The sequence below is a fragment of the Liolophura sinensis genome, chromosome 11, assembly GCF_032854445.1.
Source record: "Liolophura sinensis isolate JHLJ2023 chromosome 11, CUHK_Ljap_v2, whole genome shotgun sequence".
Taxonomy (NCBI): Eukaryota; Metazoa; Mollusca; class Polyplacophora; order Chitonida; family Chitonidae; genus Liolophura; species Liolophura sinensis.
Window position 1 is genome coordinate 8,292,161 of NC_088305.1, and position 72,089 is coordinate 8,364,249.

The window sequence follows — 72,089 nt, forward strand, 5'->3', positions numbered from 1 at the left end:
CGAAAATACAATTTTGCGTCAAGAGAACAAGAGAGAATACCCAATAAGACACAACGTTAAAACTACTTGATCTATATGAGACATGATTAAAGACTTAGACCATAGAGAATTAAACCGGAGCGACAACAACTGTGTAATAGGGGGCAAATGGTCACACATAACCAATGAAATGCGGACTGTCAATTTATTTCAGTCAAAAAAAGTTTTTATTCTGTGTACGTAAATGGTTAAATAGTAGCAAATTACACGGTTCCTAGCATAATGGCTTAAGTTGAATTATGAGATACCAAATGACGTTTTTTTATTGTGTAATTTCAACCATATCTTCAACACTGCTTACTCCAGAACCATACTTTTCTCCGGCCTTGGCTCGTCTTAAGCCTAATCTACCTGTCTACAGGCATAACAGTAACAGTTTGTCTAATAGCCTCCCCTGTCCTTTCCATTTAGATATTTTAGATTCAGCTGTGGAGGAAATCCAGGATGGCTAATGAGGATGAAGATGTAAATAACAGCATGGATTTCTCTGTAGCTCCTTCCACGAGGAAAGGAGGTGCACGGAACAGTTCCATAAGCTAAGAGGAGAAAAAGCGCTAAAGAAGCTTAAATGGGAAAGGCGTTGTTCAATGCTGTAGCCAATGTAAATGTTGTTATAAAGTTATTGGGGGTGGGGAGAGGGGATAATGAATGAATGATTGACTATGGCTTAACGCCAGGTCGGCCAAGACATACCGTGGCGAGAACATCAGGAAGCAATGAATTGTTTATATCTAAGAATATTCAAAAATTAACTAAAACAGGCGGACAGGTTAAAAGATCAGTTAAAAGAATTAAACCTTAGTGAAAACCCGAAAACCATGATATTTTTATGACACATATATATACACGTTACGTAATGACAGCATCTCCGGACAATAAAGTCCACACAGTAAACAAAGAAATGTTTACTGTCCTTTTCAGGAGCACTAACGCCATGGAAAATACAGTTTTGCGTTAAGGGCATAAGACAGAATACCCAATACGACACATCATTAAAACTACTTCATCTATATGAGATATAATTAAAAACATAGACCATAGAGAATATAACCAGAGCGGTAACAATTGTGTGATAGGTGGCAAATGGTCACACATAACCGATGAAATACGGATGGTCAATTTCCCTCAATTAAAAAAGCCTGTTTATGTAAATGGTTAAATAGTAGCAAATTATATGCCCATAGAACAATGGCTTAAGCAGAATTAGGTACAAAAATGCAGTGATGTTATTTTCAATTTATTAGGCGTAACTGGTCTATGTTACGACCCAAACTGTCTTTATTATAAAGAGATGGCTTGTTCAAAATACACGACAGCTTAGCCGCACAAAAAAGTAAAGAAAACCAGCAGATTTTATATTTCAACAATTTATTAGGTTTAACAAGAACAGATGACAAGACTTATACAATTACTAACGTACTTAAGTTTAACAAGAAAGGATAGCAATACCCATACAAATACTAAAGCACTTACATGTACAACGGTGTCAAGTCCAAATGTTGTAATGTCATCACATTTAATCTATAATAACATTAAAACTGTACGAAGGAATTTCATTAACATGAAAACAATGCAAAACTGAAGTGCCTTCTGAATCCTGAACACTGCATCATCAACAATTTGCTGTAAGAAATCATGTCATGTAATGACAACTGTTGCAAGTAATGGAAGGAGAAATATGTAGGAACTGTCAACAGCAAGTCTGTAATTCTTCTGATAGGGTTAAACAATAGATATAATATAATGAAATTCTATCAATTAAATTTGTGTGCAGAATAGTAATATAGAGATGTCCTTATACTGTACGTGTATCTGAGCCTCTAGCTCTACAGTAACACGTTTCGACTTTTGAAGATCCCCTACACACTTCACGCCTGAATTTTGGGCAATTGCACAAAGGTGATTATTCCAAAACGACTACTTCTTGCAGTGCCTTTCTTTAAGACCTAGATGTTCCTGTAGTGCTTTTAAGAGAGGAGGTACAATTTTGGGGATACAGCTTCTCGACCCCGCAATAAAACGAGTTTTTTTATGGGGATTTGTGGGATGTTTGGGATACAGTAAAATTGTGCTTTACCGGTGTGACGGGAAGGTATGGATATACTCCCCAGTTTGTTAAACGACAGATGTGACGTCACGCTATTGTCTGATCAGCTGATTATTTTTAAATAATCTGCACTTTGGCGTTAGCGGTTTCAGTGGTGAAAACTTGCACCATCTTAGTGCTTCTTCGTTTGGTGTACGGTAGAGCAGAATTCGAACCCACGAACACGAAGCTCTAAATACCTCGCTGAACTATCCGCGGTGGTCGTACAACCTTCTCCTTTTAGCCGACTTTATACTTTCGTTATGACGTCAATTCTTTATCTGACCGGATTCAATTCCACTTAGCGATCTGAAAGGCCTTCATCGCCGGGCGAGGGAAACTGGTCCTCTTTCATACCTGGCTGGACATTCAGTTACAGAGGCTTTGGCTCACGAAATTTACGTCAACTTATCCCAGTGACTTCTAACATGACACGCCTGGCGGCACAAAAGTTACGCAGCTTCGCATGCAAAATGTCTTGTTTTATTTTATACAAAAGATATTCTATGGAAATCTGACTAACCGCGTTCACCAAGTATTTGTGTTGTTTTGCACATACGTAAACTGTCAATTCTTGAAAGATAATGTACAATTATTACACGGGTCCAAGGTGTCGTTTAAGTAGGAGAAAACACTCGTAACTGTAGGTTCTTGAAAAACAATGAACTCGACTCTCGCGTCTCCTTCATTATGTTTCAGAAATCTACAATTACCAGTGTTATGTCGACTACAGAAAAGGCTGATGTTTTGTAAATAGTTCCTTCTAAAATTTATAATCATTTTTGTGCTTTCTCCTTTAAAAATTTAGATAGTCCGTATGTGGTTTCCTGGCCATAGGACATATTGTCATTAGCCTTACGACATACTATATTTCTGTAGTCCGAAATTCCTGGCACTAATATGATAAAATATAGTATAAGCCATACTGAGTTATGACACATTTTTTGCTTTAAAAATCGTTTGAAAAGGTTAACAAAAGGAAAAGAAAAGCAAAAAGGAAAGGTCAACTGAAAGTTTAAAAGGAACAATTACCACAAACTTTTGACCTAGTTTCGCCCATTGTTTGTAAAAAAGCCATGAGTATAGTAAATTTAGTGGATTTTCACCGGGCGTATCTTCATCTCGCTGAACTGAAGAGGGAGATATTGAGACGACCATTGGCGCCATGTGACGAATGAACTATTTTTCTTGGACTTCTCCGGCACATCAACATACAACCCATTGAGATTGCTGTGATGACAACTACCGTACCACCAGGCCCCATGAAAATCCGTAGCACAGTTCTTACTGCTGTAGTCCTTATCTCTGTCATATGTCGAAAACTCCAAGCCATTGTGGTAAGCCAAGGAGTCACCTGAGGGAATAAAACGACTCAAAAGTCAAAAGCTGTATTCTGTGTAAATAAACCACAGACAATTAAGAATACACACAGATTATTGCACGGCTCAGATTGATCAGATTTATTCATTTGATTCTTGTTTTCTGTTAGAAAGTTGTGGTCAACTAGCCAGAAAAAAAGTGCCACTAAACAAACGCGTCCGGGCCCTAAAATCGGGCGACCAAATGTAAAGGGTCGAAGTGACCGTATCATTTAGCCTCAGATTTTCTTTGTTCACCACTATACGGTCACATGGACTATTTTAAGATTGGTCAAAACGGTCGATACTTAAAACGTGCACGAAGTAAGGGAGGGGGGGGGAGGGCGCTAAAACTTACGTGATCTCGAATTAACGAGGTCAAGGCCAGCATAGTAACTAAAATTATATTGTTTGACCTGACATCTGATGCAATAGTGCCTCATGGTTACCTTCAATTAAAATGGGGAAGGTCTGCAAGCAACCTGCGGATTGTCGTTGCTTTCCCTCCGGTCTGTTCCCCCTTTTCCTCGCACCATAATGCTGGCCGCTGTCGAATAAGTGAAATATTCTTGAGTACTGCCTAAAACAACAATCAAATAAAGAAATAAATCAAACAATCAATTAAAATGTCTAAGTATAGAGATTAAAGTGAAGGATTCGATGTTTGTTATGCATTGTCAGAGGATTTACTCAACCTAGTCAAACCATTTCCAAAATATGATTTAAGACTTCCTAACATAATTTAGGTACATGATGAAGTAGGTACAGGTAAGGGACTATTTAAAGAATACCAAAAGAATTCTATTACAAAAATTTAACGGACTCAAGTTATGACTGTATATTTTAGTTCCAATAAATCTGGGACTTAATAAGGCAGGCTCATAATATGTAATCTTCACGCAGGTTTCATAATGAGCAGAATATCAGCAATCCAACAAGTAATATTTTTTAAAATTTAAACAATCATATGGCAAAACATTTTCAGCTACACTTATTCAAAAAATGAAAAAAGCTAAAAAGTGTGATCTCACCATTATCCATATCAATACGATTTGCAACTAAGTCCCAAACTTTATAGACTGAAATTTTTGTATGTAAAAGATACAAAGTCCAAAGCCCTTGTCACAAAACAGTACAAAATACACTGCCATCATGACATATAGAACACTCTCATTGATGAAAGAGCAATGTCTGGTGTACGTCTCTTTGATAACGTAAATTTTATTTTTCGCGTATTTGCGACCAGTCCAAATACCAGGACAAAGGTCAGGGATCACACTTTTTATTTTCTCAGTTGTTTTTCCAGACAGGCAATGTAGCAATAGGCTTAGTTACATTCTACTTGCAGGTGAGATATATAAAAAAGCGAGCAGCAGTTCTAATATTCTACAATTAATAAAAATAAGATAAGATAAAAAAAAGGAAAGAACAGAAATACAAAGACAATTATGTGCAATGCTATTCCTACATAATATATGCAAGGCGCGAGGTTGGTTTTCGAGATTTGATCTGAAAATATTTGAAGAAATTATTGAGTTGAAACCGATAAAAAATCGTAACGAAGTAAATTCAAAAGTTGTCAGCATGCACGAATTAGACTGGCTTTCAAAACTCATCCCATTCAGAATTAACGATGTGGCGTTAAGCCATGATCATTCATTCATTCAAATTTCCCCCTCCTCGGTGACTATATTTCTCTTTCCGCCCACCATACTTTTTTCTGTGACCAAGAATATTTCACGCCAATAATTTTGGTGGCTTGTTTTACACTTTTCGCCCAAAATTTTTCGACCATCATTCCCACGGCCACCAACTGCTCAGCTATTATTTACGCTTAGTTGCAACTTTTCAGGATGACATATTTTGGCGGATTTTAGTTAATATACTTTTTTCTGAGATTATGTTTCTCTCAGATAGAAAAACATGTCGGTCAACTTACCGATATTTCCCTTAAACGTGCCCAGTAAAAGCCGGAAGTTTTGAGTCTCGTCTGCTACTCGAAATCTGCTGTAGGAAGCGTAACCCGTTTCCAAGGTGTAGTTTCCCAGATTCACGAGGAGTTTAAAGTGCGCCTGAGAGGTCAGGAGGTGAATCTTCTGCAGGCCTGGGGAGACAAAATTGGATGGTTTTGACCGACTACTGTATTTGTGGGAACTACCTCACAAAGCGCTGTTTGTGGAATGTAGTTCATCGTATTTCATCTCAACGGCATATTATGTTAGATGGATAAAGTCGTCAAGATGTCTAAAAGATGTAATCGCAATTCAAGCCAAACTGCTTTTCATAATGATTTCATATTTTTGATATGTATGTTCACTGTGGCAGATTTAACCTGCGGCTGTTGTGATCACATTTCATGTTTTCATTGAATTCATGGAAATCATCTCTGTGTTGGTAAGAAAGCAAATGGAAATGAAAAGTTTTCAGCGACGACATCGAAATGGAAGTCAAAGGCGCTTGCGATAAAGATTTCGCTTTTAACCTGTAGTTTTAAATTGAGGTGTACTGGATTCTTATGTTAACTAAGACTGTTTCAAAGAAATTCTTGGTCTATATGGCAGCAGGCTAGCATTGAACAGTTTGAATGAAAGGAATACTACATGTATTGTCGTCATTCCTGATTAGAGAATCCCTATTTGATATCCAGGTTCATATGGTAGGTCAGTTCCAGCCAACCGATAGCAAACAATTCCTGAGTCTTGCACAAATAGCATAAAATTTGTTAAAGCTGCCGAAGGGTTTCTTGATTATTCTTCAGCTAAACGTAATACCAGTTAGCTCAGTACAGTTTTCACATATTGATTACCCTTCGAATGATCTTGAATTAACTATTAATATGTAGTATACTCCAGCATGTTACCGGGGCTTTTAAACACACAGCTGTGTGCTGCCAGCAACACCGGTGGTTAGGGAAATGTCCACATTACCGGCGAATATCACTTTTTGGTTTTAATCTCATCTAATTCATATTGTTTGCAGTCCATCAACCAGTGGTGATCAACTGTTTGTTACACCTACAGTCCCATCACCTATCAATCAGCTTTCAAGCTGAATGCTTGAAGGTTACTCTTCCTACCAGGATTATTATTCTGTGTAGTATTTGCTTTGGCGTTTTCTACAAAACTGCAAATCGTTGCTGTTATTCATTTACACTGAAAAAATCACAAAATTTTACTGCTACGTCCTGGCATATGAAACTTTAATACACCGCTGACCTACAGAGTCGCCATGTTGGGTGTAGATAGAAATCTGTAGGACCGTTTATCGGATCCCCTTGAGATTTAAAATACAAGAGAACACTTCATGGGCTATACAGTTTAAGAAATTTACTTATTTCGCTATCATATTATTTTACTTTTCTCGACAAGGTCACGTCAGTGGAAAGCAATGCGTGTCATGCTGACGGTAAATTACCTCAAATATTTTAGTGTGGAGTCGGAATTCATATACCACGATAATGGTAAGATCCGTTCACAAAAGAAATTTGAAACACGTTACCAATAAATATGTAAGATATAAATATGTATATGGTAAATATATATATATATATGGTAAAAAAAGCTAACGGTTCAAAAAGTAATTTTGCAAAGACACTCCATGAAATATAAACGTCATGCCCGACGTTCGTATAGCATTCGTAGTCCGTAAAGGTGCGTTCGAAGTCGATAATGGCAAGATCAATTTCCAAAAAACAACGTTTAACACTAGCTCCCAAAGGTATGCAAGAAATTATAGAAATAGGAAATATAGCCGGTAACACACAAGAGAGAAGCGGTCATAAGTTTTCAATGATGCCGGGGAGAAAGTGGATATTCCAGGCACAAATTCAATATCAGAGTTCATATTCGTAGTCCATGAATGATTTCCAGGTCAAATAACAATTAAACAGGGTATCTCAGTTGCGCTTTGATTGCAATGGTTCAAAAAGGCATCATGCAGATGTAATGAGCATGGCTGCCTTTACGGCCCCTATCCCTAGGTTAAATGGTATTAGATACAGTTCGAAAATGACAAGCATTACAGGCCTTAACCGAACAGAGTGTGATTCAAAAGTAACGGACGATTACGTCTCTCCCGTTAATATGTAAGGATCTCATACCACAAGAGGCGCCATCTACACATGTTACACATGATATGTTGGTCTGTATAAAAGCTGTCTACAAGATAGACGGTTACACTGGGCAACCAGCGCCATCTATGTTGTTCAGTATCATGTACGCGATAGATATGTGCATAACATCGCCGTTTATGTGGTTGATCACAATGCAGATTCTGAACGCTCTGTCCATACCTGCCAACGTCTTTCTAAGATTTTACAATGAGTACAACAGTGCTGCCGGAAATTATTGACAAAAGTCTAGTGATCTGTGAGCTATATGAACAGTTGCAATGACAGCCCAATCGAGATTCATATTTTGTTATCCACAACTAATATCCAAGTACGGCAAAAGATATCAATACTGATTTCACTCCGTCGAGTAGAACATACCTTGCGTCTTTCCAACACAACTGAAAACTGTTCACTGTTTCTATTTGAATGATTCCATCCTATTTTCGTACTTTGTATACCTCTTTAGTTATTAGGTGGTCTGTGTTATAAGTCGCTTTGGGGAATATACTTTGCGATTATTGACCTGAAACGTCCTTATTGGTTGACGGCTGGTACACGAGTGTCTGTTTCGGCGTAATGATTTCTTACGCTACCTAAACACTTAGGTTTATTATTCGACATAACAGTTATTCGTTCTTGAACAGTTGCAATAAAAGTGCGAGTGAGATACCTACAGTTGAATTTTACCTGAAAATTATTCACATGTTTATGTTTTGAATGTTGACTGGGATTTCATGCACAGAAAATCGACTCTGTTCCCTGCAGCATTGAAAACCAATGACTGCTGAGTCTGCCTCCACCATAATACTGACCGTCGTCAAATAAACAATTAGAATAATATAACCATGGTAAAAAATACTTCCCCCCAAAGCCAGTTAACAATGAAAAATCTGTGGTAATTTGGTGAGGTAGATGTGGTGATATTAAATTGAGTTAAGTAACATTTTAATGCAGGACCTTTGACCTTTTTTTAAGGTAACTCACCCAACCAGAACTCCCCGTAGAGGTTACCAAACCCATCGGTGTACTTCTGCCAGTCACGAAAGAAGTCAACAGAGCCATCTTGTCGTCTTTGAAACACCTGGAAAGTCAGTTAACATCAAGTTTACCATTTACCAAACACAGACACAATTACTTTATGTCGGAGTTTTTTTTCACCTATACGACGGCAGTCAAGATTATGTGGGAACTGGGCAGCGCCCAGCGGATACCCACGAACATCCGCAAGTTGTTGCCAAAGGCATAATTAAAATATGAATTATTGATATATTTCCAACCTAAGAACACCGTTCTGCGGTATTTGTATGAGCGTGTTCATGCACTTTTGTATGGATGTAGGACTGGTTGACATGTGTTGGTGTTAGGTGGTTTTCAGAAGAGAGTTTTCTCTTGCAGAATGTTTTAAAATAATGTATTACTTTTATTAATACAACAACTTGTTAAAGCGTCATTTCGCATGTCAGAGTAATTTTCGCTTCACAGAAGCATATGATTATTTATTGGATTTATTACCACACGGTCGACGTCTAACTCAGTGGGTTTGTCAAACCCCACGATTTCCAATATCATTCCTTAACGTGACGTGTACCACCCTTTTACAGTAGCTGAGCCGACTTTTCTTCATACCTGTTATCTGGATAATTTATTAGCGCAAGCAGTATGGGGTAGCATAATCTAAGATCGCTTTGACCTCAAATTTATTTATTTATTTATTTACTTGGCGGTTTACGCCGTGTTTAAGAATATTGTGCGTATGCGACGGCGGCTGCTATTAATGTGAAAGGAAACCGTGCAGAGCCCGGGGCAATCGCACGACCATCCTCCGGTTTCTGAAAGTCTTTCCTACGTACGTCTGGAGAGGAAGCCAGCATGAGCTAAACTTGAACTCACAGGGACCGTATTGATGAGGTATTTTTAACCAATGAAACAATCATTTCAGTCGTTTAATGCAAATTTCTTTATTTTTTTTTGGACAAAAGTTTGATCTCAGACGTTGTTAGTTCTTACTGCTCTTGCGACATGAGTTTTTTTTTTCAGATACTTTCCAAGGTACGAGAGTTTCTCCTTTTCATAATTCCGGTGTTAAATATCAAATAAAATACAAAAAATAAGTTAATTTGTTGAAACTTTTGTTATTTGTTTTGAATATGTGACTGTATTATAGGCTGTATTATAGATCGCAATCTAACTACATTTCTAAGTATTTTGTGTAAAATTATCACCACGGACCTTATTAACTTGGTGTTGTTCTGCACTGAGTTATCCACAAATGCACATGACCTGATTGTTTGATTCTGAAACGGCATTCCACTGTTTAGAATTGTCTAACAGACGTAGATCTAGGCGTCGTAGCAGACAGTCGCAAACCAATCGTAAATCATGACGAGCGTTGCAGGTTTGTCATTTTATTTATTTATTTGATTTATTTGATTGGTGTTTTACGCCGTACTCAAGAATATTTCACTTATACGACGACGGCCAGCATTATGGTGGGTGGAAACCGGGCAGAGCCCTGGGGAAACCCACGACCATACGCAGGTTGCTAGAAACCTTCCCACTTACCGCTGGAGAGGAAGCCAGCATAAGCTGGACTTGAACTCACAGCGACCGCATTGATGGGAGACTCCTGGGACATTATACTGCTCTAGCGCGCTAACCAACTGAGCCACGGAGGCCCCTGTCATTTTATAATCCCTATTTACAAGCTCACCAGCCATCCACCTCCCTGCGTCACCATGTCACAGTACACATGGAAGCCTTTTCCCACTCCGAACGGAAACACTCGGTACACGCCGCTCTTTGTGTGGTTGCACTTCTGTATTACTGTACAATCGGTAGGATATGCGCATTCGAGAAAATTGCTGTGATCTGAAAAAACAATTCCTGGCGTGGTATTTATTGTGATTTACATCAATACACGAAACATCGATCGTGGTAATACTCTGCAAACATTTGTACACAAGAAATACTTGATCTGTACGATATCAGCCTATGATGATGATAAATTCTGGACAAAACCATAACTGAATGATTCACTAGAATAACGCCAAGTACAGTACTGTAGCTCTCCCTGTCGATGTGAGAACTAACAAAAGTGAGCGGGCTACTATATCTATCTCATTATCCCTATTGGAGAAACATCACGGAGGAAAGGTAAGGTCTTAGAGTTTTAAAAAATCAGTTTTTAACAAAGCTCTGTTGCACAGCCTTTAGTGGTGTAGCTGGTCACCACAGTTTTTGTATTATTTTCACAATAAATTTTCCCTAAACACAATATTTAGGCTATGTTAATCTGTAAAGTGCATTTAAAAATACTAGGTTTAATTCGCGGAACTCTGGCCGGGTGACGTCAAGGCTGTGCATACATCCCTCGATTGTGTATTGAAAAGCCCTGCAAAGCATAGTCGAATCCATTAGGCCTACCCACTGTACCCCTACGTGTACACCTCTTTAATAGCACTCTGAAAATATTATAAGTAAAACAGTTTTACAACAAATATCTTGAAAGAAAGGCTACCGGAGTCGTATTAGATCTGGGAAAAGCATAGAGACTGCATGATACGATGGCCGATTTTCGCTCATATATCGACCACATAGATGATACAAATGCGCTCTTAACTGGTTCGCCTGACACCTATTGGACATCCACCGAATTATGGTCGTGTTTGTGGAAAAGTTTTCACGGTTTCACAGTTAACAGACTATAAATTTTTAAAGGCATGTTGAGCGATGCAGAACTTAGACACAGGGATGCATGCAGTCGGGCCAGCCTATTGTGAGTTTCACTGACGGGCACAGTCTGCCACTCAACGCCGTGAAACTAACGATCAAGTTAATCACTTGTGTTATATCGCCGGCAAAAATAAATAAGGCTTCAATTATACTGAATGGAAACAACGATTGGTGACTAATAGAAATGTAAATTTAAAATGTGCATGCGCACACAGCGGCTTCTAGCGACTTCTTTAAGTTCGTGTCACAGGCTGCTGTTTCAAATAAAAAAAAAGCTAAATAAACTTTGCATTCAGGAAGATAAAATCCGGAAGTCTTTTTCGTTCAGATTTTTGGGGGATATTATAAGGCTCGTCCTTCGGCCTTTTCCTTTAGAAGGTTTGGCTGAATTAGCAAGTCTCATACGACTGCGATCTATTCCCCCGTAATCAAAGTGCGGTTTTGACGAGATCTGGTCCGTATTTTATAAATCAGTGGCTTAATGCCTGGAGTGAATGTACCACTGTGAAGTCACAAGGTCAGCGGTGGCTCGATCGTAGCGGAGTAGATTTTCTGATGTTTCATGACTAAATGACTAAGGTTTTTTTTTTTTTGTTTTTTGTGTTTTTTTTTTTTTGTTTTTTTTTTTTGTGTTCCACGTTCTAAACCATCGCAATGGATCCAGGGGGCGTCAGACTATCCATCTGCAGTTTGTAAGGCCAAGCGCTGGGGATATACTTTAATTATCTAAGCCAGTGAGGTCACCGAAAGTCATCTTGACATGCCAGAGTTGTCTTCAACTGGATTATTACTCATTCACATAAATTCACTCACATTCTTTGTTCAAATCAAAGTCTATTTGTTGAAATCAAAGATAAAATATTTCTTCATTCAAACTCCCCTTTTTGCACGATATATACTCGAAATGGGGTTCACTGCATGACCCTCCATATATTTATTTATTGTTTGAATTGATATTTTACATTGCACTCAAGAATAATTAACTTATACGATGGCGGACAGCATGTATGGATGGAGGAAACCGGGAGAAACACATGAGCTAGTTATGAACTGAAAAGGACCGCACTGGTGAGAGGCTTCGGGGTCACTGTGCTGCATTAGTGTACTATGCTTGTCAATGGGATAGAACAAATCCATTGGACTTATTCAGTCACCTTTATCTTAAATTTAAACTCTTATTTTGACATCTGATTCTTAAGTTCGGTTGAGAGCTCCTCAAGTGAAAACAAAGCTCAGACTAACTAGTTCTTTACGTGGCTAAGTTTGTAATAGTGTAGGGAAAATTTTAAACTTTACGGCAAATTTAATCACTGCATAAAGTATTATGTGAAATTACCAGTTGCACTTATCGTCTACTTAAAATAGTGTTTCCGATGCGAAATACATGTTGCTTACATTGTCTAAAAAGACAACAATGACGGTTTCGTGTTATTTTATGTTTTAGTCGGTGACAACTCCATGCGTGTGAACTACCGCACTGTTCTCAAACTAGTATAAATAAATGTTATCAGATGTACATACCGGTCCACGTGGAAACATCGTCTTCCTCGGCTTGTTCCACCAATGGTTGAACATCAAACTTCTTCAAAAATGTGTTATACGAAGACGCCACAAAGCCGACGCTGAACAAAAGAAGTCCACACATAACGGACAACATCTTGGATTGTTAGAATCTGACAGCTCTCGACTGAAGATTGTAGGTTCACATACACTCTACAGTGACTTTATATCTGCTTGCTCAAACCGGATTCGTGGGCTGTTTTGACAGCTATCAGCGTCATCACCGCACGCTGCTTTTCCCAACTGATGTTAAGAAAACTGTAATTTAAAGCCTTTTTTACGTCATAAGAGAAAACATGCGAAGTTTTTTTCTGCTTGTAACTGTTAGGACATATCCTAACTTAAATGTTGAGAAATTAACAAACCGTTTTGTGTATCGTTTAAAAGAGCTGATTAGTGAAGTTGTACTTTGTTGAACACTAAATAATATTGGTATCGCACACAGGGAGGTCAAGCGTATTTCCTGTCTCAGACATTGTGTGAAAGTAACCATAATAAACTCCAGGCTATTCACCCTGTGATAAAATCTTAACTGAGGGTATGTTTTGCAGAGATCAACCTCTCCTATTTGTCTTCCAAAGTAGTCATCATACAAAAATTCTCCTTCTCAAAGACAGATCGAGAAAAAAATCCGATAAATGCTGTTATACGTTTACAGTGTCACATGACATAGGCATGCAATTTTTTATAACAGCACATCTCTTGTATAATTACGTTGTCGTCTGTTTTACAATTTAAGGTAACGTCACTGGAAACCATTTCCGTTGTGACGCTGAACATACGTGATAGCAAATATCTATACTAGTATGTGGCGATGTTTTCAGCCGAAAATATTTAAATTAAGTAGGCGGTCTTACTTTCAGTTCAAAAAAGCACAACTCTGAAAAGAAGATCATAACATGTATGGTCCCATATAACAAGATAACAAGATACAATGTTAAATGGAGGGAAAGAGCCTAGTTCGGCAAAAGAGAACGTGATGTTTCTGTTGCAATTGGTGACACGTGTATGTGACACGGTCAACTGACCGACCCCATATTCTGCCTTCATTCTGCAAGATTTAAGAATGTATTGGTTAAAGTGTTTGTGCTTTTTGTCTTATGTCAATAACAGTGATAATACGGAGAAGAAATAGATTGACTGAAATATTCCATGAAAAACGACGTTCAACTGACAACACTTAAAAGACTGTACATCTTATAATACTGCATACTGCATCTACAGTTATAACGGTATTTCCCGACTATATTGCTGGCCTCCGACGTATAATTGAAAGAATATTGAGTACGGCGAAAAACATCAGTTAAATAAAATAATAAATCGACGGTTACAATTGTCTTGAAGCGGTGACATGGATCTTAAGTGACACAGAGACGAAACACTATACATCAAGTCTGCTGGAAGACTTGAATCTCAATGGAATTTTGTAATGTAAACCTCAGATACGCCTTGATCAAAACCCGTATACAGTGCACTGGGACTAAACGTATCCCCTGTCTTCAGGATCCGGGTTAAGCGAAACCAGATATACACGCTGACGCACTCGACGTAAGTCTACACCAAATGAAGGAGTCGGCTTAAGCCAGATTACATCTATACATTCACGTATACATAACAAAACTCTCACAGTAAGGTCGACGATGAAATCTCAAACCCAGTGTTTTTGCAGGACGGAGTGTAAAATTTCTTGTGACGTAACGTGAACTGATTTATGGTCATGTGGACTTTAGAGCATACACTAGAAGAACGCTTAAAATGAGGGTCATGTGTGTTTGCCATGCGTGTGACATGTGTGATGTATTAGGGACCAGCACAAACTTTTTTACCTATATAAACTGACGAGTATGTTTTTGTATATATGTTACAGTGGCTTTGAATTTAAATCGCATGAGAATTTGTAGAACAGAGAGCAGTACATTTTGATATCAAACTGCAATTTTAGGATTTTGCGAAGTAAAATATCCGTTGGTCAGAGAAAAATTAGTCAACTAAACGAATGTTTAATAATTCTAAGATTACTCCAATTGTAACTGTTAAGATTTACTGTTGTATTTGGTTTTGGTGGGATTGGTTTTCTATATATTCCAGATGTGTACAGATTGTTCTGTAATCTGCTGAAGTCATTATTTCGTGGGGATAATTTCGTGTTCAGACTAATAATCGTTCATTGTCTTGGATTGTCTCACATTATTGTGGACAGATCATATTTAATTGCTCCGAGGCTTGTTTTTAATTATTTTCTACATGTAGAACCACCTTCACGTGTGGAATGGTCATTCTACTTTTTGACGAAAAAAACATAGAACCACCTAGTGCCACATAGGTACTTTAGAACTGCTTCCTCGTGGGGATTGATCATTCTAATATCTTATATAAATAATGCACAATTACCTCCATGCTGGAGCTGGTCATTGTTTTAGACCAAATAGGCACTGTAAAACCTCCTTCATGTAGGGACTGGTCATTCTTATGTAAAATATGTAAAATATTTTTATGTAAATCCAACAGCATCACCTCCACACATGGGCCAGTAATTCTTATAATGGCCATTCTTATTGCTTATACATGTACTACAAATCGACACTGGGGCTGGTTATTGTTATAGCCCATAAATATATATACCACCATATGACTGATTTAAAAAACAGAAAATGAGCCTCGTGCATATGTGACAAAATTCATAAATGATTTGTTTGCCAGTTATTTTCAGTCAAAAATTGTCCAGCCTCCAGCCAAACTTTAAATAGATTAATATACATATAATTTTAATGGTGTAAAATTTTGAAAAAAAATATAACGTTGCATAAAAGCGTAGTATCTTTGTTGTGTCTTTACATTCCTGAGCAATAGGACCCTGGTGTGTGAATAAAGCTGCTGATTTTGTCAACATATGCATACACTGTATATATGATCCACACTGCAGAGGTCTTCACAAACAGATGTGTACAGATTATAGACAAATGTTTGCAGGAGGCACCCTCCTAATGTATAAGTGAAATATTCTTGAGGACGGCTTGAAACACCAATCATATAAAAACGTTTTCCGTTACTCACATTCAATGTGTGACACACTGAGTTTGGAGGAAATTTCGAGAAAATTCAAGTAGACAGAATAAAACTGAATTTATTGCACCTTATTATTTGACATTATCTTATTAGTGTTTTACACCGTACTCAAGAATATTTCACTAATGGTGGCAGGAAACTGGGCAGAGCCCGGGGGAAACCCTCGACCATGCGCACCTGCGACCACGTACGACCAGAGAGAAAACCAGCATGAGCAAATAGAAACGGATATAAAACTGATGTCTTCCATGCTGAATAATTTTTACGCACAAATTTCAAACTACCAAAAGTAATTATGGATATATTAAGCTTCTTACACAGATGAACCGCCCACCATATGCTGCATTATTATATGGCGAATTTAGCATTGTTAAAGGACACATGAAAAAAATGTTACATCTTTTAATAACCCCTCTATTTTCTACATATGTTTCGTCGATAGTTGAAAAATTTCGGAAAAAACGTCATTGACGAACTTACCAAGAACGCGAGGACAGTTTTGCGTACACCCACCCAACCCAACGCCCATTCGGATTCTTTTTCCACACATAGTTGTTTGATAGTTATCATTGTTGACCTCTGCACTGACCTCTGGGCCATTAAGAAAACTGCAGTGTAAAGCCAATTTTACTTCCCAAAGAAGAAAGCTGTTGCGCTCTTTTGTACTTTTATATCTTACGACGCAACCCAAGCTGCATACTGAGAGATAAAAACCAACCGTTTCGCAGAAACCTTAATAGGCCTACTGCCTATATACATATAATGCATACCCTACTTAACAAAGTGCTGAAACGAAAGACAGGAAAGGAACTGCTTCCAAATTTCAGGAGCCATAGGAAAACATATCGGCTTAAAAAAACGGAAATCAAACTTATACCAAAAAATTAGATTCCGCTATAAGTATGTCTGAAATACATTTGACAATAATGAGGTGGTTACTAACGACAGTTCGGTTGCCTTCGGCATAACCAGGAGAAAAAGCAGGAATTGCCACAGTTTTACTACTGTCAGCATGTGTACAAATTGCGCGCGTTAAATCTATACTACACCTACACAGTTGGGAGACACGTGCAGGTTAGCTTCGGTGCAGATGATTTGTACCTTGTTCAGGCATCGACTTCTGTGATCGGTTGATCCTTAGCATTCATAAAAAATAAACCAAGCGTTAATAAACCAAACACTCCATAGCGCACATTATAATATAAACACCCATTTTATACAAAAAAATAATAACAGTAAAAGCGCGATTTGAGGGTATTTTGTTTTGATGTTGGCGGCAACCAGTCCCAGTGTGGAGCAGTCACATTCCATACTGGTTGGAGTAGTGCACAAACTTTTAGCCACTTGAGTCCATGCTGAGGTATGTGGACGAGGTCATGGTCCCATATTTTCAGAAACCAGGAAAAGTCCTAAAGCTACGACCCACACAAAAATGCCTGGACATTTTTCACCTCGCCTGTATAAAGTAGAGGAGTCGCTTATGTCGAACCCTGAGCGTCGGCGTCGAATAACAGAGAGTGCAATTTTAAACAAAGTGTTAGGGTGGTATCTGTTAAACCACTGCAGATATTGGGGTCAGGGTTTGCACACATGTAGGACACAATAGCACGAGGGGGATATTAAATCGTTGATTGGGTTCGTGCATTTTGAATACCGTGAATTACTGAATTTCTGACTTAGTATATATTGTATATTAGAATCACTGTTAGACAAAAATGTTAGAGTTGGTATCTTAACAGGTATTGCATGTATTGACCTGAGGCTTTACATGCATATAAAGCACAATGAGGCAATGGAGGTTGGTCCATCGCTCCAATTTCAAGTTGCTGCATTTAAGGCGCGCCAGGGAAAAAATTTACTGGCAAAACTGATGCGGAACAATATTTATGTTCCAGCGTGTTACACTGACAAACTGCAACCTCTAAATTTGTCCGTGAACAAACAATTTAAAGGCCAACCGAAGAGCAGTTTCCAAGGCTGGAACGCTGGAAGAGAGAACTCACGTGGACACCGAGTCTTAAGCCCATACATAATAGGCGGCTGATGAAGGCATATATTTAAGTAAATGTAAATACTAGACAGGGTATGTTGTAATATATTGTCTGTACATGTATTTCTTAAACATTAGTAATTTGAAACTCCAAACAAGGCAGGTCATTTAATCTTGTTCTTTCTTCGCCCGCTTTACCTTTGTAGCGCAAAGATTTTATGCCCTGCTAGATTGTATACTCGCTGGTTGTTTATATCCAGAAAATTTGGCCACTGTCTTCAACTGGAATATCCCCCAACCATTTGTAAATATGGTTTGTGTTTGCTGTGTTTTAGAGGCACCATGGATATTCCAATCTTACCTTGCGAGATTATCCTAAAATCGATTTGACAAAAGTTAATCCACTTCCCAACCCACTGCTCGGGATCCAGCTTTGGAAGCATTATACATTATATGCAACCCACAGCTACCAGTGTTCTCTTTATCTACATGTGTGTCATATAACTCCCAGTTAACATTAGAAGGACAAATGCGACAGTCCGTCGTCGTCATGGAGACGAAGTGTTATTCCCTTCGCTCATTACGCCGTCATTAATGTACAAACAATATTACTTTCCTAAACATGAGAGCGGTATTAGATTGTCAGGACCGGCAGCTAACAACAGGTGGTTATCTCCCTTAGCACCTATATGTATAATGAGAGCTTTAATTGTGTTCGACCACTTTGGCCTGCAGTCTAGATAAATTTCTTTAAGCATTTAACAGGCATATGTTGGCTGTAAGATACTTGATACTCCAAAAAAATAAGAACCGTTATTTCAAGCTCTTATTTGAGAAAACATGATTTCCAAGCACTTTCTTCATCTGGAATCACATCTAAAATCAAGAAGTTTAGAGGCCTCGAACGAACCCTGTCGCTCCGACTAGAGATGGTACATATTCTATATTCAGAAATCAGTGGCAACAGCCCTTTGCCAGGTGGAAACTGTAGATCGGGTGTATCCACTGTGTACCTGGATGACAGCCTGAATTTGTATCATACCACCTGTCTGCCTCCTGATACTCAGACGACGAAGATGCTGCCATTCCTCGTGCATGATAGCTCCCAGTTAGGCCAGATCATGAACATGTTGGTCCATTGTTACCACACGACGACCACATGGCCCAGTTGACGTAAAGCGATAGCAAATGACATTTTTATTGCGTAATTTCAGCCATTGCTTCAACACTGCTCACTCCAGAACTATACTTGTAAAGCCATTGTTTCACATTAGAACCAGTGATGACTGAAATGCATGTGTGTTATTATTAAAACATGAATTCTAATCATTTTTGACGCCGAAGGGTCACACGATTCACAACCAATCAAATTTTACACTCTTCTGATACAAAAGAACATTAATCCACAAAATCGCCACAGTGACAACCACGGGAGTACTTAATTGCTTTTACTTTTAATTAAACTCCTTGCGTCTATGTCGAGACAGTCAGTACAACCGTTCGCTTTGAGCATTACCAAGGAATCTCGGGCCCACACACCCTAGGAAATGAGCGATCGAAAATGTGCTTGAGATAATTCGACAGACGATACAATAAGAAACACAACTGTCTGCAAATTTAGATCCGTGGAGAGAAATTTAATAATTCATTTTTTTTTTGTGACAACCTGCCACGGCAGTGGAAATAGGTTTTTACATGAAGCACACTGTGATGTTGGATTGGGGCCATCCTTGGCGGGACAACATTTTTGCCAAATCTAACATCAGAACAGCCTCGGGCTAGGGAGAGTGACAGCAGTTTTGTGGCATGGACTTGCCCTGAGACAAGAAGACACAGTACATATACACACACTTAATGACTCCTCGTCATATTATTCGAAACATTGTTGAGTAAGACGTAAAGCGCCAAGCGTAATACATACATACATACCTACATACATACATGCATACATACACACATTTGTTTTTTTGTTATTATTTGTTTCTTTCTTTTTCAAGTATATGTGTTCAATAGTGGAAATTATTTTCAATTAGCTGTTTTTTCCGTAAATTCACTAGGTTTGGAAGTTGTGTCGTGTTGTTGTGTTTCGGGTTGTTATTGTCGGACGAATCTGTGTGCTAGTCGCACGTGGAACGATCTTCATTGCCCTGCCATCCCGATGTATGATATATCTGTACTTAATTTAAAACTAATTCTTGTATTAAATTTATAGTTGCACTGTAATTGCACTACGTACGGCAGGCTTCTGGCGTCTTATCTCCGGCCTTGACTCGTCCCAAGGCTAATCTATGTGTCGGCTAGTTAACAGTAACGGTTTGTCAATTATTCTTCTCTGATCCACTAGCGAGGAGAAGGACAAAAGGTGACAGTGCTGTAGCAAGCACTAGAAGAGCTTAAATAGGAGTACAATTTTGTACAATGTTGTATAAAGCTATTTGAGGGGACTAATACAGGATTGAATGACTATGGCTTAACGCCAGGTCGGCCAAGACACACAGTGGCGAGAACACCAGGAAGCAGTGAATTGTTTTTGATCAGACAATATTCAAAAATGAACTAAAAACAGACGGACATGTTAAAAGACCAGCTAAAAGAACTAAAATTTAGTTGAAACCCGAAAACCATAATATTTTTATGACATATATATACACGTTAAGTAATGACAGCATCGCCAGACAATAAAGTCCACACAGTTAACAAGGGTATGTTTACTGCTGTGTTCAGGAGCACTAACACCAGTGGAAATACAGTTTTGTGTTAAGAGAGAATACCCAAAAACTACTCAAAACTACTCGATCTATATGCCACATTATTAAAGACTTAGACCATAGAGAATAAAACTAGAGCGAAGACAACAGTGCGATAGGAGCAAATGGTCTCAAATTGGTGATAAAAAACGGACGGTCAATTTCCCTCAGTTAAAAAAGTTTTTATTCTGTTTATGCCAATGATTAAATAGTAGCAAATTTCTATAGTCCAAAAATGTGGGCTGTGTGGGAAACAGTAAAAGTGTGCTTTACTGGTGTGACGGGAAGTTATGGATATACTCCTCTGCTTGTTAAACGACAGATGTGACGCCACGCTTTGCCTGAGCAGTTTATTATTTCTCGAGAATCCACACTTTGGTGTTAGCAGTTTTAGTGGTGAAAACATGCGCCACTTTAGTGCTCCTTCGTGCGGTGTACGGTAGAGCGGAATTCGAACCCACGAACACAAGGCTCTAAATCATTCCTATACTTCAGTGAGCTCTCCGCTATCGCCATGCAACCTTCTCCTTTTACCCGACTTTATAACGTTTGTTATGTCGTCCATTCTTTTTCTAACCGGATTCGATTCCACTTGAGATTTGAAAGAACTTCATCTCCGAGCGAGGGAAACTGGTATTCTTTTAGACGTGGCTGGATTTGCGCATCCACAGGCTTTGGCTCACAAAATTTACGCCGCCTTATACCAATGATCTCAACTGTGTACCAACATGACAAGCTGGAGGCACAACAATCACGCTGCTTCACATGCAAGATATCTTGCATTTATTTTATACGAAGGGTGTCCGTTTAAAGATATTCCACGGAAATCTGGCTAATCGCATTCTCCAAGTGTTTGTATTGTTATGCACATACATAAACTGTCAGTTCTTGAAAAAATAATGTGTAATTATTGCACTGGTCTATGGTGTCGTGTAAGTAGGAGAAAACACTAGTAACTGTAGGTTTTTAAAAAAGAATGAACTCCAAGCTCGCGCCTTGTTTAGTGTGTTTAAAAAATCTACAATTACGAGTGCTATCTCCTCTACAGAAAAGACTGATGTTTTGTAAATAGTTCCTTCTCAAAAGTTATAATAATTTTGTGTTTTCTCCTGTAAGTGTTAAAATAGTTGGCATGTGATTGCCTAGTCATTGGACATAATGCGATCAGCCTTACAGCATGTTACATTTCTATAGTCCGATAATTATCTCACTAAAATGATAAAATATAGCATGAATCATATTCATTTATTAAACAGTTTTAGTTTTAAAATATTTTGAAGGGTTAAAAACAGAAAGAAAAAAAAAACAAAAATGAAAAATCAAGTGAAAGTTCAAAGGAACAAATACCACGAACTTTTGATCTGTCTTCGCCCATAATTTATAAACAATCACGAGTATCGTCTATTTAGTGGATTTTCACCGGGCGTATCTTCATCTCGCTGAACTGAAGAGGGAGATGTTTAGACGACCATTGGTACCACGTGACTGATGAAGCATTTGCTGTGGACTTCTCCTTCACATGAACATACAGCCCATTCAGATTACTGGCATGACAACTATTGTACCACCAGGCCCCATGATATAAGGCAGCACAGTTCCTACTGCTGTAGTCCTTATCTCGGTCATATGTGGAAAACTCCAAGCCATTTTGGTGATCCATTGAGTCACCTGAGAGAACAAAGAAAAAATGACTCAAAATCTGTAGACACACAGACTATTGCACAGCTCATATTGACTGGATTTATTCATTTGATTCGTATTTACTGTGAGAAGGATCTGGTCGATAAGTCCAAAAGAAAAAGTTAGTCACCAGCGACTATCCAGACTCGCCTTTACCCGCAAAATTGGGTGACCAAAATTAAAGGGTCGAAGCGGCCATGTATATTGGCGTCAAATTTTCTTTAGTCACCAGTATACGGTCAAAGTAACGCGTTAGAAAGATCCCCAGAGTACGGTAAGAAATAAGAAATAAGCGGTTATTTTTTGTGTTTGTTTGTTTTCTTTTTTTTTGGAGGGGGGGGGGGGGGAAGAAATTAACTAAAACTTACTTAGTCGCAATGCTTTCCTAACTCAAATAAACAGGGCCAAATCCAGCATTGTTACCAAAATTATATTGGTTGTTCTGACGTCTGATATAATACTGGCTCATGGTTACCTTCACCACAAATGTCTAAATACAGACATTTTAGTGCTGTATGTGGTCAGGGTATCACAAGTGATACTGACACACGTACAGTGTATATCACATGATGTGATCAACATAAAAACACCAAAGATGACCAGAACGGCTCAATATATTGATATGTTGGGAATAAATGGCGAGCATGCATAGGTCTACATAGGATGATTTAAAAACATTATCGGCCTATATAATGCCTAATACATGTATTCGTGATGTCTATAAACCAGTCATACATTGGCCTATTGCCGTTGTGACGTCAAAATTCAGACCCATTGTTAGAGTATGCCTACTAAGGGTGTCGGCCAATCTTTTTCACCACGAATATTTGACGCTTATAAGGTTGGTCGCTTCTCTTCCACCTTTCGCCCAAAGTTTTTCCACCATCATTCCTACAGTCACCAACTGATGAGCTTTTAATCACATTTAGTTGCAAATGTTTAGGGCAAAATTTTGGCCGATTTTAGTTGATGTGTTTTTTTTTAATTTATTTTTTAAATTATGTTTTTCTCAGAAAAAATGTCGGTCAACTCACCAGCATTCCCCTTGAATGTGCCCAGTAAGAGTCGGAAGTTGTGAGACTCGTCTGCCACACGGAATCTGCTGTAGGAAGCGTAACCCGTTCCAAGGGTATAGCTTCTCATATTCACGAGAAGTTCAAAATGAGCCTGAGAGGTCAGGAGGTGGATCTTCTGCAAGCCTGGGGAGACAAAACTGTCAACCAGTAGTGATCAACTCTTTGTTCACCAACAGACACATCACTTATGAACAAGCTTCCAAGCTGAATGCTAGAAGTTTTTTCTTCTTACCAGAATAATTATTCTTTTTAGTACTTCCTTTGGCGTTTTCTACAAAACTGCAAATCGCTGCTGTTATTCATTTACACTGTTTTTACAACATCTTCCGGCCACGTGCTAGCATATAAAACTTTTACACATCGCAGATCTACCCATTCGCCACGTTGGATGTAAATCTCAAGAAACGTTTATCGGATTCCCATGAGATTTAAAATACATGAGAACACTTCACAGCGCTATAAAGTTTAAGAAATTTACTTATTTCGGCTCCAAAGAGATTAAGCTCGCCATAGGGCGTTCAAGTAACGTGGTGACCTAGTTTTCCATTTTGAAATAAAAGGCATGTATTTGGATGTAATTTGGCCTGCGCTAAACGAGTCCGGTTTGACCTTTTGCATGTAATGCATGGTTTTGCTACAAACGCTGGAAATCTTGCTTGGTATCACATTATTTTACTTTTCTTGACAAGGTCACGTCACTGGAAAGCAATGCGTATGATGCTGACAGTAAGTTACGGTAAATGTGTAAGTGTGAAGTCGAAATTCATATACCACAATAATGGTAAGAACTGTCTCCAAAACAAATTTAGAACACGTTACCAATGAATATGTAAGATATATATATATATATATATATATATATATATATATATATATATATATATATATATATATATATATATATATATATATATATATATATATATATATATATATATGGTAAACATGAATATATAGTAAAAAAAAACCTAACGGTTCAAAAGTAATGATTCAAAGACACTGCATCAAACGTCTTTCCCAAGATTTTACAATGAGTACAATAGTGCTGTTGGAAATTATTGACAAAAGTCTAGCGATCTGTGAGCTATATGAACAGTTGCAATAACAGCTCAATCGAGATTCATATTTTGTTATCTACAACTAATATCCAAGTACGGCAAAAGATATCAATACTGATTTCACTCCGTCGAGTAGAACATACCTTGCGTCTTTCCAACACAACTAAAAACTGTTCACTGTTTCTATTTGAATGATTCCATCCTATTTTCGTACTTTGTATACCTCTTTAGTTATTAGGTGGTCTGTGTTATAAGTCGCTTTGGGGAATATACTTTGCGATTATTGACCTGAAACGTCCTTATTGGTTGACGGCTGGTACACGAGTGTCTGTTTCGGCGTAATGATTTCTAACGCTACCTAAACACTTAGGTTTATTATTCGACATAACAGTTATTCGTTCTTGAACAGTTGCAATTAAAATGCGAGTGAGATACCTACAGTTGAATTTTACCTGAAAATTATTCACATGTTTATGTTTTGAATGTTGACTGGGATTTCATGCACAGAAAATCGACTCTGTTCCCTGCAACATTGAAAACCAATGACTGCTGAGTCTGCCTCCACCATAATACTGACCGTCGTCAAATAAACAATTAGAATAATATAACCATGGTAAAAAATACTTCCCGCCAAAGCCAGTTAACAATGAAAAATCTGTGGTAATTTGGTGAGGTAGACGTGGTGATATTAAATTGAGTTAAGTTAGATTTAATGCAGGACCTTTGACCTTTTTTAAGGTAACTCACCCAACCAGAACTCCCCGTAGAGGTTACCAAACCCATCGGTGTACTTCTGCCAGTCACGAAAGAAGTCAACAGAGCCATCTTGTCGTCTTTGAAACACCTGGAAAGTCAGTTAACATCAAGTTTACCATTTACCAAACACAGACACAATTACTTTATGTCGAAGTTTTTTTTCACCTATACGACGGCAGTCAAGATTATGTGGGAACTGGGCAGCGCCCAGCGGATACCCACGAACATCCGCAAGTTGTTGCCAAAGGCATAATTAAAATATGAATTATTGATATATTTCCAACCTAAGAACATCGTTCTGCGGTATTTGTATGTGCGTGTTCATGCACTTTTGTATGGATGTAGGACTGGTTGACATGTGTTGGTGTTAGGTGGTTTTCAGAAGAGAGTTTTCTCTTGCAGAATGTTTTAAAATAATGTATTACTTTTATTAATACAACAACTTGTTAAAGCGTCATTTCGCATGTCAGAGTGATTTTCACTTCACAGAAGCATATGATTATTTATTGGATTTATTACCACACGGTCGACGTCTAACTCAGTGGGTTTGTCAAACCCCACGATTTCCAATATCATTCCTTAACGTGACGTGTACCACCCTTTTACAGTAGCTGAGTCGACTTTTCTTCATACCTGTTATCTGGATAATTTATTAGCGCAAGCAGTATGGGGTAGCATAATCTAAGATCGCTTTGACCTCAAATTTATTGATTTATTTATTTATTTACTTGGCGGTTTACGCCGTGTTTAAGAATATTGTGCGTATGCGACGGCGGCTATTATTAAGGTGAGAGGAAACCGTGCAGAGCCCGGGGCGGTCGCACGACCATCCTCCGGTTGCTGAAAGTCTTTCCTACGTACGTCTGGAGAGGAAGCCAGCATGAGCTAAACTTGAACTCACAGGGACCGTATTGATGAGGTATTTTTAACCAATGAAACAATCATTTCAGTCGTTCAATGCAAATTTCTTTATTTTTTTTTTTGGACAAAAGTTTGATCTCAGACGTTATTAGTTCTTACTGCTCTTGCGACAGGAGTTTTTTTTTTCAGATACTTTCCAAGGTACGAGAGTTTCTCCTTTTCATAATTCCGGTGTTAAATATCAAATAAAATACAAAAAAATAAGTTAATTTGTTGAAACTTTTGTTATTTCTTTTGAATATGTGACTGTATTATAGGCTGTATTATAGATCGAGATCTGACTACATTTCTAAGTATTTTGTGTAAAATTATCACCACGGACTTTATTAACTTGGTGTTGTTCTGCACTGAGTTATCCACAAATGCACATGACCTGATTGTTTGATTCTGAAACGGCATTCCACTGTTTAGAATTGTCTAACAGACGTAGATCTAGGCGTCGTAGCAGACAGTCGCAAACCAATCGTAAATCATGACGAGCGTTGCAGGTTTGCCATTTTATTTATTTATTTGATTTATTTGATTGGTGTTTTACGCCGTACTCAAGAATATTTCACTTATACGACGACGGCCAGCATTATGGTGGGTGGAAACCGGGCAGAGCCCTGGGGAAACCCACGACCATACGCAGGTTGCTAGAAACCTTCCCACTTACCGCTGGAGAGGAAGCCAGCATAAGCCGGACTTGAACTCACAGCGACCGCATTGATGGGAGACTCCTGGGTCATTACACTGCTCTAGCGCGCTAACCAACTGGGCCACGGAGGCCCCTGTCATTTTATAATCCCTATTTACAAACTCACCAGCCATCCACCTCCCTGCGTCACCATGTCACAGTGCACAAGGAAGCCTTTTCCCACTCCGAACGGAAACACTCGGTACACGCCGCTCTTTGTGTGGCTGCACTTCTGTATTACTGTACAATCGGTAGGATATGCGCATTCAAGAAAATTGCTGTGATCTGAAAAAACAATTCCTGGCGTGGTATTAATTGTGATTTACATCAATACACGAAACATCGATCGTGGTAATACTCTGCAAACATTTGTACACAAGAAATACTTGACCTGTACGATATCAGCCTATGATGATGAATTCTGGACAAAACCATAACTGAATGATTCACTAGAATAACGCCAAGTACAGTACTGTAGCTCTCCCTGTCGATGTGAGAACTAACAACAGTGAGCGGGCTACTATATCTATCCAATTATCCCTATTGGAGAAACATCACGGAGGAAATGTAAGGTCTTAGAGTTTTAAAAAATCAGTTTTTAACAAAGCTCTGTTGCACAGCGTTTACTGGTGTAGCTGGTCACCACAGTTTTTGTATTATTTTCACAATAAATTTTCCCTAAACACAATATTTAGGCTATGTTAATCTCTAAAGTGCAATTAAAAATACTAGGTTTAATTCGCGGAACTCTGGCCGGGTGACGTCAAGGCTGTGCATACATCCCTCGATTGTGTATTGAAAAGCCCTGCAAAGCATAGTCGAATCCATTAGGCCTACCCACTGTACCCCTACGTGTACACCTCTTTAATAGCACTCTGAAAATATTATAAGTAAAACAGTTTTACAACAAATATCTTGAAAGAAAGGCTACCGGAGTCGTATTAGATCTGAGAAAAGCATAGAGACTGCATGATACGATGGCCGATTTTCGCTCATATATCGACCACATAGATGATACAAATGCGCTCCTAACTGGTTCGCCTGACACCTATTGGACATCCACCAAATTATGGTCGTGTTTGTGGAAAAGTTTTCACGGTTTCACAATTAACAGACTATAAATTTTTAAAGGTATGTTGAGCGATGCAGAACTTAGACACAGGGATGCATGCAGTCGGGCCAGCCGATTGTGAGTTTCACTGACGGGCACAGTCTGCCACTCAACGCCGTGAAACTAACGATCAAGTTAATCACTTGTGTTATATCGCCGGCAAAAATAAATAAGGCTTCAATTATACTGAATGGAAACAACGATTGGTGACTAATAGAAATGTAAATTTAAAATGTGCATGCGCACACAGCGGCTTCTAGCGACTTCTTTAAGTTCGTGTCACAGGCTGCTGTTTCAAATAAAAAAAGCTAAATAAACTTTGCATTCAGGAAGATAAATTCCGGAAGTCTTTTTCGTTCAGATTTTTGGGGGATATTATAAGGCTCGTCCTTCGGCCTTTTCCTTTAGAAGGTTTGGCTGAATTAGCAAGTCTCATACGACTGCGATCTATTCCCCCGTAATCAAAGTGCGGTTTTAACGAGACCTGGTCCGTATTTTATAAATCAGTGGCTTAATGCCTGCAGTGAATGTACCACTGTGAGGTCAGAAGGTCAGCGGTGGCTCCATCGTAGCGGAGTAGATTTTCTGATGTTTCATGACTAAATGACTAAGGTTTTTTTTTTTTTTTTCTTTTTTGTGTTTTTTTTTGTTTTTTTTTTGTGTTCGACGTTCTAAACCATCGGAATGGATCCAGGGGACGTCAGACTATCCATCTGCAGTTTGTAAGGCCAAGCGCTGGGGATATACTTTAATTATCTGAGCCAGCGAGGTCACCGAAAGTCATCTTGACATGCCAGAGTTGTCTTCAACTGGATTATTACTCATTCACATAAATTCACTCACATTCTTTGTTCAAATCAAAGTCTATTTGTTGAAATCGAAGATAAAATATCTCTTCATTCAAACTCACATTTTTGCACGATATATACTCGAAATGGGGTTCACTGCATGACCCTCCATATATTCATTTATTGTTTGAATTGATATTTTACATTGCACTCAAGAATAATTAACTTATACGATGGCGGACAGCATGTATTGATGGAGGAAACCGGGAGAAACACATGAGCTAGATATGAACTGAAAAGGACCACACTGGTGAGAGGCTTCGGGGTCACTGTGCTGCATTAGTGTACTATGCTTTTCAATGGGAATGAACAAATCCATTGGCCTTATTCAGTCACCTTTGTCTTAAATTTAAACTCTTATTTTGACATCTGGTTCTTAAGTTCGGTTGAGAGCTCCTCAAGTGAAAACAAAGCTCAGAGTAACTAGTTCTTTACGTGGCTAAGTTTGTAATAGTGTAGGGAAAATTTAAACTTTACGGCAAATTTAATCACTGCATGAAGTATTATGTGAAATTCCCAGTTGCACTTATCGTCTACTTAAAATAGTGTTTCCGATGCGAAATACATGTTGCTTACTTTGTCTCAAAAAGATAACAATGACGGTTTCGTATTATTTCATGTTTTAGTCGGTGACAACTCCATGCGTGTGAACTACCGCACTGTTCTCAAACTAGTATAAATAAATGTTATCAGATGTACATACCGGTCCACGTGGAAACATCGTCTTCATCGGCTTGTTTCACCAATGGTTGAACATCAAACTTCTTCAAAAATGTGTTATACGAAGACGCCACAAAGCCGACGCTGAACAAAAGAAGTCCACACATAACGGACAACATCTTGGATTGTTACAATCTGACAGCTCTCCACTGAAGATTGTAGGTTCACATACACTCTACAGTGACTTTATATCTGCTTGCTCAAACCGGATTCGTGGGCTGTTTTGACAGCTATTAGCGTCATCACCGCATGCTGCTTTTCCCAACTGATGTTAAGAAAACTGTAATTTAAAGCCTTTTTTACGTCATAAGAGAAAATATGCGAAGTTTTTTTCTACTTGTAACTGTTAAGACATATCCTAACTTAAATGTTGAGAAATTAACAAACCGTTTTGTGTATCGTTTAAAAGAGCTGATTAGTGAAGTTGTACTCTATTGAACACTAAATAATATTGGTATCGCACACAGGGAGGTCAAGCGTATTTCCTGTCTCAGACAGGGTGTGAAGTTGACCATAATAAACTCCAGGCTATTCAACCTGTGATAAAATCTTAACTGAGGGTATGTTTCGCAGAGATCAACCTGTCCTTTTTGTCTTCAAAAGTAGTCATCATACAAAAATTCTCCCTCTCAAAGATAGATTGAGAAACAAATCTGATAAATGCTGTATACGTTTACAGTGTCACATGACATAGGCATGCAATTTTTTATAACAGCACATCTCTTGTATAATTACGTTGTCGTCTGTTTTACAATTTAAGGTAACGTCACTGGAAACCATTTCCGTTGTGACGCTGAACATACGTGATAGCAAATATCTATACTAGTATGTGGCGATGTTTTCAGCCGAAAATATTTAAATTATGTAGGCGGTCTTACTTTCAGTTCAAAAAAGCACAACTCTGAAAAGAAGATCATAACATGTATGGTCCCATATAACAAGATAACAAGATACAATGTTAAATGGAGGGAAAGAGCGAAGTTCGGCAAAAGAGAACGTGATGTTTCTGTTGCAATTGGTGACACGTATATATGACACGGTCAACTGACCGACCCCATATTCTGCCTTCATTCTGCAAGATTTAAGAATGTATTGGTTAAAGTGTTTGTGCTTTTTGTCTTACGTCAATAACAGTGATAATACGGAGAAGAAATAGATTGACTGAAATATTCCATGAAAAACGGCGTTCAACTGACAACACTTAAATAACTTTACATCTTATAATACTGCATACAGCATCTACAGCTATAACGGTATTTCCCCACTATATTGTTGGCCGCTGACGTATGATTGAAAGAGTACGGCGAAAAACATCAGTTAAATAAAATATTAAATCGACGGTTACAATTGTCTTAAAGCGGTGACATGGATCTTAACTGACACAGAGACGAAACACTATATATCAAGACTGCTGGAAGACTTGAATCGCAGTGGAATTTTGTAATGTAAACCTCAGATACGCCTTGATCAAAACCCGTATACAGTGCACTGGGACTAAACGTATCCCCTGTCTTCAGGATCCGGGTTAAGCGAAACCAGATATACACGTTAACGGACTCGACGTAAGTCTACACCAAATGAAGGAGTCGGATTAAGCCAGATTACATCAATACATTCACGTATACATAACAAAACTCTCACAGCAAGGTCGACGATGAAATCTCAAACCCAGTGTTTTTGCAGGACGGAGTGTAAAATTTCTTGAGACGTAACGTGAACTGATTTATGGTCATGTGGACTTTAGAGCATACACTAGAAGAACGCTTAAAATGAGGGTCACATGTGTTTGCCATGTGTGTGACATGTGTGATGTATTAGGGACCAGCACAAACTTTTTTACCTATATAAACTGACCAGTATGTTTTTGTATATATGTTACAGTGGCTTTGAATTTAAATCGCATGAGAATTTGTAGAACAGAGAGCAATTTTACTGCAATTTTAGAATTTTGCGAAGTAAAATATCCCCTGGTCAGAGAAAAATTAGTCAACTAAACGAATGTTTAAAAATTCTAAGATTACTCCAATTGTAACTGTTAAGATTTACTGTTGTATTTGGTTTTGGTGGGTTTGTTTTTCTATATATTCCAGATGTGTACAGATTGTTCTGTAATCTGCTGAAGTCATTATTTCGTGCGGATAATTTCGTGTTCAGACTAGTATTCCTTCATTGTATTGGATTGTCTCACATTATTGTGGACAGATCATATTTAATTGCTCCGAGGCTAGTTTTTAATTATTTTCTACATGTAGAACCACCTTCACGTGTGGAATGGTCATTCTAATTTTTTTACGAAAAAAACGTAGAACCACCTAGTGCCACATAGGCACTTTAGAACTGCTTCCTCATGGGGATTGATCATTCTAATATGTTATGTAAATAATGCACAATTACCTCCATGCTGGAGCTGGTCATTGTTTTAGACCAAATAGGCACTGTAAAACCTCCTTCATGTAGGGACTGGTCATTCTTATGTAAAATATGTAAAATATTTTTATGTAAATACAACAGCATCACCTCCACACAGGGGCCAGTAATTCTTATAATGGCCATTCTTATTGCTTATACATGTGTTACAAATCGACGCTGGGGCTGGTCATTGTTATAGCCCATAAATATATATACCACCATATGACTGATTTAAAAAACAGAAAATGAGCCTCGTGCATATGTGACAAAATTCATAAATGATTTGTTTGCCAGTTATTTTCAGTCAAAAATTGTCCAGCCTCCAGCCAAACTTTAAATAGATTAATATACATATAATTTTAATGGTGTAAAATTTTGAAAAAAAATATAACGTTGCATAAAAGCGTAGTATCTTTGTTGTGTCTTTACATTCCTGGGCAATAGGACCCTGGTGTGTGAATAAAGCTGCTGATTTTGTCAACATATGCATACACTGTATATATGATCCACACTGCAGAGGTCTTCACAAACAGATGTGTACAGATTATAGACAAATGTTTGCAGGAGGCACCCTCCTAATGTATAAGTGAAATATTCTTGAGGACGGCTTGAAACACCAATCATATAAAAACGTTTTCCGTTACTCACATTCAATGTGTGACACACTGAGTTTGGAGGAAATTTCGAGAAAATTCAAGTAGACAGAATAAAACTGAATTTATTGCACCTTATTATTTGACATTATCTTATTAGTGTTTTACACCGTACTCAAGAATATTTCACTAATGGTGGCAGGAAACTGGGCAGAGCCCGGGGGAAGCCCTCGACCATGCGCACCTGCGACCACGTACGACCAGAGAGAAAACCAGCATGAGCAAATAGAAACGGATATAAAACTGATGTCTTCCATGCTGAATAATTTTTACGCACAAATTTCAAACTACCAAAAGTAATTATGGATATATTAAGCTTCTTACACAGATGAACCGCCCACCATATGCTGCATTATTATATGGCGAATTTAGCATTGTTAAAGGACACATGAAAAAAATGTTACATCTTTTAATAACCCCTCTATTTTCTACATATGTTTCGTCGATAGTTGAAAAATTTCGGAAAAAACGTCATTGACGAACTTACCAAGAACGCGAGGACAGTTTTGCGTACACCCACCCAACCCAACGCCCATTCGGATTCTTTTTCCACACATAGTTGTTTGATAGTTATCATTGTTTACCTCTGCACTGACCTCTGGGCCATTAAGAAAACTGCAGTGTAAAGCCAATTTTAGTTCCCAAAGAAGAAAGCTGTTGCGCTCTTTTGTACTTTTATATCTTACGACGCAACCCAAGCTGCATACTGAGAGATAAAAACCAACCGTTTCGCAGAAACCTTAATAGGCCTACTGCCTATATACATATAATGCATACCCTACTTAACAAAGTGCTGAAACGAAAGACAGGAAAGGAACTGCTTCCAAATTTCAGGAGCCATAGGAAAACATATCGGCTTAAAAAAACGGAAATCAAACTTATACCAAAAAATTAGATTCCGCTATAAGTATGTCTGAAATACATTTGACAATAATGAGGTGGTTACTAACGACAGTTCGGTTGCCTTCGGCATAACCAGGAGAAAAAGCAGGAATTGCCACAGTTTTACTACTGTCAGCATGTGTACAAATTGCGCGCGTTAAATCTATACTACACCTACACAGTTGGGAGACACGTGCAGGTTAGCTTCGGTGCAGATGATTTGTACCTTGTTCAGGCATCGACTTCTGTGATCGGTTGATCCTTAGCATTCATAAAAAATAAACCAAGCGTTAATAAACCAAACACTCCATAGCGCACATTATAATATAAACACCCATTTTATACAAAAAAATAATAACAGTAAAAGCGCGATTTGAGGGTATTTTGTTTTGATGTTGGCGGCAACCAGTCCCAGTGTGGAGCAGTCACATTCCATGCTGGTTGGAGTAGTACACAAACTTTTAGCCACTTGAGTCCATGCTGAGGTATGTGGACGAGGTCATGGTCCCATATTTTCAGAAACCAAGGAAAGTCCTAAAGTTACGACCCACACAAAAATGCCTGGACATTTTTCACCTCGCCTGTATAAAGGAGAGGAGTCGCTTATGTCGAACCCTGAGCGTCGGCGTCGAATAACAGAGAGTGCAATTTTAAACAAAGTGTTAGGGTGGTATCTGTTAAACCACTGCAGATATTGGGGTCAGGGTTTGCACACATGTAGGACACAATAGCACGAGGGGGATATTAAATCGTTGATTGGGTTCGTGGATTTTGAATACCGTGAATTACTGAATTTCTGACTTAGTATATAGTGTATATTAGAATCACTGTTAGACAAAAATGTTAGAGTTGGTATCTTAACAGGTATTGTATGTATTGACCTGAGGCTTTACATGCATATAAAGCACAGTGAGGCAATGGAGGTTGGTCCATCGCTCCAATTTCAAGTTGCTGCATTTAAGGCGCGCCAGGGAGAAAATTTACTGGCAAAACTGATGCGGAACAATATTTATGTTCCAGCGTGTTACACTGACAAACTGCAACCTCTAAATTTGTCCGTGAACAAACAATTTAAAGGCCAACCGAAGAGCAGTTTCCAAGGCTGGAACGCTGGAAGAGAGAACTCACGTGGACACCGAGACTTAAGCCCATACATAATAGGCGGCTGATGAAGGCATATATTTAAGTAAATGTAAATACTAGACAGGGTATGTTGTAATATATTGTCTGTACATGTATTTCTTAAACATTAGTAATTTGAAACTCCAAACAAGGCAGGTCATTTAATCTTGTTCTTTCTTCGCCCGCTTTACCTTTGTAGCGCAAAGATTTTATGCCCTGCTAGATTGTATACTCGCTGGTTGTTTATATCCAGAAAATTTGGCCACTGTCTTCAACTGGAATATCCCCCAACCATTTGTAAATATGGTTTGTGTTTGCTGTGTTTTAGAGGCACCATGGATATTCCAATCTTACCTTGCGAGATTATCCTAAAATCGATTTGACAAAAGTTAATCCACTTCCCAACCCACTGCTCGGGATCCAGCTTTGGAAGCATTATACATTATATGCAACCCACAGCTACCAGTGTTCTCTTTATCTACATGTGTGTCATATAACTCCCAGTTAACATTAGAAGGACAAATGCGACAGTCCGTCGTCGTCATGGAGACGAAGTGTTATTCCCTTCGCTCATTACGCCGTCATTAATGTACAAACAATATTACTTTCCTAAACATGAGAGCGGTATTAGATTGTCAGGACCGGCAGATAACAACAGGTGGTTATCTCCCTTAGCACCTATATGTATAATGAGAGCTTTAATTGTGTTCGACCACTTTGGCCTGCAGTCTAGATAAATTTCTTTAAGCATTTAACAGGCATATGTTGGCTGTAAGATACTTGATACTCCAAAAAAATAAGAACCGTTATTTCAAGCTCTTATTTGAGAAAACATGATTTCCAAGCACTTTCTTCATCTGGAATCACATCTAAAATCAAGAAGTTTAGAGGCCTCGAACGAACCCTGTCGCTCCGACTAGAGATGGTACATATTCTATATTCAGAAATCAGTGGCAACAGCCCTTTGCCAGGTGGAAACTGTAGATCGGGTGTATCCACTGTGTACCTGGATGACAACCTGAATTTGTATCATACCACCTGTCTGCCTCCTGATACTCAGACGGCGAAGATGCTGCCATTCCTCGTGCATGATAGCTCCCAGTTAGGCCAGATCATGAACATGTTGGTCCATTGTTACCACACGACGACCACATGGCCCAGTTGACGTAAAGCGATAGCAAATGACATTTTTATTGCGTAATTTCAGCCATTGCTTCAACACTGCTCACTCCAGAACTATACTTGTAAAGCCATTGTTTCACATTAGAACCAGTGATGACTGAAATGCATGTGTGTTATTATTAAAACATGAATTCTAATCATTTTTGACGCCGAAGGGTCACACGATTCACAACCAATCAAATTTTACACTCTTCTGATACAAAAAAACATTAATCCACAAAATCGCCACAGTGACAACCACGGGAGTACTTAATTGCTTTTACTTTTAATTAAACTCCTTGCGTCTATGTCGAGACAGTCAGTACAACCGTTCGCTTTGAGCATTACCAAGGAATCTCGGGCCCACACACCCTAGGAAATGAGCGATCGAAAATGTGCTTGAGATAATTCGACAGACGATACAATAAGAAACACAACTGTCTGCAAACTTAGATCCGTGGAGAGAAATTTAATAATTCATTTTTTTTTTGTGACAACCTGCCACGGCAGTGGAAATAGGTTTTTACATGAAGCACACTGTGATGTTGGATTGGGGCCATCCTTGGCGGGACAACATTTTTGCCAAATCTAACATCAGAACAGCCTCGGGCTAGGGAGAGTGACAGCAGTTTTGTGGCATGGACTTGCCCTGAGACAAGAAGACACAGTACATATACACACACTTAATGACTCCTCGTCATATTATTCGAAACATTGTTGAGTAAGACGTAAAGCGCCAAGCGTAATACATACATACATACCTACATACATACATGCATACATACACACATTTGTTTTTTTGTTATTATTTGTTTCTTTCTTTTTCAAGTATATGTGTTCAATAGTGGAAATTATTTTCAATTAGCTGTTTTTTCCGTAAATTCACTAGGTTTGGAAGTTGTGTCGTGTTGTTGTGTTTCGGGTTGTTATTGTCGGACGAATCTGTGTGCTAGTCGCACGTGGAACGATCTTCATTGCCCTGCCATCCCGATGTATGATATATCTCTACTTAATTTAAAACTAATTCTTGTAATAAATTTATAGTTGCACTGTAACTGCACTACGTACGGCAGGCTTCTGGCGTCTTATCTCCGGCCTTGACTCGTCCCAAGGCTAATCTATGTGTCGGCTAGTTAACAGTAACGGTTTGTCAATTATTCTTCTCTGATCCACTAGCGAGGAGAAGGACAAAAGGTGACAGTGCTGTAGCAAGCACTAGAAGAGCTTAAATAGGAGTACAATTTTGTACAATGTTGTATAAAGCTATTCGACTAATTCCCAACATACAGGACTAATACAGGATTGAATGACTATGGCTTAACGCCAGGTCGGCCAAGACACACAGTGGCGAGAACACCAGGAAGCAGTGAATTGTTTTTGATCAGACAATATTCAAAAATGAACTAAACACAGACGGACATGTTAAAAGACCAGCTAAAAGAACTAAAATTTAGTTAAAACCCGAAAACCATAATATTTTTATGACATATATATACACGTTAAGTAATGACAGCATCGCCAGACAATAAAGTCCACACAGTTAACAAGGGTATGTTTACTGCTGTGTTCAGGAGCACTAACACCAGTGGAAATACAGTTTTGTGTTAAGAGAGAATACCCAAAAACTACTCAAAACTACTCGATCTATATGCCACATTATTAAAGACTTAGACCATAGAGAATAAAACTAGAGCGAAGACAACAGTGCGATAGGAGCAAATGGTCTCAAATTGGTGATAAAAAACGGACGGTCAATTTCCCTCAGTTAAAAAAGTTTTTATTCTGTTTATGCCAATGATTAAATAGTAGCAAATTTCTATAGTCCAAAAATGTGGGCTGTGTGGGAAACAGTAAAAGTGTGCTTTACTGGTGTGACGGGAAGTTATGGATATACTCCTCTGCTTGTTAAACGACAGATGTGACGCCACGCTTTGCCTGAGCAGTTTATTATTTCTCGAGAATCCACAATTTGGTGTTAGCAGTTTTAGTGGTGAAAACATGCGCCACTTTAGTGCTCCTTCGTGCGGTGTACGGTAGAGCGGAATTCGAACCCACGAACACAAGGCTCTAAATCATTCCTTTACTTCAGTGAGCTCTCCGCTATCGCCATGCAACCTTCTCCTTTTAGCCGACTTTATAACGTTTGTTATGTCGTCCATTCTTTTTCTAACCGGATTCGATTCCACTTGAGATTTGAAAGAACTTCATCTCCGAGCGAGGGAAACTGGTATTCTTTTAGACATGGCTGGATTTGCGCATCTACAGGCTTTGGCTCACAAAATTTACGCCGCCTTATACCAATGATCTCAACTGTGTACCAACATGACAAGCTGGAGGCACAACAATCACGCTGCTTCACATGCAAGATATCTTGCATTTATTTTATACGAAGGGTGTCCGTTTAAAGATATTCCACAGAAATCTGGCTAACCCCATTCTCCAAGTGTTTGTATTGTTATGCACATACATAAACTGTCAGTTCTTGAAAAAATAATGTGTAATTATTGCACTGGTCTATGGTGTCGTGTAAGTAGGAGAAAACACTAGTAACTGTAGGCTTTTGAAAAAGAATGAACTCCAAGCTCGCGCCTTGTTTAGTGTGTTTCAAAAATCTACAATTACGAGTGATATCTCCACTACAGAAACAACGGATGTTTTGTAAATAGTTCCTTCTCAAAAGCTTCAATAATTTTGTGTTTTCTCCTCTAAATATTAAAATAGTTGGCAAATGATAAAATATGACATGAATCATATTCATTTATTAAATAGTTTTAGTTTTAAAATATTTTGAAGGGTTAAAAACAGAAAGAAAAATAAAAAAAAAAAGAAAGATCAAGTGAAAGTTCAAAGGAACAATTACCACGAACTTTTGATCTGTCTTCGCCTATAATTTATAAACAATCACGAGTATCGTCTATTTTGTGGATTTTCACCGGGCGTATCTTCATCTCGCTGAACTGAAGAGGGAGATATTTAGACGACCATTGGTGCCACGTTACTGATGAAGTATTTACTGTGGACTTCTCCTTCACATGAACATACAGCCCATTCAGATTACTGTGATGGCAACTATTGTACCACCAGGCCCCATGATATGTCGCAGCACAATTCGCTTTGTAGTAGTCCTTATCTCGGTCATATGTGGAAAACTCCAAGCCATTTTGGTGATCCATTGAGTCACCTGAGAGAACAAAGAAAAAATGACTCTAAATCTGTAGACACATAGACTATTGCACAGCTCATATTGACTGGATTTATTCATTTGATTCGTGTTTACTGTGAGAAGGATCTGGTCGATAAGTCCAAAAGAAAAAGTTAGTCACCAGCGACTATCCAGACTCGCCTTTACCCGCAAAATTGGGTGACCAAAATTAAAGGGTCGAAGCGGCCATATAAGTTAGCATCAAATTTTCTTTAGTCACCAGTATACGGTCAAAGTAACGTGTTAGAAAGATCCTTGCAGTAAGGTAAAAAATAAGAAAAAAGAGGTTTTTTTTGTGTTTGTTTGTTTTCTTTTGGGGGGGGGGGGATGAAATCAATTAAAACTTACTTAGTCGCAATTCTTTCCTCACTCGAATAAACAGGGCCAAAGCCAGCATTGTTACCAAAATTATATTGGTTGTTCTGACATCTGATATAATACTGGCTCATGGTTACCTTCACCACAAATGTCTTAATACAGACCTTGTAGTGCTGTATGTGGTCAGGGTATCACAAGTGATACTGACACACGTACAGTGTATATCACATGATGTGATCAAACATAAAAACACCAAAGATGACCAGAACTGATCAATATATTGATATGTTGGGAATGAATGGCGAGCATGCATAGGTCTACATATTTTGATTTAAAAAATGATTGGCCTATATAATGCCTAATACATGTATTCGTGATATCTATAAACCGGTCATACATTGGCCTATTGCCGTTCCCCAAATTCAGACCCATTGTTTGAGTATGCCTACTAAGGGTGTCGGCCAATCTTTTTCACCACGAATATTTGACGCTTATAAGTTTGGTCGCTTCTCTTCCACCTTTCGCCCAGAGTTTTCCCACCATCATTCCTACAGTCACCAACTGATGAGCTTTTAATCACATTTAGTTGCAAATTTTTAGGGCAAATATTTGCCTGATTTTAGTTGATATGTTTATTTTTTTAATTTATTTTCTAAGACTGTGTTTTTTTTTTTCAGAAAAAATGTCGGTCAACTCACCGGCATTCCCCTTGAATGTGCCCAGTAAGAGTCGGAAGTTGTGAGACTCGTCTGCCACACGGAATCTGCTGTAGGAAGCGTAACCCGTTCCCAGGGTGTAGCTTCTCATATTCACGAGGAGTTCAAAGTGCGCCTGAGAGGTCAAGAGATGAATCTTTTGCAGGCCTGGGGAGACAAAATTGGATGGTTTTGACTGGCTACTGTATATGTGGGAACTACCTCGCTAAGCGCTGTTTGTGGGATGCAGTTCATCGTATTTTATCACTTCGGCATATTATGTTACATGGATAATATCGTCATGATATCTGACAGATGTAATCGCAATTCAAGGCAAACTGGTTCAAATAATGATTTCTTATTTGGTATGTATGTTCACTGTGGCAGATTTAATCTGCGGCTGTTGTGATCACATTTCACGTTTACACTAAACTGACAGAAATTAGTTTCAGCGGTGTGTTGGTAGGACGGCAACTGGAAATAAAAGGTTTCAGCGACGTCATCGCAATGGTAGTCAAAAGCCCTTGCGATAAAGATTTCACTTTTAATCTGCAGTTTTAAATAGAGGTAAACTGCATTCTTATGTTAACTAAGGCTGTTTACAAGAAATTGTTGGTTTATATTACAGCAGGCTAGAATTGAACACTTTGAATGATAGGAATACTCCATGTATCGTAGTCATTCCCGATTAGAGAATCCCTATTTGATATACAGGTTCATATGTTGAGTCGGTTTCAGCCAACCGATGGCAAACAATAACCAACAGTTCTAGAGTTTCGCACAAATACCTTAAAGTTTAAAGCTGCCTATGGGTTTGGGTGTGTCAAACTCACTTGTTGATCAGTGAATACTATATAATATATATTACATGTATACCTTGTTATCTACAACTGATATGGAAGGACGGTAAAAGATATGAATACTGATTTCACTCAGTCGCCTAGAACATACCTTGCGTCTTTCCAACACCGTTGAAAACTGTTCACTGCTTCTATTTGAATAATTCCATCCTATTTTCGTACTTTGTATACCTCCTCAGTTCTTTAATGGTTTCTGTTATACGTCGTTTTGGGGAATATACTTGGCGATTATTGACCTGAAACGTCCTTATTGGTTGACGGCTGATACACGAGTGTCTGTTTTGGCTTAATGATTTCTAACGCTACATAAACACTTAGGATTATTATTCGACATAATAGTTAATCGTTCTTGAACAGTTGCAATTAAAGTGCGAGTGAGATACCTACAATTGAATTTTACCTAAAAATTATTCACATGTTTACGTTATAAATGTTGACTGGGATTTCATGCACAGAAAATCGACTCTGTTCCCTGCAACATTGAAAACCAATGACTGCTGAGTCACTTCATGCACCATATTTTTCAATATCCCTCCACCATAATACTGACCGTCGTCAAATAAACGATTAGAATAGTATAACCATGGTAAAAATACTTCCCGCCAAAGCCAGTTAACAATGAAAAATCTATAATTACTTGATTATGTAGACTTGGTGATATTAAATTGAGTTAAGTAAGATTTAATGCAGGACCTTTGACCTGTTTAAGGTAACTCACCCAACCAGAACTCGCCGTAGATGTTACCAAACCCATCGGTGTAATTCTGCCAGTTACGAAAGAAGTCAACAGAGCCATCTTGTCGTCTTTGAAACACCTGGAACATCAGTTAACATCAAGTTTACCATTTTCCAAACACAGACATACTTACTTTATGTCGGTGTTTCATTTCACCTATACGACGGCAGTCAAGATTATGTGGGAACTGGGCAGCGCCCAGCGGATACCCACGAACATCCGCAAGTTGTTGCCAAAGGCATAATTAAAATATGAATTATTGATATATTTCCAACCTAAGAACATCGTTCTGCGGTATTTGTATGTGCGTGTTCATGCACTTTTATATGGATGTAGGACTGTTTGACATGTGTTGGTGTTAGGTGGTTTTCAGAAGAGAGTTTTCTCTTGCAGAATGCTTTAAAATAATGTATTACCTTTTTTAAAACAACAACTTGTTAAAGCGTCATTTCGCATGTCAGAGTAATTTTCGCTTCACAGAAGCATATGATTATTTATTGGATTTATTACCACACGGTCGACGTCTAACTCAGTTGGTTTGTCAATCCCACGATTTCCAATATCATTCCTTAACGTGACGTGTACCACCCTTTTACAGTAGCTGAGCCGATTTTTCTTCATACCTGTTATCTGGATAATTTATTAGCGCAAGCAGTAAGGGGTAGCATAATCTAAGATCGCTTTGACCTCAAATTTATTTATTTACTTGGTGGTTTACGCCGTGTTTAAGAATATTTTGCATATGCGACGGCGGCTATAATTAATTTGAAAGGAAACCGTGCAGAGCCCGGGGCAGTCACACGACCATCCTCCGGTTGCTGAGAGTCTTTCCTACGTACGTCTGGAGAGGAAGCCAGCATGAGTTAAACTTGAACTCACAGGGACCGTATTGATGAGGTATTTTTAACCAATGAAACAATCATTTTAGTCGTTTAATGCAAATTTCTTTATTTGTTTTTTTTTTGGACAAAAGTTTGATCTCAGACGTTGTTAGTTCTTACTGCTCTTGCGACAGGAGTTTTTTTTTTCAGATACTTGTCAAGGTACGAGAGTTTTTCCTTTTCATAATTCCGGTGTTAAATATCAAATAAAATACAAAAAATAAGTTAATTTGTTGAAACATTTGTTATTTCTTTTGAATATGTGACTGTATTATAGGCTGTATTATAGATCAAATTATCACCACGGACCTTATTAACTTGGTGTTGTTCTGCACTGAGTTATCCACAAATGCACATGACCTGATTGTTTAATTCTGAAACGGCGTTCCACTGTTTAGAATTGTCTAACAGACGTAGATCTAGGCGTCGTAGCAGACAGTCTCAAACCAATCGTAAATCATGACGAGCGTTACAGGTTTGTCATTTTATTTATTTATTTGATTTATTTGATTGGTGTTTTACGCCGTACTCAAGAATATTTCACTTATACGATGGCGGCCAGCATTATAGTGGGTGGAAACCGGGCAGAACCCTGGGGAAACCCACGACCATCCGCAGGTTGCTAGAAACCTTTCCACTCCCTGCATCCACCTCCCTGCGTCACCATGTCACAGTACACAACGAAGCCTTTTCCCACTCCGAACGGAAACACTCGGTACACGCCGCTCTTTGTGTGACTGCATTTCTGTATTACTGTACAATCGGTAGGATATGCGCATTCGAGAAAAGTGGTGTGATCTGAAAAAACAATTCCTGGCGTGGTATTAATTGTGATTTACATCAATACACGAAACATCGATCGTGGTAATACTCTGCAAACATTTGTACACAAGAAATACTTGACCTGTACGATATCAGCCTATGATGATGATAAATTCTGGACAAAACCATAACTGAATGATTCACTAGAATAACGCCAAGTACAGTACTGTACCTCTCCCTGTCGATGTAAGAACTAACAAAAGTGAGCGGGCCAATATATCTATTCCATGATCCCTATAGGAGAAACATCACGGAGGAAAGGTAAGGTCTTAGAGTTTTAAAAAATCAGTTTTTAACAAAGCTCTGTTGCACAGCCTTTACTGGTGTAGCTGGTCACCGCAGTTTTTGTATTATTTTCACAATAAATTTTCCCTGAACACAATATTTAGGCTATGTTAATCTGTAAAGTGCAATTAAAAATACTAGGTTTAATTCGCGGAACTCTGGCCGGGTGACGTCATGGCTGTGAATACATCCCTCGATTGTGTATTGAAAAGCCCTGCAAAGCATAGTCGAATCCATTAGGCCTACCCACTGTACCCCTACGTGTGCACAACTTTAATAGCACTCTGAAAATATTATAAGTAAAACAGTTTTACAACAAATATCTTGAAAGAAAGGCTACCGGAGTCGTATTAGATCTGGGAAAAGCATAGAGACTGCATGATACGATGGCCGATTTTCGCTCATATATCGACCACATAGATGATACAAATGCGCTCCTAACTGGTTCGCATGACACCTATTGGACATCCACCGAATTATGGTCGTGTTTGTGGAAAAGTTTTCACGGTTTCACAATTAACAGACTATACATTTTTAAAGGCATGTTGAGCGATACAGGACTAAGGCACAAGGATGCATGCAGTCGGGCCAGCCCATTGTGAGTTTCACTGACGGGCACAATCTGCCCCTCAACGCCGTGAAACTAACGATCAAGTTAATCACTTGTGTTATATCGCCGGCAAAAATAAATAAGGCTTCAATTATACTGAATGGAAACAACGATTGGTGACTAATAGAAATGTAAATTTAAAATGTTCATGCGCACACAGCGGCTTCTAGCGACTTCTTTAAGTTCGTGTCACAGGCTGCTGTTTCAAATAAAAAAAAAGGTAAATAAACTTTGCATTCAGGAAGATAAATTCCGGAAGTCTTTTTCGTTCAGATTTTTGGGGGATATTATAAGGCTCGTCCTTCGGCCTTTTCCTTTAGAAGGTTTGGCTGAATTAGCAAGTCTCATACGACTGCGATCTATTCCCCCGTAATCAAAGTGCGGTTTTAACGAGACCTGGTCCGTATTTTATAAATCAGTGGCTTAATGCCTGCAGTGAATGTACCACTGTGAGGTCAGAAGGTCAGCGGTGGCTCGATCGTAGCGGAGTAGATTTTCTGATGTTTCATGACTAAATGACTAAGGTTTTTTTTGTTCTTTTTTGTGTTTTTTTTTGAGGTTTTTTTTGTATTCGACGTTCTAAACCATCGGAATGGATCCAGGGGACGTCAGACTATCCATCTGCAGTTTGTAAGGCCAAGCGCTGGGGATATACTTTAATTATTTAAGCCAGCAAGGTCACCGAAAGTCATCTTGACATGCCAGAGTTGTCTTCAACTGGATTATTACTCATTCACATAAATTCACTCACATTCTTTGTTCAAATCAAAGTCTATTTGTTGAAATCGAAGATAAAATATCTCTTCATTCAAACTCACATTTTTGCACCATATATACTCGAAATGGGGTTCACTGCATGACCCTCCATATATTCATTTATTGTTTGAATTGATATTTTACATTGCACTCAAGAATAATTAACTTATACGATGGCGGACAGCATGTATTGATGGAGGAAACCGGGAGAAACACATGAGCTAGATATGAACTGAAAAGGACCACACTGGTAAGAGGCTTCAGGGTCACTGTGCTGCATTAGTGTACTATGCTTTTCAATGGGATAGAACAAATCCATTGGACTTATTCAGTCACCTTTATCTTAAATTTAAACTCTTATTTTGACATCTGGTTCTTAAGTTCGGTTGAGAGCTCCTCAAGTGAAAACAAAGCTCAGAGTAACTAGTTCTTTACGTGGCTAAGTTTGTAATAGTGTAGGGAAAATTTTAAACTTTACGGCAAATTTAATCACTGCATGAAGTATTATGTGAAATTACCAGTTGCACTTATCGTCTACTTAAAATAGTGTTTCCGATGCGAAATACATGTTGCTTACTTTGTCTCAAAAAGATAACAATGACGGTTTCGTATTATTTCATGTTTTAGTCGGTGACAACTCCATGCGTGTGAACTACCGCACTGTTCTCAAACTAGTACAAATAAATGTTATCAGATGTACATACCGGTCCACGTGGAAACATCGTCTTCATCGGCTTGTTCCACCAATGGTTGAACATCAAACTTCTTCAAAAATGTGTTATACGAAGACGCCACAAAGCCGACGCTGAACAAAAGAAGTCCACACATAACGGACAACATCTTGGATTGTTAGAATCTGACAGCTCTCGACTGAAGATTGTAGGTTCACATACACTCTACAGTGACTTTATATCTGCTTGCTCAAACCGGATTCGTGGGCTGTTTTGACAGCTATTAGCGTCATCACCGCATGCTGCTTTTCCCAACTGATGTTAAGAAAACTGCAATTTAAAGCCTTTTTTACGTCATAAGAGAAAATATGCGAAGTTTTTTTCTACTTGTAACTGTTAAGACATATCCTAACTTAAATGTTGAGAAATTAACAAACCTTTTTGTGTATCGTTTAAAAGAGCTAATTAGTGAAGTTGTACTTTGTTGAACACTAAATAACATTGGTATCGCACACAGGGAGGTCAAGCGTATTTCCTGTCTCAGACAGTGTGTGAAGTTGACCATAATAAACTCCAGGCTATTCAACCTGTGATAAAATCTTAACTGAGGGTATGTTTCGCAGAGATCAACCTGTCCTTTTTGTCTTCAAAAGTAGTCATCATACAAAAATTCTCCCTCTCAAAGATAGATCGAAAAAAAAATTCGATAAATGCTGTATACGTTTACAGTGTCACATGACATAGGCATGCAATTTTCTATAACAGCACATCTCTTGTATAATTACGTTGTTGTCTGTTTTACACTTTAAGGTAACGTCATTGGAAACCATTTCCGTCGTGACGCTGAACATACGTGATAGCAAATATCTATACTAGTATGTGGCGATGGTTTCAGCCGAAAATATTTAAATTAATTAGGCGGTCTTACTTTCAGTTCAAAAAAGCACAACTCTAAAAAGAAGATCATAACATGTATGGTCCCATATAACAAGATAACAAGATACAATGTTAAATGGAGGGAAAGAGCGAAGTTCGGCAAAAGAGAACGTGATGTTTCTGTTGCAATTGGTGACACGTATATGTGACACGGTCAACTGACCGACCCCATATTCTGCCTTCATTCTGCAAGATTTAAGAATGTATTGGTTAAAGTGTTTGTGCTTTTTGTCTTACCTCAATAACAGTGATAATACGGAGAAGAAATAGATTGACTGAAATATTCCATGAAAAACGGCGTTCAACAGACAACACTTAAATAACTGTACATCTTATAATACTGCATACTGCATCTACAGCTATAACGGTATTTCCCCACTATATTGCTGGCCGCCGACGTATGATTGAAAGAATACTGAATGCGGCGAAAAACATCAGTTAAATAAAATAATAAATCGACGGTTACAATTGTCTTAAAGCGGTGACATGGATCTTAAGTGACACAGAGACGAAACACTATATATCAAGACTGCTGGAAGACTTGAATCGCAATGGAATTTTGTAATGTAAACCTCAGATACGCCTTGATCAAAACCCGTATAGAGTGCACTGGGACTAAACGTATCCCCTGTCTTCAGGATCCGGGTTAAGCGAAACCAGATATACACACTGACGGACTCGACGTAAGTCTACACCAAATGAAGGAGTCGGCTTAAGCCAGATTACATCAATACATTCACGTATACATAACAAAACTCTCACAGCAAGGTCGACGATGAAATCTCAAACCCAGTGATTTTGCAGGAAGGAGTGTAAAATTTCTTGAGACGTAACGTGAACTGATTTATGGTAATGTGGACTTTAGAGCATACACAAGAAGAACGCTTAAAATGAGGGTCATGTGTGTTTGCCACGTGTGTGACCTGTGCGATGTATTAGGGACTTGCACAAACCTTTTTACCTATATAAATTGACGAGTATGTTTTTGTATATATGTTACAGTGGCTTTGAAGTTAAATCGCATGAGAATTTGTAGAACAGAGAGCAGTACATTTTGATATCAAACTGCAATTTTAGAATTTTGCGAAGTAAAATATCCGTTGGTCAGAGAAAAATTAGTCAACTAAACGAATGTTTAATAATTCTAAGATTACTCCAATTGTAACTGTTAAAATTCACTGTGGTATTTGCTTTTAGTGGGATTTTGGTCTTCTATATATTCCAGATCTGTACAGACTGTTGTGGAATCTGCTGAAGTCTTTATTTCTTGCGGATAATTTCGTGTTCAGACTAGTAATTGTTCATTGTCTTGGATTGTCTCACATTATTGTAGACAGATCATATTTAATTGCTCCTCCTTCATGTAGGGACTGGTCATTCTTATGTAAAATATTTTTTGTAAATCCAACAGCATCACCTCCACACAGGGGCCAGTAATTCTTATAATGGCCATTCTTATTGCTTATACATGTACTACAAATCGACGCTGGGGCTGGTCATTGTTATAGCCCATATATATATACCACCATATGACTGTTTTAAAAAACAGAATATGAGCCTCGTGCATGTGTGACAAAATTCATAAATGATTTGTTTGCCAGTTATTTTCAGTCAAGAACTGTCCAACCTCCAGCCAAACTTTAAATAGATTAATATACATATAATTTTAATGGTGTAAAATTTTGAAAAAAAAAATATAACGTTGCATAAAAGCGTAGTATCTTTGTTGTGTCTTTACATTCCTGAGCAATAGGACCCGGGTGTATGAATAAAGCTGCTGTTTTTGTCAACATATGCATACACTGTATATATGAACCACACTGCAGAGGTCTTCACAAGCAGTTGTGTACAGATTATAGACAAATGTTTGCAGGAGGCACCCTCCTAATGTATAAGTGAAATATTCTTGAGGACGGCTTGAAACACCAATCATATAAAAAAAGTTTTCCGTTACTCACATACAATGTGTGACACACTGAGTTTAGAGGAAATTTCGAGAAAATTCAAGTACACTGAATAAAACTGAATTTATTACACCTTATTATTTGACATTATCTTATTGGTGTTTTACACCGTACTCAAGAATATTTCACTAATAGTAGCAGGAAACTGGGCAGAGCCCGGGGGAAACCCACGACCATGCACACCTGCTACCACGTACGACCGGAGAGAAAACCAGCATGAGCAAATATAAACGGATATAAAACTGATGTCGTCCATGCTGAATAATTTTTACCCACAAATTTTAAACTACCAAAAGCACTTAAGGATATATTAAGCTTGTTACACAGATGAACCGCCCATCATATGCTGCATTATTATATGGCGAATTTAGCATTGTTAAAGGACACATGAAAAAAATGTTACATCTTTTAATAACCTCTCTATTTTCTACATATGTTGCGTTGTGTTATGTATGACTATTTAACGTTTTCATGTACTGTTAGTCTGCGGACCTTTGTGAAAGCATAACAGGCCCTGTTATATATGTACAGCGCGGACCTGATGGAAAGCACCTTGTTCAATGCTCTGTTTATTTAACTGGCTGTTCATTGGCTGTTATTTCTGTGTTTAAAAATAGTTGAATCCACCTGGGAGGTATATAAGCCGTGTTTTCTGTGCAGAGAGTAGGTAATTTTGCTGCATCCACTGGGAGCCAGGAGAGTGTGAGACGCTCTCGTATCGAGTCCATTATTTTGATATGAGCTGGTGATGCCAGTTTCATTTGGGAGGACAGATTTTTATGCCGGCACCGTTTGTGTACCACAGTAGTACTGATGTCTGGTTTATGTAAATTTCTGCGGAAGTCACGTTTATTGGTGTTCGGATCTTTATTACGATTATACAGTGTAGACTGTGTAATTTGTTTAACACGCTGACCTCACCTGACCGACAAGTTCGTCAAGGACTCTAAACTGAAGTTTTCAGTTTTGCAAAGGACGTTCGTTCTGCCACAAGGTGACATTACTCTACGTCTCTGAACGGCTCGTTTGTGAGCTTCTGCGGGAGCTGTGACTGTTCTAAAGTGGATTATACCTCCATGCCTGTATTTACCCTGTGTTGTGCTCTGCGGGTGTGACGTCATTCAAAGGCTTGACTGTTCCAGTTCTGTGTAACCTGTGTACTGTGTTCACGTTCGCTAACCTGGCGAAGTACCTGTCTGGGACAATTTGTGACTTCTGTGAATTGTGTGTTTATCCCATGGTCTTTCCGTTGGATCTCCAGGAACACGTTCCTTGGGATGCAAAGGTGAACTGGAAACTTTTAAAGACCGGTAATACTGATGTGTATGTTTTTTATGTTGTTGTTGTTGAACTGTCTGTAAAACTGTACGTCTCATTTTATATATAAAACATTGTTTACATTGTAATATTGAGTCACTGAGTCTGTTTTTTGTTGCTGCTTTCAATACCGTAACAGTTGATAGCTGGAAAATGTCGGAAATGACGTCATTGACGAACTTACTAAGAACGCGAGGACAGTTTTGCGTACACCCACCCAACCCCACGCCCATTTCGAATTTTTTTTCCACACACATTTGTTTCATAGTTATCATTGTTGACCTCACCACTGTAGATTACTTTTTTTCTGCACTGACCTCTGGGCCATTAAGAAAACTGCAGTGTAAAGCCAATTTTACTTCTTAAAGAAGAAAGCTGTGGCGCTTTTTTGTACTTTTATATCTTACGACGCAACCCAAGCTGCATATTGAGAGATAAAAACCAACCGTTTTGAAGAAACCTTAGTAGGCCTACTGCCTACATACATATCATGCATACCCTACCTAACAGGTTGAAATGAAAGACAGGAAAGGAACTGCTGCCAAATTTCAGGAGCCATAGGAAAACATATCAGGTTTAAAAAACGGAAATCAAACTTATAAAATAAATTAGATTCCGCTATAAGTATGTCTGAAATACGTGCGACAATAATGAGCTGGTAACTAACGATAGTTCGGTTGCCTTCGGCATAACCAGGAGAAAAAGCAGGATATGCCACAGTTTTACTACAGTCTGCATGTGTACAAATTGCGCGCGTTAAATCTATACTACACCTACACAGTTGGGAGAAACGTGCAGGTTAGCTTCGGTGCAGATGATTGTGTATCTTGTTCAGGCATCGACTTCTGTGATCGGTTGATCCTTAGCATTCATACAAAATAAACCAAGCGTTAATAAACCAAACACTCCACAGCGCACATTATAATATAAACACCCATTTTATACACAAAAATAATAATAGTAGAAGCGCGATTTGAGGGTGTTTTGTTTTGATGTTGGCGGCAACCAGTCCCAGTGTGGAGCAGTCACATTCCATGCTGGTTGGAGTAGTACACAAACTTTTAGCTACTTGAGTCCATGCTGAGGTATGTGGACGAGGTCATGGTCCCATATTTTCAGAAACCAAGGAAAGTCCTAAAGTTACGACCCACACAAAAATGCCTGGACATTTTTTACCTCGCCTGTATAAAGTAGAGGAGTCGCTTATGTCGAACCCTGAGCGTCGGCGTCGAATAGCAGAGAGAGCAATTTTAAACAAAGTGTTAGTGTAGTATCTGTTAAACCACTGCAGATATTGGGGTCAGCGTTTGCACACAGTTAGATCACAGCAGCACGAGGGGAATATTCCATCGTTGATTGGGTTTGTGCATATTAAATACTGTGAATTACTGAATTTCTGACTTAATATATAGTGTATATTAGAATCACTGTTAGACAAAAATGTTAGAGATGGTATCTTAGCATGTATTGTATGTATTGACCTGAGGCTTTACATGCATATAAAGCACAATGAGGCAATGCGGGTTGGTCCATCGCTCCAATTTCAAGTTGCTGCATTTAAGGCACGCCAGGGAGAAAATTTACTGGCAAAACTGATGCGGAGCAACATTTGCAGAATTACAAATGCGACAGTCCGTCGTCGTCATGGAGACGAAGTGTTATTCCCTTCGCTCATTATGCCGTCATTAATGTACAATAATATTACTTTCCTAAACATGAGAGCGGTATTAGCTTGTCATGACCGGCAGTTAACAGGTGGTTATCTCCCTTAGCACCTACATATATAATGAGAGCTTTAATTGTGTTCGACCACTTTGGTCTGCAGTCTAGATAAATTTCTTTAAGCATTTAACATGCATATGTTGGCTGTAAGCTACTTGAGACACCAAAAAAATTTCACCGTTTTCTTAATTTCAAGCTCTTATTTGAGAAAACATGATTTCCAAGCACTTTCTTCATCTAGAATCACACCTAAAATCAAGAAGTTTAGAGGCCTCTAACGAACAATGTCACTCCGACTAGAGATTGTACATATTCTATATTGAAAAATCAGTGGCAACAGCCTTTTACCAGGTGGAAACTGTAGATCGGATGTATCCACTGTGTACCTGGATGACAGCCTGAATTTGTCTGATACCACCTGTCTGCCTCCTGATACACTGACGGCGAAGATGCTGCCATTCCTCGTGCATGACAGCTCCCAGTTAGGCCAGATCATGAACATGTAGGTCCATTGCTACCACAGGACGACCCCATGGCCCAATTGACGTAAAGTGATACCAAATGGACACAGACCCCCATTACAACTTCCGTTTTTCGATAGGGACGATTGTAGTTCTGTGAATTTTAGGGTATAAAGTCTTTTTTTGCTCCCAGGCGTCCATTTTTGGTGCACAGGTGCATGCTTGGTATTAAAATGCAGGAAACTGTCTAAACTTTGAGGAGGTATGAGCTTTATTGATGAAAGTTTGAAATTCTGGGTGAGAGGACACAAGGTGTGAGGTAGTGATGAGGCTGCGAGTGACGTCCCCTTGGCGTTGCTAGGCACGCCTCCCAGCTGCCGGCATGGAAAGGTCCAGATTTTGACGGTCAACCTATGTCAAAATTTTTATGGCTTCTTTCTCACAGGCTGGGCCAGGTATGCACCAAAGCTTATTGGCCACGGAATGTTTGGGACTGAGCTACAGCACTAGACGTTAACATTGTCGCTTATGGAAAATTAATGGGGGTCCGAGGCCTGTACTGACGAAGTCACCAAAATGTGAAAAATGTCACTATGCGCTTAGATATTGCAGCAGCCTGATTATTTTTGGTGGGTATGTCTGTGATGTGTTTTGCATTGATTGAGCCATTTTATAGCTTCTTGGGGCGATTTATTTTTTGAAAATATCCATTTTGATGAAAAATTGGTAAAATGCTGTTCAGTGTAGGGTAGCATGTGTATAGGCATCCTGAAATGAACAACATGCAACGTTATAGTATTCCTACGCTTGAAAATGGAGACGTTCAGAGCAGAAATTGCAGCAAAAATTGAAAGTTACAGTGTTTATAGCGAAAACGCAGCCTGTCGAGTGTGGACTGGACCATTGACGAGGGATGGTCGATATGGCCTTGCCTCCTACAAAGACCCCGTCACACATCGATGGAAGAAGAAACACATCAGCAGACTTGTTTATATGGCCAGACAGAGGCTGTCACATTTAGATCCCAAGCTTGATTGTTCACACGTGTGCCACAACACTCTCTGTGTAAATGTGGACCACATAAGCTTGGAACCGCATTGTGTTACCAATAACAGGCAGCGCTGCTGCAACGTAGGGCGCTGTCTCGGCCATGGGCAGTATGCAAGGTGCATGCTGCATTTAGGACTGAGCAGGTTGGTTTCCCCTCATTAAAAATAATAAATAACAGATGTGTTTCAGATTTTGCTCAATTTCTGTTATCATTTTTTAATTTCTTTCATAAGCGACAACAGCAGTGACAAATTATATACAAAACTGGCGGTTACAAATATCTAGCGTATGTGTAATCTGTTGGGGTGTTGTCCAGTTGTCCCTTGGCATAGTCAGTTTTCTCTTCTGGATTTGAAAGCCTGTACTCAATGTGCTCTCGGAGTTTTCTGGCTGTATTGCGGAGTGATCTCCCCTTAACTGTCTGTCGCTTCTTATAAACCTTGTGGTACTGTTTCACCCTTTCAATCTGTTGTACTGTTTTCTCGCTCCTAGGTGAAATACTGGCGCCGACAGCTTGGAGTTTGGCAGCCGTGGACTTGTCCTGGCCATTGTTAAGGCTGTGGATTGTGGACGCCGCCCTTCCCTCCATATTTCTGCTGTAGTTTACATTCTTGGGCAAGGAGACGCTGAGTGATCTGTTGACAGCTTCGCACTTTTGAGTGCTGGTGTTCATCCGGAGACTGGCGACGGCTGTCTCACTCAACCTCATGTGCAGTACTTCGCAGTCTCCGGATGAACACCAGCACTCAAGTAGAATAGTTTCCTGTCGTTGTCATCCATGTTGAAAGGGCAGAGTTTACTGGTGGATAAAAACAGGGACCTCTCCCACCAGCTGCTGGTTTCCCCTCCGGAGCAAACCACACTGTTTCTGCGGCATTTGGAACAGTCCCCACCGTAACACCTGACCGTTGCATCCACAACCCTGGGTAGGTAAGTTTTTATTTTCCTCATGTCACCAATGTGCTCAGACATAAGTTGAGAAAATATCAAGCTACACCTGGCCTTAACATCCTGACTCAACACCTTCTGTGCTTTCTTCCTGGCTTCCCTCGTTCGGCCCTGTCCTGCGAACATGGCATCGCTGAACTTAGCCTGGTTACATTTCTTGAACTGGGATCTACCAAGGTGTGTGGGGTCTGCTAACCGTTCGACCTCCCACAGTGACTCGACCAGTCGGATGTCGTCCTCCACTCCCTTGGCTGACCTGGAGTCACCGTCCGTGGTTACGTGCTTGGCTAAAACACCTTGCCTCGCCAATCCCTCGCCAATCTCGTTCCCCATATTATACTCGGACCAGGGGGCATGTGGGTTTGTGTTCGCTGTGCACTCCTCGTGTCCTCCAGGGCACTTTACTTGGAAGCCTTTTCCTCTCAGCCAGGACCCAGTCCAACACAATTTATTCTTCAGTGCTGCAGAGACAATGTATTGCTTGTCTGTTGATGTCTCCACTGCCAGGGAAATGGCTTGTGAAGCATTCTGGCCCGGTTTCGTGGGACTGGTCATGGTAATGCTGTTGTAGCGAGTGTCTATGACCAGATCTATTGTGCTGTCATCCTCTCCTCTTTGCCTTTTGTATGCCTTTACCTCTTCCACCTTATTTGCCATATCCTCTCTGTTCAGATTTGTGATTGCAGATGCGACATGGTTTGCAGTGCGATTCATGTTCCTACGAGTGGCAGGCGGCACGTCCATCGCTGCAAATAGGAGTCTGGCTCGGGTGTTCCCCATTGGTGTGTCCTGGAGGCCTACTTAAAGAGCTCGGTTCACCGCCGCAGCTTTTTGGCCAGGTCTGTTGCATTCTACCTCTTTGTAGAATTTGTGGAAGCCAGATACATAGTCACAGTCACAGCACTTAAAACTGAACGCCCAGGCTAAACCCCACTTTTTCTCTCCAGCTATCTCTAACCTGGGCAGTGGACAGTGGTCCTTGGTCTCACTGTGCTCAAGCATAACTTTCTTCCATATACACACCATTTTCTGTATATCTATGAGTAGCATTCCTTCAGCAGCCCATTCCCGCTCATTTGTATCTCTGTCTGATCCAGCCGTGGAATCTACCTTGCACCGTTTTGGCCGCTGTATTCTCTTTGTGTCAGGCTGGTGTGTTCTTACAGCCTCCTGATTGGGCTGGAAATCTGTGTCCATCAAGGAACACCCAGGCAGAGGATTCAGCATGTCTGGAAGTGCTGACAGGTTATTTGAGCGATCCTGGGCCTTTCCAGCTTGAAATCTAGACTGTTTCCTCTTTCTGTCTCCCTTCATGGTGTTTTAGGGTAATTGTTTGCCTTGTTAACTGTCAGACTTGCCAATATAGGTGTACTTGGTGGCTGCCTGATTGGAAATGTTAAATTCATATTTTTCCTCTCTGTTTATATGTTGTAGATGCCAATGTGACACCCTTTGATGTAACTGTGCAGAGTAATAACCTGCTGTGAGACAACAGCAATGGTGCTGGGAGGTTTTTGCATGGTGAGCTGGTCAGCCAATCAGCAGTCATGGGGGAGAAGGGCGGGGGGGGGGGGGGGCTAACTGGGTGGTCTTTTAAAGGGTTTCATCATGTTATTCAGTGGGGAACTAGGATACTAGTCTTTTCTTAAGTCCTGTCCACTGAAAAAGTGCCTGTGAGTAGGTCTTCATCACCTTGAGGCATTATTCTTGCTTTGATTTTCGTCACAAATGATTGTTCCAAAATTGTGACAATTCGCTTTGATACCCCACACTGTCAGTCAATTTTTTTCACGTAGTTGCTGAAGTAAATGTCTTATATTTTGACATTTAATTGTCAGATAAATTGCCTATATTTTGATGTATGCTTTTTGACACTTTTGGCTTGTAACTTTGATATTTAAAGCTGATCTGAGTAGAAAAGTCTTCTTAAAAATGTATATTTCTCTAAATGGTTGCTTTTGAAAAGTCTAAAGTGCTCTGTCAATGTAATTTTTTTTAACTTTTCTTGCAGATAAACATCTTGTCTTTCCAAAGCAGTTGACCTGATGGAGATATCTTGAACGGTATATGCACTGCAAAGCTTCAAAGTTTACCCTTCAGAGTTTTTTCACCCTGAAAAAAAGACACATGTCCAAGATGGGGGTACCCCAACTTGAATTCATCCAACTCCAAAGTTTCTGCATGTATCAAGCCCTAACTTTGCCTGTGAGGTAGGGACGATTGTAGTTCTGTGAATTTTAGGGTATCAAGTCTTTTTTTGCTCCCAGGCGTCCATTTTTGGTGCACAGGTGCATGCTTGGTATTAAAATGCAGGAAACTGTCCAAACTTTGAGGAGGTATGAGCTTTATTGATGGAAGTTTGAAATTCTGGGTGAGAGGACACAAGGTGTGAGGTAGTGATGAGGCTGCGAGTGACGTCCCCTTGGCGTTGCTAGGCACGCCTCCCAGCTGCCGGCATGGAAAGGTCCAGATTTTGACGGTCAACCTATGTCAAGATTTTTATGGCTTCTTTCTCACAGGCTGGGCCAGGTATGCACCAAAGCTTATTGGCCACGGAATGTTTGGGACTGAGCTACAGCACTAGACGTTAACATTGTCGCTTATGGAAAATTAATGGGGGTCCGAGGCCAAATGACATTTTTGTTGCGTAATTTCAGCCATTGCTTCAACCAGAACCATACTTGTAAAGCCATTGTTTCACATTAGAACCAGTGATGACTGAAATCCACGTGTTATTTTTAAAACATGAATTCTAATCATTTTTTACGCCAAAGGGTCACACGATTCACAACCAATCAAATTTTACACTCTTCTGACACAAAAGAACATTAATCCACAAAATCGCCACCGTGACAACCACGGGAGTACTTAATTGCTTTTACTTTTAATTAAACTCCTTGCGTCTATGTCGAGACAGTTAGTACAACCGTTCACTTTGAGCATTACCAAGGAATCTCGGGCCCACACACCCTAGGAAATGAGCGATCGAAAATGTGCTTGAGATAATTCGACAGACGATACGATAAGGAACACAATTGTCTGCAAATTTAGTTCCGTGGAGAGAAATTTAATATTTCATTTTTTTTTTGTGACAACCTGCCACGGCAGTGGAAACAGGTTTTTACATGAAGCACACTGTGATGTTGGATTGGGGCCATCCTTGGCGGGACAACATTTTTGCCAAATCTAACATCAGAACAGCCTCGGGCTAGGGAGAGTGACAGCAGTTTTGTGGCATGGACTTGCCCTGAGACAAGAAGACACAGTACATATACACACACCTAATGACTCCTCGTCATATGATTCGAAACATTGTTGAGTAAGACATATAGCGCCGAGCATACATACATACCTACCTACATACATACATACATACATACATGCATACATACATACATTTGTTTTTTATTATTATTTGTTTCTTTTTTTTTTCAAGTATATGTGTTCAATAGTGGAAATTATTTTCAATTAGCTGTTTTTTCCGGAGGTTCACTATTTTTGGAAGTTGTGTCGTATTCTTGTGTTTCGGGTTGTTGTTGTCGGACGAATCTGTGTGCTAGTGGCACGTGGAACGATCTTCATTGCCCTGCCATCCCGATGAATGGTATATCTGTACTTAATTTAAAACTAATTCTTGTATTAAATTTATAGTTGCACTGTAATTGCACTACGTACCTCTGCAGGCTTCTGGCGTCTTATTTCCGGCCTTGACCCGTACCAAGGCTATTCTATGTGTCTACATGTATAACGGTAACGTTTTGTCTATTAATCTTCCCTGTCTTTTGCCCTTAGATTTAATAGATTTAGCTGTGGAGGAAAACCAGGATGCCTAATTAGGACAATGACGTAAATAACAGCATAGGTTTCTCTGTAGCTCCTTCCACGAGGAAAGGAGATGCACGGAACAGATCCACAGGCGAGGAAAAGGGCAGCAGGTGATAGAGCTGTAACAAGCCCTAAACCAGCTTAAATAGGAGTACAGTATTGTACATTGTTGGTATAAAGCTATTCGATGGGACTAATACAGGATTGAACGACTATGGCTTAACGCCAGGTCGGCCAAGACACACAGTGGCGAGAACACCAGGAAGCAGTGAATTGTTTTTGATCAGACAATATTCAAAAATGAACTAAAAACAGACGGACATGTTAAAAGACCAGCTAAAAGAACTAAAATTTAGTTAAAACCCGAAAACCATAATATTTTTATGACATATATATACACGTCAAGTAATGACAGCATCGCCAGACAATAAAGTCCACACAGTTAACAAGGGTATGTTTACTGCTGTGTTCAGGAGCACTAACACCAGTGGAAATACAGTTTTGTGTTAAGAGAGAATACACAAAAACTACTCAAAACTACTCGATCTATATCCCACATTATGAAAGACTTAGACCATAGAGAATAAAACTAGAGCGAAGACAACAGTCCGATAGGAGCAAATGGTCCCAAATTGGCGATAAAAAACGGACGGTCAATTTCAATCAGTTAAAAAAGTTTTTATTCTGTTTATGCCAATGATTAAATAGTAGCAAATTTCTATAGTCCAAAAATGTGGGCTGTATGGGATACAGTAAAAGTGTGCTTTACTGGTGTGACGGGAAGTTATGGATATACTCCTCTATTTGTTAAACGACAGATGTGACGCCACGCTTTGTCTGAGCAGTTTATTATTTTTCGAGAATCCACACTTTGGTGTTAGCAGTTTCAGTGGTGAAAACTTGCACCACCTTAGTGCTCCTTCGTGCGGTGTACGGTAGAGCGGAATTCGAACCCACGAACACAAGGCTCTAAATCATTCCTATACCTCAGTGAGCTCTCCGCTATCGCCATGCAACCTACTCCTTTTAGCCGACTTTATACGTTTGTTATGACGTCCATTCTTTGTCTAACCGGATTCGATTCCACTTGAGATCTGAAAGAACTTCATCTCTGGGCGAGGGAAACTGGTATTCTTTTAGGCGTGGCTGGATTTGCGCATCCACAGGCTTTGGTTTACAAAATTTACGCCGCCTTGTACCAATGACCTCAACTGTGTACCAACATGACAAGCTGGAGGCACAACAATCACGCTGCTTCACATGGAAAATGTCTTCCATTTATTTTGTACGAAGGGTGTCCGTTTAAAGATATTCCACGGAAATCTGGCTAACTGCATACTCCAAGTGTTTGTATTGTTATGCACATACATAAACTGTCAGTTCTTGAAAAAATAATGTGTAATTATTGCACTGGTCTATGGTGTCGTGTAAGTAGGAGAAAACACTAGTAACTGTAGGTTTTTGAAAAAGAATGAACTCCAAGCTCGCGCCTTGTTTAGTGTGTTTCAAAAATCTACAATTACGAGTGCTACCTCCACTACAGAAAAGACTGATGTTTTGTAAATAGTTCCTTCTAAACAGTTATAATAATTTTGTGTTTTCTCCTCCAAATGTTAAATTGGTTGGCATCTGATTGCCTAGTCATTGGACATAATGCGATCAGCCTTACTGCATGTTATATTTCTATAGTCCGAAAATTATCTCACTAAAATGATAAAATATAGCATAAGTCATATTCATTTATTAAACAGTTTTTGTTTTAAAATATTTTGAAAAGGTTAAAAACAGGAAGAAAAAAAAACAAAAAAGAAAGATCAAGTGAAAGTTCAAAGGAACAATTACCACGAACTTTTGATCTGTCTTCGCCTATAATTTATAAACAATCACGAGTATCGTCTATTTAGTGGATTTTCACCGGGCGTATCTTCATCTCGCTGAACTGAAGAGGGAGATATTTAGACGACCAGTGGTACCACGTGACTGATGAAGTATTTACTGTGAACTTCTCCTTCACATGAACATACAGCCCATTCAGATTACTGTAATGGCAAAAATTGTACCACCATGCCCCATGATCTGAGGCAGCACAGCTCCCAGGGGAGTAGTCATTATCTCGGTCATATGTGGAAAACTCCAAGCCATTTCCGTAATCCATTGCGTCACCTGAGAGAACAAAGAAAAAATGACTCAAAATCTGTAGACACACAGACTATTGCACAGCTCATATTGACTGGATTTATTCATTTGATTCGTGTTTACTGTGAGAAGGATCTGGTCGATAAGTCCAAACAAAAAGTTAGTCTCCAGCGACTATCCAGACTCGCCTCTACTCGCAAAATTTGGTGACCAAAATTAAAGGGTCGAAGCGGCCATATATATTGGCGTCAAGTTTTCTTTAGTCACCAGTATACAGTCAAAGTAACGCGTTAGAAAGATCCCCAGAGTACAGTAAGAAATAAGAAATAAGCGGTTATTTTTTGTGTTTGTTTGTTTTCTTTTTTTTTTGGGGGGGGGGGGGGGGGAGAAATTAACTAAAACTTACTTAGTCGCAATTCTTTCCTAACTCGAATAAACAGGGCCAAATCCAGCATTGTTAATAAAAAATTTTATTGGTTGTTCTGACATCTGATATAATACTGGCTCATGGTTACCTTCACCACAAATGTCTAAATACAGACATTTTAGTGCTGTATGTGGTCAGGGTATCACAAGTGATACTGACACACGTACAGTGTATATCACATGATGTGATCAAACATAAAAACACCAAAGATAACCAGAACGGATCAATATATTGATATGTTGGGAATGAATGGCGAGCACGCATAGGTCTACATAGGTTGATTTAAAAACATTATCGGCCTATATAATGCCTAATACATGTATTCGTGATGTCTATAAACCAGTCATACATTGGCCTATTGCCATTGTGACGTCAAAATTCAGACCCATTGTTAGAGTATGCCTACTAAGGGTGTCGGCCAATCTTTTTCACCACGAATATTTGACGCTTATAAGGTTGGTCGCTTCTCTTCCACCTTTCGCCAAGAGTTTTTACACCATCATTCCTACAGTCACCAACTGAAGAGCTTTTAATCACATTTAGTTGCAAATTTTTAGGGCAAAATTCTGGCCGATTTTAGTTGATGTGTTTTTTTTTAATTTATTTTTTAAATTATGTTTTTCTCAGAAAAAATGTCGGTCAACTCACCAGCATTCCCCTTGAATGTGCCCAGTAAGAGTCGGAAGTTGTGAGACTCGTCTGCCACACGGAATCTGCTGTAGGAAGCGTAACCCGTTCCAAGGGTATAGCTTCTCATATTCACGAGAAGTTCAAAATGAGCCTGAGAGGTCAGGAGGTGGATCTTCTGCAAGCCTGGGGAGACAAAACTGGATGGTTTTGACCGACTACTGTATATGTGGGAACTACCTGGCAAAGCGCTGTTTGTGGAATGCAGTTCATCGTATTTCATCTCAACGGCATATTATGTTAGATGGATAATGTCGTCAAGATGTCTAAAAGATGTAATCGCAATGCAAGGCAAACTGCTTTTCTTATTTGGTAAGTATATTCATGTGGTATATTTAATCTGCGGCTCTTGCGATCAAATTTCATGTTTACATTGAAATTGACGGAAAATAGTTTCAGCGGTGTGTTGCTAGAAAGGAACTGGAAATAAAAAGTTTTAGAAACGTCATCGCAATGGAATTCAAAAGCGCTTGGGATAAAGATTTCACTTTTAATCTGTGGTTTTAAATTAAGTTGAACTGAATTTAAATTAAGGTTTGCTCAGTACAGTTTTCATGTATTGATCACCCTTCGGATGATCTTGAATTAACTATTAATATGTAGTATACTCCAGCATGTTACCGGGGCTTTCAAACAAACAGCTGTGTGCTGCCAGCAACACCGGTGTGTGAGAACCGTCCACATTACCGGCGAAAGTCACTTTTTCGTTTTACTCTCATCTAATTCATATTGCCCACAGTCAACCAGTAGTGATCAACTCTTTGTTCACCAACAGACACATCACTTATGAACAAGCTTCCAAGCTGAATGCTAGAAGTTTTTTCTTCTTACCAGAATAATTATTCTTTTTAGTACTTCCTTTGGCGTTTTCTACAAAACTGCAAATCGCTGCTGTTATTCATTTACACTGTTTTTACAACATCTTCCGGCCACGTGCTAGCATATAAAACTTTTACACATCGCAGATCTACCCATTCGCCACGTTGGATGTAAATCTCCAGAAACGTTTATCGGATTCCCATGAGATTTAAAACAGATGAGAACACTTCACAGCGCTATGAAGTTTAAGAAATTTACTTATTTCGGCTCCAAAGAGATTAAGCTCGCCATAGGGCGTTCAAATCACGTGGTGACCTAGTTTTCCATTTTGAAATAAAAGGCATGTAGTTGGATGTAATTTGGCCTGCTCTAAACGAGTCCGGTTTGACCTTTTGCATGTAATGCATGGTTTTGCTACAAACGCTGAAAATCTTGCTTGGTATCACATTATTTTACTTTTCTTGACAAGGTCACGTCACTGGAAAGCAATGCGTGTGATGCTGACAGTAAGTTACGGTAAATGTGTAAGTGTGAAGTCGAAATTCATATACCACAATAATGGTAAGAACTGTCTCCAAAACAAATTTAGAACACGTTACCAATGAATATGTAAGATAGATATATATATATATATATATATATATATATATATATATATATATATATATATATATATATATATATATATATATATATATATATATATATATATATGGTAAACATGAATATATGGTAAAAAAAAAACCTAACGGTTCAAAAGTAATGATTCAAAGACACTGCATCAAACGCCTTTCCCAAGATTTTACAATGAGTACAATAGTGCTGTTGGAAATTGTTGACAAAAGTCTAGCGATCTGTGAGCTATATGAACAGTTGCAATGACAGCTCAATCGAGATTCATATTTTCTTATCTACAACTAATATCCAAGTACGGCAAAAGATATGAATACTGATTTCACTAAGTCGACTAGAGCATACCTTGCGTCTTTCCAACACAACTGAAAACTGTTCACTGTTTCTATTTGAATGATTCCATCCTATTTTCGTACTTTGTATACCTCTTTAGTTATTAGGTGGTCTGTGTTATAAGTCGCTTTAGGGAATATACTTTGCGATTATTGACCTGAAACGTCCTTATTGGTTGACGGCTGGTACACGAGTGTCTGTTTCGGCGAAATGATTCTAACGCTACATAAACACTTAGGTTTATTATTCGACATAACAGTTATTCGTTCTTGAACAGTTGCAATTAAAGTGCAAGTGAGATACCTACAATTGAATTTTACCTGAAAATTATTCACATGTTTATGTTTTGAATGTTGACTGGGATTTCATGCACAGAAAATCGACTCTGTTCCCTGCAACACTGAAAACCGAAGACTGCTGAGTCACTTCATGCACCATATTTTTCAATATCCCTCCACCATAATACTGACCGTCGTCAAATAAACAATTAGAATAATATAACCATGGTAAAAAATACTTCCCGCCAAAGCCAGTTAACAATGAACAATCTGTGGTAATTTGGTGAGGTAGACGTGGTGATATTAAATTGAGTTAAGTAAGATTTAATGCAGGACCTTTGACCTGGTTTAAGGTAACTCACCCAACCAGAACTCGCCGTAGAGTTTACCAAACCCATCGGTGTAATTCTTCCAGTTACGAAAGAAGTCAACAGAGCCATCTTGTCGTCTTTGAAACACCTGGAAAGTCAGTTAACATCAAGTTTACCATTTACCAAACACAGACACAATTACTTTATGTCGGAGTTTTATTTCACCTATACGACGGCAGTCAAGATTATGTGGGAACTGGGCAGCGCCCAGCGAATACCCACGAACATCCGCAAGTTGTTGCCAAAGGCATAATTAAAATATGAATTATTGATATATTTCCAACATAAGAACATCGTTCTGCGGTATTTGTATGTGCGTGTTCATGCACTTTTGTATGGATGTAGGATTGGTTGACATGTGTTGGTGTTAGGTGGTTTTCAGAAGAGAGTTTTCTCTTGCAGAATGTTTTAAAATAATGTATTACTTTTATTAATACAACAACTTGTTAAAGCGTCATTTCGCATGTCAGAGTAATTTTCGCTTCACAGAAGCATATGATTATTTATTGGATTTATTACCACACGGTCGACGTCTAACTCAGTGGGTTTGTCAAACCCCACGATTTCCAATATCATTCCTTAACGTGACGTGTACCACCCTTTTACAGTAGCTGAGCCGATTTTTCTTCATACCTGTTATCTGGATAATTTATTAGCGCAAGCAGTATGGGGTAGCATAATCTAAGATCGCTTTGACCTCAAATTTATTTATTTTTTTATTTACTTGGTGGTTTACGCCGTGTTTAAGAATAGTTTGCATATGCGACGGCGGCTATTATTAAGGTGAGAGGAAACCGTGCAGAGCCCGGGGCAGTCACACGACCATCCTCCGGTTGCTGAAAGTCTTTCCTACGTACGTCTGGAGAGGAAGCCAGCATGAGCTAAAGTTGAACTTACAGGGACCGTATTGATGAGGTATTTTTAACCAATGAAACAATCATTTCAGTCGTTCAATGCAAATTTCTTTATTTTTTTTTTGGACAAAAGTTTGATCTCAGACGTTGTTAGTTCTTACTGCTCTTGCGACAGGAGTTTTTTTTTCAGATGATTTCCAAAGTACGAGAGTTTCTCCTTTTCATAATTCCGGTGTTAAATATCAAATAAAATACAAAAAATAAGTTAATTTGTTGAAACTTTTGTTATTTCTGTTGAATATGTGACTGTATTATAGGTCACGATCTAACTACATTTCTAAGTGTTTTGTGTAAAATTATCACCACGGACCTTATTAACTTGGTGTTGTTCTGCACTGAGTTATCCACAAATGCACATGACCTGATTGTTTGATTCTGAAACGGCATTCCACTGTTTAGAATTGTCTAACAGGCGTAGATCTAGGCGTCATAGCAGACAGTCGCAAACCAATCGTAAATCATGACGAGCGTTACAGGTTTGTCATTTTATTTATTTATTTGATTTATTTGATTGGTGTTTTACGCCGTACTCAAGAATATTTCACTTATACGACGACGGCCAGCATTATAGTGGGTGGAAACCGGGCAGAGCCCTGGGGAAACCCACGACCATCCGCAGGTTGCTAGAAACCTTCCCACTTACCGCTGGAGAGGAAGCCAGCATAAGCTGGACTTGAACTCACAGCGACCGCATTGATGGGAGACTCCTGGGTCATTACACAGCGCTAGCGCGCTAACAACTGAGCCACGGAGGCCCCTGTCATTTTATAATCCCTATTTACAAACTCACCAACCATCCACCTCCCTGCGTCACCATGTCACAGTACACAAGGAAGCCTTTTCCCACTCCGAACGGAAACACTCGGTACACGCCGCTCTTTGTGTGGTTGCACTTCTGTATTAATGTACAATCCGTAGGATATGCGCATTCGAGAAAATTGCTGTGATCTGAAAAAACAATTCCTGGCGTGGTATTAATTGTGATTTACATCAATACACGAAACATCGATCGTGGTAATACTCTGCAAACATTTGTACACAAGAAATACTTGACCTGTACGATATCAGCCTATGATGATGATATCTGGACAAAACCATAACTGAATGATTCACTAGAATAACGCCAATTACAGTACTGTACCTCTCCCTGTCGATGTGAGAACTAACAAAAGTGAGCGGGCTACTATATCTATCCCATTATCGATATTGGAGAAACATCACGGAGGAAAGGTAAGGTCTTAGAGTTTTAAAAATTCAGTTTTTAACAAAGCTCTGTTGCACAGCCTTTACTGGTGAAGCTGGTCACCACAGTTTTTGTATTATTTTCACAATAAATTTTCCCTAAACACAATATTTAGGCTATGTTAATCTGTAAAGTGCAATTAAAAATACTAGGTTTAATTCGCGGAACTCTGGCCGGGTGACGTCAAAACTGTGCATACATCCCTCGATTGTGTATTGAAAAGCCCTACAAAGCATAGTCGAATCCATTAGGCCTACCCACTGTACCCCTACGTGTACACCTCTTTAATAGCTCTCTGAAAATATTATAAGTAAAACAGTTTTACAACAAATATCTTGAAAGAAAGGCTACCGGAGTCGTATTAGATCTGAGAAAAGCATAGAGGCTGCATGATACGATGGCCGATTTTCGCTCATATATCGACCACATAGATGATACAAATGCGCTCCTAACTGGTTCGCCTGACACCTATTGGACATCCACCGAATTATGGTCGTGTTTGTGGAAAAGTTTTCACGGTTTCACAGTTAACAGACTATAAATTTTTAAAGGCATGTTGAGCGATACAGGACTTAGACACAGGGATGCATGCAGTCGGGCCAGCCCATTGTGAGTTTCACTGACAGGCACAATCTGCCACTCAACGCCGTGAAACTAACGATCAAGTTAATCACTTGTGTTATATCGCCGGCAAAAATAAATAAGGCTTCAATTATACTGAATGGAAACAACGATTGGTGACCAATAGAAATGTAAATTTAAAATGTGCATGCGCACACAGCGGCTTCTAGCGACTTCTTTAAGTTCGTGTCACAGGCTGCTGTTTCAAATAAAAAAAAAGCTAAATAAATTCTGCATTCAGGAAGAGAAAACCCGGAGGTATTTTTCGTTCAGATTTTTGGGGGATATTATAAGGCTCGTCCTTCGGCCTTTTCTCTTTAGAAGGTTTGGCTGAATTAGCAAGTCTCATACGACTGCGATCTATTCCCCCGTAATCAAAGTGCGGTTTTAACGAGATCTGGTCCGTATTTTGTAAATCAGTGGCTTAATGTCTGCAGTGAATGTACCACTGTGAGGTCAGAAGATCAGCGGTGGCTCGATCGTAGCGGAGTAGATTTTCTGATGTTTCATGACTAAATGACTAAGGTTTTGTTTTTTTTGTTTGTATTTTTTCGTGTTCGACGTTCTAAACCATCGGAATGGATCCAGGGGGCGTCAGACTATCCATCTGCAGTTTGTAAGGCCAAGCGCTGGGGATATACTTTAATTATCTAAGCCAGCGAGGTCACCGAAAGTCATCTTGACATGCCAGAGTTGTCTTCAACTGGATTATTACTCATTCACATAAATTCACTCACATTCTTTGTTCAAATCAAAGTCTATTTGTTGAAATCGAAGATAAAATATCTCTTCATTCAAACTCCCCTTTTTGCACGATATATACTCGAAATGGGGTTCACTGCATGACCCTCCATATATTCATTTATTGTTTTAATTGATATTTTACGTTACACTCAAGAATAATTAACTTATACTATGGCGGACAGCATGTATGGATGGAGGAAACCGGGAGAAACACATGAGCTAGATATGAACTCAAAAGAACCGCATTGGTGAGAGGCTTCGGGGTCACTGTGCTGCATTAGTGTACTATGCTTTTCAATGGGATAGAACAAATCCATTGGACTTATTCAGTCACCTTTATCTTAAATTTAAACTCTTATTTTGACATCTGATTCTTAAGTTCGGTTGACAGCTCCTCAAGTGAAAACAAAGCTCAGAGTAACAGGCCTTCAGAACCAGGTGAATGTTTTGAGATCTTTAAGTTTATTTATTTGACTGGTGTTTTACGCCGCACTCAAGAATATTTGACTTATACGACGGCGGCCAGCATGGTGGTGAGAGGAAACCGGAAGCAACCCACGACCATCTGCAGGTTGCTGCAGACCTTCCCACGTACGGCCGGAGAGACTAGTTCTTTACGTGGCTAAGCTTGTAATAGTGTAGGGAAAATTTTAAACTTTACGGTAAATTTAATCACTGCAAGTATTGTGTGAAATTACCAGTTGCACTTATCGTCTACTTAAAATAGTGTTTCCGATGCGAAATACATGTTGCTTACATTGTCTCAAAAAGATAACAATGACGGTTTCGTATTATTTCATGTTTTAGTCGGTGACAACTCCATGCGTGTGAACTACCGCACTGTTCTCAAACTAGTATGAATAAGTGTTATCAGATGTACATACCGGTCCACGTGGAAACATCGTCTTCATCGGCTTGTTCCACCAAAGGTTGAACATCAAACTTCTTCAAAAATGTGTTATAAGAAGATGCCACAAAGCCGACGCTGAACAAAAGAAGTCCACACATAACGGACAACATCTTGGATTGTTAGAATCTGACACCTCTCGACTGAAGATTGTAGGTTCACATACACTCTACAGTGACTTTATATCTGCTTGCTCAAACCGGATTCGTGGGCTGTTTTGACAGCTATTAACGTCATCACCGCACGCTGCTTTTCCCAACTGATGTTAAGAAAGCTGTAATTTAAAGCCTTTTTTACGTCATAAGAGAAAACATGCTAACTTTTTTTCTCCTTGTAACTGTTAAGACATATCCTAACTTAAATGTTGAGAAATTAATAAACCGTTTTGTGTATCGTTTAAAAGAGCTGATTAGTGAAGTTGTACTTTGTTGAACACTAAATAATATTGGTATCGCACCCAGGGAGGTCAAGCGTATTTCCTGTCTCGGATAGGGTGTAAAGGTGACCATAATAAACTCCAGGCTATTCACCCTGTGATAAAATCTTAACTGAGGGTATGTTTCCATTCTACCAACCTGTCCCATTTGTCTTCCAAAATATTCTTCATACAAAAATTCTCCTTCTCAAAGACAGATCGAGAAAAAAATCTGATAAATGCTGTTATACTTTTACAGTGTCACATGACATAGACATGCAATTTTCTATAACAGCCCATCTCTTGTATAATTACGTTGTTGTCTGTTTTACACTTTAAGGTAACGTCATTGGAAACCATTTCCGTTGTGACGCTGAACATACGTGATAGCAAATATCTATACTAGTATGTGGCGATGGTTTCAGCCGAAAATATTTAAATTAAGTAGGGGGTCTTACTTTCAGTTCAAAAAAGCACAACTCTAAAAAGAAGATCAGAACATGTATGGTCCCATATAACAAGATAACAAGATACAATGTTAAATGGAGGGAAAGAGCCTAGTTCGGCAAAAGAGAACGTGATGTTTCTGTTGCAATTGGTGACACGTGTATGTGACACGGTCAACTGACCGACCCCATATTCTGCCTTCATTCTGCAAGATTTAAGAATGTATTGGTTAAAGTGTTTGTGCTTTTTGTCTTACGTCAATAACAGTGATAATACGGAGAAGAAATAGATTGACTGAAATATTCCATGAAAAACGGCGTTCAACTGGCAACACTTAAATAACTGTACATCTTATAATACTGCATACTGCATCTACAGCTATAACGGTATTTCCCCACTATATTGCTGGCCGCCGTCGTATGGTTGAAAGAATATTGAGTACGGCGAAAAACATCAGTTAAATAAAATAATAAATCGACGGTTACAAATGTCTTAAAGCGGAGACATGGATCTTAACTGACACAGAGACGAAACACTATATATCAAGACTGCTGGAAGACTTGAATCGCAATGGAATTTTGTAATGTAAACCTAAGATACGCCTTGATCAAAACCCGTATACAGTGCACTGGGACTAAACGTATCCCCTGTCTTCAGGATCCGGGTTAAGCGAAACCAGATATACACGTTGACGGACTCGACGTAAGTCTACACCAAATAAAGGAGTCGGATTAAGCCAGATTACATCTATACATTCACGTATACATAACAAAACTCTCAGAGCAAGGTCGACGATGAAATCTCAAACCCAGTGTTTTTGCAGGACGGAGTGTAAAATTTCTTGAGACGTAACGTGAACTGATTTATGGTCATGTGGACTTTAGAGCATACACTAGAAGAACGCTTAAGATGAGGGTCACATGTGTGTGACATGTGTGATGTATTAGGGACCAGCACAAACTTTTTTACCTATATAAACTGACGAGTATGTTTTTGTATATATGTTACAGTGGCTTTGAATTTAAATCGCATGAGAATTTGTAGAACAGAGAGCAGTACATTTTGATATCAAACTGCAATTTTAGAATTTTGCGAAGTAAAATATCCGTTGGTCAGAGATTAGAATTAGTCAACTAAACGAAAGTTTAATAATTCTAAGATTACTCCAATTGTAACTGTTAAGATCTACTGTTGTATTTGGTTTTGGTGGGATTGGTTTTCTATATATTCCAGATGTGTACAGATTGTTCTGTAATCTGCTGAAGTCATTATTTCGTGCGGATAATTTCGTGTTCAGACTAGTAATCGTTCATTGTCTTGGATTGTCTTACATTATTGTGGACAGATCATATTTAATTGCTCCGAGGCTTGTTTTTAATTATTTTCTACATGTAGAACCACCTTCACGTGTGGAATGGTCATTCTAATTTTTTTACGAAAAAAACGTAGAACCACCTAGTGCCACATAGGTACTCTAGAACTGCTTCCTCGTGATGATTGATCATTCTAATATCTTATGTAAATAATGCACAATTACCTCCATGCTGGAGCTGGTCATTGTTTTAGACCAAATAGGCACTGTAAAACCTCCTTCATGTAGGGACTGGTCATTCTTATGTAAAATATGTAAAATATTTTTATGTAAATCCAACAGCATCACCTCCACACAGGGCCAGTAATTCTTATAGCCTATAATGGCCATTCTTATTGCTTATACATGTACTACAAATCGACGCTGGGGCTGGTCATTGTTATAGCCCATATAGATATACCACCATATGACTGATTTAAAAAACAGAAAATGAGCCTCGTGCATGTGTGACAAAATTCATAAATGATTTGTTTGCCAGTTATTTTCAGTCAAAAATTGTCCAACCTCCAGCCAAACTTTAAATAGATTAATATACATATAATTTTAATGGTGTAAAATTTTGAAAAAAAAATATATAACGTTGCATAAAAGCGTAGTATCTTTGTTGTGTCTTTACATTCCTGAGCAATAGGACCCTGGTGTATGAATAAAGCTGCTGTTTTTGTCAACATATGCATACACTGTATATATAATCCACACTGCAGAGGTCTTCACAAGCAGTTGTGTACAGATTATAGACAAATGTTTGCAGGAGGCACCCTCCTAATGTATAAGTGAAATATTCTTGAGAACGGCTTGAAACACCAATCATATAAAAAAAGTTTTCCGTTACTCACATACAATGTGTGGCACACTGCGTTTAGAGGAAATTTCGAGAAAATTGAAGTAGACAGAAGAAAACTGAATTTATTGCACCTTATTATTTGACATTATCTTATTTGTGTTTTACACCGTACTCAAGAATATTTCACTAATAGTAGCAGGAAACTGGGCAGAGCCCGGGGAAAACCCACGACCATGCGCACCTGCTACCACGTACGACCGGAGAGAAAACCAGCATGAGCAAATATAAACGGATATAAAACTGATGTCTTCCATGCTGAATAATTTTTACGCACAAATTTCAAACTACCAAAAGCACTTAAGGATATATTAGGCTTGTTACACAGATGAACTGCCCATCATATGCTGCATTATTATATGGCGAATTTAGCATTGTTAAAGGACACATGAAAAAAATGTTACATCTTTTAATAACCCCTCTATTTTCTACATATGTTTCGTTGATAGCTGGAAAATTTCGGAAAAGACGTCATTGACGAACTTACTAAGAACGCGAGGACAGTTTTGCGTACACCCACCCAACCCCACGCCCAATTCGGATTCTTTTTCCACACATATTTGTTTGATAGTTATTATTGTTGACCTCACCACTGTAGAATACTTTTTTTCTGCACTGACCTCTGGGCCATTAAGAAAACTGCAGTGTAAAGCCAATTTTACTTCCCAAAGAAGAAAGCTGTGGCGCTTTTTTGTACTTTTATATCTTACGACGCAACCCAAGCTGCATATTGAGAGATAAAAACCAACCGTTTCGCAGAAACCTTAGTAGGCCTACTGGCTACATACATATTATTCATAACCTACTTAACAAAGTGCTGAAACGAAAGACAGGAAAGGAACTGCTGCCAAATTTCAGGAGCCATAGGAAAACATATCAGCTTAAAAAAACGGAAATCAAACTTATAAAAAAAAAATTAGATTCCGCTATAAGTATGTCTGAAATACATTTGACAATAATGAGCTGGTTACTAACGATAGTTCGGTTGCCTTCGGCATGACCAGAAAAAAAAGCAGGATATGCCACAGTTTTACTACTGTCAGCATGTGTTCAAATTACGCGCGTCAAGTCTATACTACA

At 38.9% G+C, this 72,089-nt stretch overlaps 4 protein-coding genes across 4 annotated transcripts; all 4 read right to left on the reverse strand.

Annotated features, from left to right (window-relative positions):
• Positions 1 to 1,397: 1,397 nt before the first annotated feature.
• LOC135477651 (fibrinogen C domain-containing protein 1-B-like) lies at positions 1,398 to 12,986 on the reverse strand. Its single transcript, XM_064757824.1, has 5 exons — positions 12,848 to 12,986; positions 10,305 to 10,462; positions 8,579 to 8,675; positions 5,423 to 5,587; positions 1,398 to 3,479 (listed from the first exon to the last, which is right to left on the reverse strand). Exons 1-5 carry the CDS (start codon positions 12,981 to 12,983, stop codon positions 3,217 to 3,219), a joined length of 819 nt encoding a protein of 272 aa, XP_064613894.1. The 5' UTR covers positions 12,984 to 12,986; the 3' UTR covers positions 1,398 to 3,216.
• A 9,075-nt stretch (positions 12,987 to 22,061) lies between these two features.
• LOC135477824 (fibrinogen C domain-containing protein 1-like) lies at positions 22,062 to 29,654 on the reverse strand. Its single transcript, XM_064758028.1, has 5 exons — positions 29,519 to 29,654; positions 26,984 to 27,141; positions 25,251 to 25,347; positions 23,404 to 23,568; positions 22,062 to 22,357 (listed from the first exon to the last, which is right to left on the reverse strand). Exons 1-5 carry the CDS (start codon positions 29,652 to 29,654, stop codon positions 22,095 to 22,097), a joined length of 819 nt encoding a protein of 272 aa, XP_064614098.1. The 3' UTR covers positions 22,062 to 22,094.
• An 8,990-nt stretch (positions 29,655 to 38,644) lies between these two features.
• On the reverse strand, positions 38,645 to 41,882 carry LOC135477467 (fibrinogen C domain-containing protein 1-like). Its single transcript, XM_064757583.1, has 3 exons — positions 41,556 to 41,882; positions 39,981 to 40,145; positions 38,645 to 38,943 (listed from the first exon to the last, which is right to left on the reverse strand). Exons 1-3 carry the CDS (start codon positions 41,659 to 41,661, stop codon positions 38,654 to 38,656), a joined length of 561 nt encoding a protein of 186 aa, XP_064613653.1. The 5' UTR covers positions 41,662 to 41,882; the 3' UTR covers positions 38,645 to 38,653.
• A 17,665-nt stretch (positions 41,883 to 59,547) lies between these two features.
• Positions 59,548 to 68,065, reverse strand: LOC135477466 (fibrinogen C domain-containing protein 1-like). Its single transcript, XM_064757582.1, has 5 exons — positions 67,912 to 68,065; positions 65,210 to 65,367; positions 63,497 to 63,593; positions 61,033 to 61,197; positions 59,548 to 59,984 (listed from the first exon to the last, which is right to left on the reverse strand). Exons 1-5 carry the CDS (start codon positions 68,045 to 68,047, stop codon positions 59,722 to 59,724), a joined length of 819 nt encoding a protein of 272 aa, XP_064613652.1. The 5' UTR covers positions 68,048 to 68,065; the 3' UTR covers positions 59,548 to 59,721.
• Between the last annotated feature and the right edge of the window lie 4,024 nt (positions 68,066 to 72,089).

What these genes read in the sequence shown, in the direction of transcription:
- LOC135477651 (XM_064757824.1), bottom strand. Translation starts at nt 12,983, where the DNA reads ATGTTGTCCGTTATGTGTGGACTTCTTTTGTTCAGCGTCGGCTTTGTG. An exon ending in CGATGTTTCCACGTGGACCG is followed by an intron (nt 10,463 to 12,847) that starts GTATGTACATCT and finishes TTGTTTTTTCAG; the next exon opens with ATCACAGCAATTTTCTCGAA. An exon ending in CTACGGGGAGTTCTGGTTGG is followed by an intron (nt 5,588 to 8,578) that starts GTGAGTTACCTT and finishes TTGTCTCCCCAG; the next exon opens with GCCTGCAGAAGATTCACCTC.
- LOC135477466 (XM_064757582.1), bottom strand. Translation starts at nt 68,047, where the DNA reads ATGTTGTCCGTTATGTGTGGACTTCTTTTGTTCAGCGTCGGCTTTGTG. An exon ending in CTACGGCGAGTTCTGGTTGG is followed by an intron (nt 61,198 to 63,496) that starts GTGAGTTACCTT and finishes TTGTCTCCCCAG; the next exon opens with GCTTGCAGAAGATCCACCTC. An exon ending in CACATTCAAGGGGAATGCTG is followed by an intron (nt 59,985 to 61,032) that starts GTGAGTTGACCG and finishes TTGTTCTCTCAG; the next exon opens with GTGACGCAATGGATTACGGA.
- LOC135477467 (XM_064757583.1), bottom strand. Translation starts at nt 41,661, where the DNA reads ATGTTCCAGGTGTTTCAAAGACGACAAGATGGCTCTGTTGACTTCTTT. An exon ending in CTACGGCGAGTTCTGGTTGG is followed by an intron (nt 40,146 to 41,555) that starts GTGAGTTACCTT and finishes TTGTCTCCCCAG; the next exon opens with GCCTGCAAAAGATTCATCTC. An exon ending in CACATTCAAGGGGAATGCCG is followed by an intron (nt 38,944 to 39,980) that starts GTGAGTTGACCG and finishes TTGTTCTCTCAG; the next exon opens with GTGACTCAATGGATCACCAA.
- LOC135477824 (XM_064758028.1), bottom strand. Translation starts at nt 29,654, where the DNA reads ATGTTGTCCGTTATGTGTGGACTTCTTTTGTTCAGCGTCGGCTTTGTG. An exon ending in CGATGTTTCCACGTGGACCG is followed by an intron (nt 27,142 to 29,518) that starts GTATGTACATCT and finishes TTGTTTTTTCAG; the next exon opens with ATCACAGCAATTTTCTTGAA. An exon ending in CGCAGGGAGGTGGATGGCTG is followed by an intron (nt 25,348 to 26,983) that starts GTGAGTTTGTAA and finishes CTGACTTTCCAG; the next exon opens with GTGTTTCAAAGACGACAAGA.